Below are 72,089 nucleotides of genomic sequence, written 5' to 3'. Positions count from 1 at the left end.
TTGTTGGAGCCAAAACCAATAGGAGAGGCATAAGCCAATAGGAAAGGCATAAGCCTTGACAAGACAACCTGAATCACTTCGAATAACCCCACCAATGCCACAAGATCCCCAATTTTCGAGACTACTACCATCCATGTTCAATTTGTACCATCCCGACGGTGGTTTAATCCACTTAACCAATTTGCAACAAGGAGCTTTAGGCACAATCGGTTTAATCCACAAGGCCTCTAATATCTTACCATCTCGGTGAGACAAACACAAAGGATTCTTCAACACATGATAAAGGGAACCAAGCCACACACAAATAGAATGAACAACAACTTCATAAGATTCTCGAATACCTTCCATTCTAGCAAGGCATCTCCTCCTCCATAATCGCCAAGTAACAATGATGAGAATGATGTCAACAATAAAACCCACCTGAGAAGAGGAGCTAGCACGCCTAAACCAAATTCCAGAATTTTGCTACCATCAAGCTTACTAATCTGGATAATGAGCTTCTCTGTAACATCCTCAGTGATGAAGACATTCTTTCAACCATTCGACAAACCCCTTCTTCCAAGTCCCCTGGTCCTGATAGCTTTACTAGTTTCTTCCATAAGCATTACTGGAAAATTTTCAAGACAGATCTTATTGCTACCATCAAAAAAAATTTCATCCATGAACACCTCTTGAAGGAGTTAAATCATACTCACATTGTACTAATTCCAAAAATAGAGTCTCCAAACACAGTTTATTAATACAAGCCCATCAGTCTATCTAATGTGTGCTATAAAATCATTACAAATCTTTTAGCGAACAGGCTAAAAGTTTTCCTTCATAAATTCATTTCTCCCATCAAACCACCTTTATTCTTGGTAAGGCCATCCAAGAAAACACTATTGTTTCCCAGGAAATTTTTCACCTTTTAAAAAAGAAAAGAGGGGAAAAAAAGGTTTGATGGTTATCAAAATTGATATGGGAAAAGCCTTTGATTTTATGGAATGAAACTTCTTGCTTATTGTCTTTTCACCAAACTTGGATAGACTAGATAAGGGAGTGCATATCCACTGTTTCTTACTCTATAATAATCAATGGGAAGCCTTGTGGTCATTTTAGCCCCACAAGAGGCCTAAGACAAAGAGATCCATTATCTCCTTTCTTGTTCATAATTAACAGTGAAGTTCTTTCTAGATTAATCTCTAGGGAAGAGCACCTTGGAAATATTAGATGCATTATCACAAGAAAAAATGGTCCTTCCCTCACCCACCTCTTATTTGGTGATGACTTAATCCTTTTTGGATCAGCTTCTATTCAAAATGCACAATCCTTTCTTGGTTGCCTCAATGAGTATTCCTCCTAGTCAGGTCAAAAGATTAATGTGGGTAAATCCTCTATCCAATTTAGCAAGAACTCTTCCAATTCCATAATTAGAGATGTTAAAGAGATTTTAAGATTCATAATCCTTACCACTAGGGTCAAGTATCTAGGTCTTCCCCTTAGTTTTGATGTCCATAATAGCTTCATCTTTAAAGAAATAGTGGAAAAAATTGAAGCTAAATTATTGGGATGGAAGTCCAAACTCCTTCTTTCTCAAGCAGCCAGAACAACCTTCATTAGATCAGTAGCAAGTTCCATCACTTCTTACACAATGTCCAATATTTTGATCCCTAAGAACACTTCTAGGAACATTGATAAAGTCTTCATGAAATTCTAGCGGGGGTTTGATCCTAATAAGACACACAACTTCACCCTAAAATCTTGGAGCTCAATCTGCAAACCAAAATCCATGGGAGGTCTTGGGCTTAGGTCAACCTCTGTCTTTAATAAAGCTCTGTTGAGTAAATTCGGATGACATCTCCTTAGTGAGGGCACAGTGTCTAGAAAAGTAGACTATCTGATAGATACTTGAAAAAAATTCTTGGTTAGAAGTCACTGTTAAATAATCTGACTCTAGAATTTGGAAAGGACTATTAAAACAAAAAAGCTTCATTGCCTCTAGCTTTTGTTCACAGATCAACAACAACATTAATACCAAAGTATGGGTAGATCCCTTGATACCCACATTGACTCCCTCTATCCCAATACCTTTCTATTCATTCACCATCCAAGATCCCCAAATGAGAGTCTCTTAATTAACTCTTGAAGAACCGAGAAAATTGAACACACTTCTCCTTCAAACTCTGTTTTCTCAGGTCACTACTAATGAAATTGAAAAAATCCCTTTAGCATAAATTCAATTCCACAATATTAGAGATAGTAATAAATGGTCTTACCATTCATCTGGAAAATTTTCAGTCAATTATGCTTATGCAACAATCTCAACATAGTGTAATGCACAAAGATCTACTCATCCCTCTCCTATTTGGAAAAAAAATTTGGTCATTAACAATCCAGGAACATCTTAAACTGTTCCTCTGGAAGTTACTCAACAATATTCTACCCACTAGGTCCCTTCTAAAAAGTTGTATTCCTCTTAATGATGATCAAGTTCTCTACCCCATCTAGCAAATGGAAGAGGAAACTACTTCACATGGTCAAAGATCTTCACCACTTCCAACTATTTATTGTGATAGCAACGGGCAATATTTGGTATTACATAAACCAAATCATTCATGAGTCCCTTAATATTAGCATGGGGCACATGGAATCCCATGTGAATCAGCAAAGACCACCTTGCAAGGCGAAATACTCATGGGTGATCAATAATGAAGTAGTACCGTGAGGGATGGGTGAAAAGAATCCCATCGAGGAGTGAAACGGAACATGAAACCATAAGCTCCCAAGCAATGGGAGGAACCCGCAGGTTCGGTCCGGTTCAACCGGTTTTTTAATTTTTTCGTACACCCCTACTCATTATAGGCTCAAGAAACAAAGAGAATATGTGTACATACGAGATATCCAGCAACAAGAAGGAAAATGATTGAATAAAGGAACTCCCGAACATTTGGCGATCTCATATGTGTCGATATCAACAGTGACTCATTATTTCGATGAATCAATTCTGCGAACAGAAGAAGATTATGTAAACACTTGCTCGAAATCTCACTTATCTGAATCCATTGTGCTTCCACAATTTTTTCTGAAGAATTTTCCATGATATAAATGATCCATGCATAATATCATGAAAAATGGATACAAATTTTTACTGCTACTTAGTATCGGCAATAGGTCTGAAAAAGTATCTAAAAATATCCAATTTAGATATTTGTACCCTGTCAAAGTAAGGAACCATGGCATATATGTCTGGAATAGATTCCATTTTGAGAGAGTTGATAAAGCAATATCTCGTTGAAAAGTTCTATACATCTACCCTTTCTCAAGGCATTTCTTTAGACGAAGACTATTTTTTCCTCTTTTCAAATAATAAATATTTCTCAGAACATGGAGTGTGAATCAAACTCATGTTTGAATTGAATTGAGATACTGCTGCAAGTTCTTCCCCTCTAAATCAGATAGATTCATAACTGAAAGAGGTTTACAATAAATTCTTTCACAATTGACTATTTGTCACTCTGTTAGAGGTGTTCCAAAAATGTATGGGATAGAGTAAATAGCTCTACGAACGAAAGGATAGGATCGAATTGAAAAATGTAAAGATTTGTACAAGTTATACCTTTCGTCACCACTTTGTGGAAAATCGTTAGGTATGAATATGTTACATACCTGTGACTCGATTGGTGAAAATAGTATCTCTCTCTCCAAAAAAACATGTTTTTTTTACTGCCACACAGAAAATATTTTATTGCGAATAAACAAGATATTGAAGAATTGTCCATACGTAAAATCATAATTATTGACACAGGCCCTTTTTTTGCCCTCATGTCGCCACAGGGGGGCATGGGGACGTAAAAAAGGAAAGGGCAAAAAAGTTGCTTTGTTACCTATTCCATTAGGAATTGCTGATTTTTTGGTACATCACATTCATGCATTTGCAATTCATGTGACAATATTGATACTCCTAAAAGGATTTACTCGTAGCTCACGTTTGATACCAAATAAAGCAAATCTTGGTCTTCGTTTCCCTTGTGATGGACCTGGAGAAGGGGGGGACATGCCAAGTATCCACTTGAGATCATGTCTTTTTAGGGCTATTCTGGATGTATAATGCAATTACGGTAGTCATTTTTCATTTCAGCTGAAAAATGCAGTCAGATGTTTGGGGTAGTATAAGTGATCAAGGGATGGTAACTCATATCACGGGAGAAAACTTTGCGCAGAGTTCCCTTACTATTAATGGGTGGCTCCGTGATTTCTTATGGCCACAGGCATCTCAGGTAATTCAGTCTTATGGTTCTTCATTATCTGCATATGACCTTTTTTTCCTAGGTAAGGAATAACCAGTCACACTAAAAGATGCGGTCAATACTGCCAAAACCACACCTATAACTCAAGTCGATTCACGAGATTTTTTAAAGCCACTGGTGAGATACACACGAAATACATGCAGGATCATCATACTTGCCGACCATTGATGAACTGATCGGATTAACCAACCAAAATTAGCTTCAATCATTATATATTGAACAGAAGCAAAAGCTTCAATAACGGTTGGGCGATAGTAAAAAGTCATAGCAAATCAATAACCAAGATTCATCTCAAATACAGTACAAATTGAATTCGACCACCCTTTTCATTTCTTTGTCTTTTCATATTCTATTTCTTAATTCACCCCTATTTGACTTTACAGAACCCATTTAAGTGATATGCACGGTACATAGTTCATGATGCAGAACTCTTTTAGCTCATCTTATTGTATTGGCTCAGTTTATCCGAAATAAATCTTCTTTTTGAGAATCGCAATGAATCCCTAACCCGAATCAATTTAATTTTTTTTTAATTGTATTTCATTTATATATATTATTTCATTTATATATTATATATAATATAAATTATAATTATATATATCTAATAATTAGGCGGTTAAACCAGCCAACTACATGAATGGACTTTGGAAAAAGAAGTTCCTCCCATTAGGAATAACCCTATAGAATGTAATCTTGATTGCATTCGACAGTATATGGATGGGACTGTAAAAATAAGTTTTGACCAGACTAGTACCTCAGGCTCAAGAAGAAATTCTTTTGCTAGGTCTAGATCTTCTATTGCTGGTTCTGCTAATGATATTCCAGTAAGACGAGATCACCATCTCAAACAATTTCTGGAAGATTCAGTCCAAACAGCTCAACCAGTCAATCCTGTTTTAAAACTGAAAGGACTTTCTACATCCTCTCAGATTACTTCTGCTTTTTACTCTGCACAGGATGCTGAATCCTCTAAGGATAAAACAATAAATGATTAAGCTGATAAAGAAGAAGATAACTCATCTTTATCACCAATAGCTTCAGATATGGTATCTCCTATTGCTCCTCCTATTAATCATAGTTTAATTGTTTTAAACAAACCATTTGAGTTTGATTTAGTTGATCTTTTTGAAGAATATAAACTTGTAAAAAATCGTGACAGGCGAAAAGCCTATCATGCCAAATATTCTGATAAAGAAAAACTTCGTGTCAAATGAAAATGGAAAGAAGAAATGAATAAGCAACAAAGGCATATTCTTTTCTTTGATTTTGTTCAAAAAATATTATGTTTCTAGCAATACTTTAAATGTTGTTAAAACTGATTTTGTCAAGGAAGAAGGAAAGATGATAATCAAAGCTAGCCATCCGCCTTTAGAGACAATACTCATTCCTTATAAAGGAACTGAAGTACCCGCTTCACCTTTCAAAATCCCTGAATCTGTTTCCAAAGATCCTGAGAAGGATAAGATTTTAAAAGAAACAAAGAAAGTTATTTCTCAAAATAACTTCGTAAATCTTGTTCTTCATACGATCGGACAACAGTTAGATCGGATTAAAGAAAATGTTGAAAAACCTGTTTTTAATCCTGTTTTAAAAAATGAGAATCCTTTGGTTACTCCAAAAGATCAGCTCTCAATGGAACAGCCTCTGATTATCTTACCATCAAGTTGGCCTAAAATTGATTTGAAAACCTCTCAGGCCAAAACTCTTGATAAGATTAATCAAATGCTTACTGTCTTAAAAAAGAACAGCCTTTGACCAGCGCTCTAACGAGTAACGAAGTAGAAGCAGTTCTGGTGGAAACCACAGATGAGTCATCTAACGATCACTCCTCTGAAGAAAATGATATTGATTTACTTGAGAAAAAATTTCAAGATTTTAATTTAAAATTTGAAATTGCTAGATTCTCTTCAAAAGGACTCAAACCAATGAGTCTGACGAAGAACTGGTATTCCAGGCCAACTCCTCTTGATTTACAGTTTGAAGAAAAAGTTTTTCAAAACCAATCTTCTTAGTCAGCAGACAAGGTTTACGAATGGAATATTGATGGACTATTTGAACAAGAAATCATCAATACTATGAGTAAAATGTCATTTGTCGCAAATGCTTATATTAACAATAATATCAGACAAGCTGATATTGTTATGATTTTAACCCAAGGTTTTTTCGGTGTTTTAAGAAACTAGTGGGATAAACATCTTACCAGTACCATGAAGGAAACCATTCAGAATACTGTAAATCTTAATGATGAAGGGTTACCTATTTTTTATGAAACTATTGGGATGACACATCCTGACAGTATTAATACTTTGATTTACACTATTTTAAAACATTTTTATTGGAACACATCTAATATAACTCATCGCATCAGTGATCAGTTGAATAATCTTCGATGTCATTAGATGTCAGATTATAAATGGTACCAAGATATTTTTATTACCAGAGTAATGCTTCGGGATGATAGTCAGAAGCCTTACTGGAAAGAAAAATTCATTGATGGATTACCTCGTCTGTTTGCTTATAAAGTAAAGAAGGAACTTACTGATATGACGGAATTTCTCAATTACAAAAATTACACATATGGTGATATTTTCAGTGTAATTAAGAAACTTGATATCAGTATGTGCAATGATCAAATAATACTTTGAGAACATATGAGAAATAACAAGAAAGCCAAATATAAAATGGAAACTTTTTGTGAATAATTTGACCTTCCTTCTATAGCTCCATCTAAGAGAAAGCATAAGTTTTCCAAACCTCATAGTGGTACCAGGAGAAAACCCCGTGATGAATTTTATAAGAAAACTTATAAAAAACCTAAACCATTTTCTAAGCCATTTTCTAAGAAAAAGACTTTTAAAGATTCTTCTCAAGGAAAACATTTTAATTGTGGCAAAACATGACACTTTGTAGATAAATGTCCTAAAAAAGTCAAAAAACTAAAAAAGAAGCTTAATCAGTTGGATATTGATCACAATGATAGGGAAGAACTATTTCAACTCCTAGAAATAGCTTCGTCCTCATCATCTGATGTCCTTGAGTTCAGTTCTAATGATTCAGAATATCACTCAGAAACTGAATCTCCTGATGTTAGTGGTCCAAAGCTTGGTTGCAATTGTAATGACATTTGTTGTAAGCCTACAGGTAAAACAATCAATGTTTTGACCAAGGCTGAAGAACAAGAAAATTTTTTGCTAACCTTGATTTCTCAAATTACGAATCCTGAGTTTAAAGAAGAATATCTTTTAAAACTCAAGAAGACAATTCTTCGCCAAGAACCAGAACCTTCTAAGAAAATGATTAGTTTTCAAGAAACTTTGGAGAGATTTCAAAAAAAAAAAACCCAAGGAGATTTCTACTTCTGATTTACAACACGAAATAAATCTTGTCAAAAAGGAAATCATTGAACTCAGATCTGAGATTAATAGTCTTACATCTGAAAATGAGATTTTAAAATAAGAATTTTTAGTGTTTAAAATTGATAAACAACTTGATCAGGATATTCCTTCTGACAATGAGCAAACAAATGATTCTGGTTCAAGCCAACATGAGCTGGCTGCTGACAACCAGATATGTTTAATCCGCAATAGTATTCCTCCTAAATGGTTTTCTCAAGTTACTATTGTTGTTTCTCATGATTTCCAATTTTCTGTTATTGCTATGATTGATTCTGGATCAAACTTGAATTATAATCAAGAAGGATTAATCCCTAGCAAATATTTTGAAAAATCCACTGAAAGATTGTTTTCGGCAAATGGATCTTAAATGAAGATCAATTATGAGTTTAACAATGCTCATGTCTGCCAAAACAATATCTGTTTTAAAATTCCTTCTGTTTTAGTCAGAAATATGTCTGACAAAGTGATTTTAGGAATTCCTTTTATTTCTTCTTTATATCATTTTTTGACTGAAAAAGATGATATTACCACTGATCCTTTTGGTCAAAATGTCAAATTTAAATTTGTCTCTCGTTTTGAGATTGATCAGGATAGAAGTTTGAAATCTTTGATTCTTGCAAAAGAAAAACATCTGAGTTTCCTACAACAGGAAATCAAGTATAAAAAGATTTCTGAACAAATATCATCCCTTTTACTCATTTCAAAAATTGATGATTTTAACAAATGTCTACTTTCTGATATTTGTTCTGATTTACCCAATGATTTATGGTACAGGAAGAAACACATTGTTTCCCTTCCTTATATAAAAAATTTTGATGAAAAAACTATTCCAACTAAAGTCAGTGCTATTCAAATGAATAGTAAGACTTTAGAACACTGCCAAATTGAAATTGCAGATCTTCTTCAAAAATGAATAATTAGGCATAGTAAGTCCCCTTGGTCTTGTCCTGCCTTTTATGTCCAGAAAAATGTTGAACTAGAAAGAGGGACCCCTTGTCTAGTCATTAAATACAAATCTTGAACAAAGTCTTAGAGTGGATTAGATACCATATTTCCAACAAAAATGACTTAATTCATCGGTTAAGTGATGCAGTTGTCTTCTCTAAATTTGACCTAAAGTCAAGATTTTGGCAAATCTAGATTGCTAAGTCAGATAGGTATAAGACAACCTTTATTACCCCATTTGGTCACTATGAGTGGAATGTGATGCCTTTTGACCTCAAAAATGCCCGTAGTGAATTCCAAAATATCATGAATGATATTTTCAATTCGTTCACTGCTTTCACCATTATCTATATAGATGATATTCTTGTTTTTTTCAAATCTATTGATGAACATTGGAAACATTTGAATTTGTTTCTTGACGTCATTAGATTAAATGGTCTTGTCGTTTCTGCGAAAAAAGGTCAAACTATTCCAAACCAAGATTAGGTTCCTTGGTTATGATATTTCTGAAGGCAAAATCAGGCCCATCCAAAGAGCCATTGAATTTGCTGACAAATTCCCTGATGTCATCACTGACAAAAAATAATTGCAGAGATTCTTAGGATTTTTCAATTATGTTGCTGATTTCTACAAGGATATGAGGAAACAATGTCGTCCTTTGTTCAAACGACTCATTTCCAATCCTCCTCTTTGGATAGAAATACACACTAATCTGGTAAGGAAAATCAAAGCACATGTTAAAACTCTCCCGTGGCTTGGTATCCCTACTTCTAATTCATTTAAAATTGTTGAAATAGATGCCTCTGACATCAATTATGGTGGCATTCTGAAACAATCTGTTTCACCAGGCTCCTCTGAACAAATTGTTCACTTCTATTCTGGAGTCTGGAACCATGCACAAGAAAAATATAGTACTATCAAAAAAGAAATTTTATCTATAGTACTATGTATTTCTAAATTTCAATCTGATTTACTTAATAAAAAATTCCTATTAAGGACTGACTGCATGAATGCTAAATTTGTTTTAGAAAAAAATGTTCAAAACATTACATCAAAACATATTTTTGCATGATGGCAAGCTATTTTAAGTGTTTTTGATTTCAATATTGAATTTATCAAAGGCACCAACAATTCCATTCCTGATTTTCTTACCCGTGAATTCTTGCAGACACTTAATCATGAGCAAGAAAAATAAAGGCAAAGAAAAACAGACCAATGTCCCCCTCAATTCCCAGCTCCAAACTGATAAAAAATGAGCCGGCACAGACCCCTGTGCCAACCTGTTTAGATATTGCTAATTGGTTTACACCTTTTGGTAAAATTGTTCAACCCGCAACCTTTGCGTCAACGGTTTCTATGCCCTTCGATTCATATGTCAAGGTCATTGCATCAAAGGTTTCAAATCCTGTTACATCTCAGTATTTCCTCCCAAAAGGAAAATTTGAGTATTTGCGAAAGCCTTTTGTTTCCTATCTGTTTCATGTAGAACCCAACCGGTCTGCATATATAGATGCTTTCAAAATTACTTCTTCTTATTTTCCACCTAATTTTCACTGAATACCCGAAGATTCTTCCAAGAATCTCCAGTTCTATTCCAGTATTTTAATTCTAACCAATTCAATTGTCATAAAACTCATTTATGACAAAAATGATTCCAAAAAATTGATCTACCATAGTGCCTATATCCTCCGAGTCATCACATAGGAAGAATGAGGAACAAATCCCTATACTCCCAAACGACTCTCTGATACAGCCACTTCTTTTAATTACTATGATTATATTACTACCTGGAACCGTTTCATATTCTTCCAGATACCTGATATGAGCCACTCCTGATTCATCAATTTCGATGTTAAATTCAAAGGAAATTTTCCCTTCTGGTTTCTCCAATGGTGGAATCAATTTGGATTAATTTCGGCGAATTTCCCTGAGCAGCTTTCCCAAGCTTTCAAACACTACACAATGATTGTCGACCCCAAATTAGACCGACACCAAGCACATTTTCCCTATGAACTCCACTTTTGCAGAAACTATAAGTTATCATGGATCTTCAAATGGAGTTATGAGAAACATGCTAATGTTATGACCCGCGCTTACTTCCCTAAATGGTGGGATAAGTTTTCATTTATTCAAAAAACAATTGACCGAATGATTAAGGACTTTCCACAAGCTGCACCAGACTTGCATAATAAAGAGGAATTTCCAGCCATCAAGATCGGTTCACCTGCTCCTAGATATCCATTAATCCAGGCCCCTATTTCACCTACTGCATCACAACGAGGAAAAGCCACAAGCTCATCCTCAAAGAAATCCTTAAAGTCTAAAAAGAATACTGACATTCTAGATAGACTTGATAAAAAGGATTTGATAAAAATACTTGAAAAACAACTGTCAAAGTCCCTGAGCAATGATTCTGAAGAAGACAAGAATTTAGATGCATCATCAGAGGCTGCATACAGCAATGTATTTGGTCACGATTCAGAAGATACCCCAAGGTTGACTGATGACTGACTACCACTTGAGCTCAAAGAAGACTAACCATAGTCTCTTTTTGATATTTGTCGTCTTATGCCAAAAGCAGCAGCCCAAAGAGACCACTGGAGACATAAAGCCGACTGCCATACTATTTTGTCATCTTATGCCGAAAGCAGCAGCCCACAGAGACAGCTGGAAGACATAATGATGATCTTTATGCCCGTGCTTAAACAGTTCCCACTGTTCACTCACGGATTTACTTTTACAGTTTTACTTTAATAATTGTAAACAAGTCCTCCTTACATTATAAAAGGAGAACATCACTTTGTGCTTAGGCAAAACTCACTCCCGAGAATCAGAATTCAAACCTATTCTCCTAATCCTGAGTTTCCTAACCTGTAAGTGCAAATCTGCACTACCTTATTCCTTGTATATTTTAAGCTTTGTAATTTTAATAAAGCTTATATGTTTATTTCAATTAATTTTGCATATACATTCATGCATTTGGCTGGTTTAACTGCCTAATTATTTTTGCTGCATAATTTAATTATTGTGCAATTAACTCTTCTCATCTTTCTTCCTTCCTTCACAATATAAATATATAATATAAATGAGAATTCCATTACCCTCTTTGATCTATAAGAGAACGTACAAATATTATTTGAATGTCTGGAGATTTAGAAGTGAAGATTCATTTCGTATTATTTAATGAGCATCTTGTATTTCATAAAAAGCATGTAAAATAAACAATTAACATTCTATTTTATTTGTTCATACTGTGTCTCTCAATCTCTTTTGATGTAGCAGTGAGAGCATTAGGTAGTACTGCAGCAACAATTGGTTGAGTCCATGATGGTTCTATAGAGTTTGTGATTACAAAATTCATGAATACCAGCAACCTGAATCAAGGGAAAGCTATGGCAGCATTTATAGGTGTACAGGAAGATTCTCTAAAACAATTCAGGAATATTATCATTGACCGGTATTCTCAAGCAGTCATTACAACAATAGTGCAACCCTAACAAATTTCAAATTGGACAATAGATATAACAGTAAGAAATACAAGAATACTACTTCAAAGCTTTGAAAGATGAGAGGCAGTTAACATACATTGATTCTAGAATCGATGCGTACATTCCATTGCGCAATGGGCAACTTCGAACAACCTGTTCAGAAATATCCCCTTAATTAAAGTCCCACAATGTATACTTGATTTTCATAATGGAAAGAATCCACCTGTAAATTAGACTTTCGTATGTAATCAGGACAGTTCTATTAATGAAGTTTCACTTTTTGGAAAAAAAAGGCACACATAATTTAAAATAAGAAAAAGAAATAAAAGGAAATTTGAATAAAGATGCATGCCGTATTAAGACCATTCTCTCAACTACTGTTAGAGTAAAATACTTCTCATTATATTTTTCTCACTTTTATGTTGTACAATGGGTCCTTTATGTAGACTACAATAAAGAATATTCTACACCTAGCCAATGGAATTACAGTTTGTTATAAGGGATGGTTGGAGCAAATTTGTTTGGTAGCTTCTAGAGTCTTATGGTTGTTTGTGTATTTATCTTATTCACTTTGTTGTGAGGGCTATGAGCGTTCTCCTGTGGTCCCATTTCTCATGCTAGAAGAAATAGCAACTGGTGCCTTAACACCCCCTTCAAGTCAAGCGGCAAGGATGTGAGGCGAAGACTTGAACATATGTTGCTGAACCGAGCTGATGAAAGTGGTTTAGTGCGAATGTCGACGAGTTGATCTTTGCCAGAAATGAAAGCCATAGTTAAGGACTTGTTGAGGACCCGGTCATGGACAAAGTGGAAATCGATTTCTACATGCTTAGTACGAACATGAAAGACGGAATTAGAGGACAAGTAAGTAGCTCCCAAATTATCACAATAAAGGAGGGGAGCACGAGTCAGAACCACGTCAAAATCTTGACACAGATGTTGCAACCAAATCACCTCAGCAATTGCATTAGCAACGGCTTTGAACTCTGTCTCAATGGAGTCCAGGGCTATAGCATATTGTTTCTTTGAAGACTAGGAAACTAAGTTGCAACCAAGAAAAATACAGTAGCCGCTTGTTGACCGACAATCATCAGGGCATCCAGCCCAGTCTGCGTCAGAGAAAGCAATAAGATTCAGTGTGTGAGACCGGGAGAGTTGAAGACCAACATGAGAGGTGTGCTTAAGATATCTCAAAATGCATTTGACTGCTTGCCAATGAGGGACTCAAGGAGTATGCATAAATTGACATACTTTGCTAACAGCAAACACACGGTCCAGCCGGGTGAACGATAAATATTGCAAAGATCTTACAATACTACGATACAGAGTTGAATCTTCAAAGAGATTTCCAGAAAATGCACTCACTCAACTTCTTACAGGTGGACATGGAGGATCTAACCGGCTTTGCTAGAAGCCTTTTAGTGCGTTGTAGTAAATCATTGATATATTTCTGTTGTTTTAGAAGTAAACCACCAGAGTTGAACGTAGCTTCGACGACTAGGAAGATATGCAATCTTCCAAGATTAGTAATGGGAAAGTCTACACGTAGAGCTACAATAAGATCATAAATGACCTGGAGAGATGAACCAGTTACTAAAAGGTCATCTACATAGACTAAAACAAAAATGGTAACACCCCCAGAAGTCTATAAAAATAGAGAGGAATCTGCAGTAGAAATTTTGAAGCCAAGATTAGTGAGTCTGCAACTAAGGCATGAATACCACACACGAGGAGACTGTCGAAGGCTATAAATGGCCTTATGTAACCTGCAGACATGTGAAGGGAAGTGAGGATGAGAGAATCCAGGTGGTTAGGCCATAAATACAGTCTCAAGTAAAGGTCCGTGCAGAAATGCGTTTTGCACATCATATTGCTGAACCAGCCAGCCTTGAGAAACTGCCAATGCAAGCACAAGACGAACAATAGTTGCCTTAACCACTAGACTAAATGTTTCCTCAAAATCAATGCCGGACTATTGAAGAAAGCCCTTAGCGACTAAATGAGCCTTCCGATGTTCGATGGAACCGTCGGCGAGGTGCTTAGTGCAAAAAATCCATTTACAAGCAACTGTGTTGGAGGATGCAGAAGTTAGAACAGGGACCATCTACCGTTGGCAAGGAAAGGATTGAACTCCTTTGCCATAGCCTCACGCCACTCCAGGTATTTCTGCACAATAGTGAAACAAAAGGGAGTTTTTGGCACAGAAGAGGCATCGCTGAGAAGTGCACGAGGAGTTGGCCACTGGACAATGCCATCAGTAAACTGACGGGGGCGAAACAAATCAATCTGTGACTTGGTCATCATTGAGTGCACATGTTGCCGAGAAACCAGTGGAGGAGTAATTGGGCAAGACGATGGAAGAGTGGACAGAGAATGGCCTAGGATTGATGGAGAAGAAGAAGGGCTCACATTAAAATTAAATATAGGAAGAGCAACATGTGAGGTTTGTTCGGTGGGCTTGGGATTAGAGAGAGAAGCAAATGGAAAAGAGAGTTCGTTAAATCGAACATCCTTAGAAATATAAGTGCAACCCGTGGGAATATGGTGGCAAATAAAACCTCGATGGTCTGGACTAAGGCCAAGAAAAACACAAAGTACAGCCCAGTAGGAAAATTTATGAATGTTATATGGAGTAGTTAGAGGCCAACATACAGATCCAAAAACCCAAAGAGAATTATAATTAGGAGTTTTGTGGTGAAGTAGCAGAAAAGGAGGAGTGATTGAGAGAGGGAGAGGGTAAAATATTAATTAAATGAATAGCATGAAGAAAAGTATGTGGCCAAAAATGTAACGAAACCGAGGCGTGGGCAAGAAGAGCTAAGCCGAAGTCAACGGTGTGACAATGTTTTATTTCAATAATGTCATTCTGAGTGTGTGTGGACATGTTATGCGATGTATAATTCCACAAGATGATAGAAAATTTGAGAACATCAAAAATTCACCATCTCAATCAGATTGGAATTGTTTAATTTTTATATTAAATTGAAGTTCAACTTGTGCCTTAAATTTGAGAAAGGTATCAAATGCTTAAGACTTGGATTTTAAAGGGAAAAGCCATGTATATCGAGAAAAATCATCCAAAAAGTAATGTAAAATCGAAAATCATCATCATTAGATACATGTGATGAAGAACCCCAAAGATCCAAGAAAATGAAATCAAAACGAGCAAATGATTTATTTTGCCGTGCATGAGCAGGAAGCTTGTGGGACTTGGCCTTTGCGCATGCATCACGAAAAGGAAAAGTCGTGGAGCGGTCATAGGGTAAAGCATGTTGTTGCAAAATGGAGCGCACGATCTTGATGGACGGATGGCTAAGACGAGAGTGCCAAAGAGAAATGAAAGAGTGTGTTGGATAATGTATGAGGCTATGTGGATGGATATGAGAAAGAGTAAAGGCCATTATGTGTGGTTCCGCCAAGTAGAGGATTCCCCGATGTGCAATCCTTGACATAGAAAGAATCTAAGAAAAATTCAAAGAAGACATTATTGTCAAGACAAAATTAGTGAACATATATAAGATTCTTTTTTAAACAAGGAACAAAAAGTATTTTATTTAGACGAAATGTAGAGGCAGGACAATAAAAAGAGGCTAAACCAGAATGAGAGATAGGCACAGAGGATCCATTGCCAACCCGCAAACGCCCAATTAATTCTTCAAGAGCAATCAATTCGAGTCTATAAGTAACAAATGACACAAGAGCATCATAATCGGACCACCATATCTCCCATCGTATGAGCGTCCAGCAACTACCATCATATCAACTAAAATCTTAGCTTGACAAAAATAAGTAGAAATTGAGTCGGTCCCTTTCTTGAGTGATGCAAGCTGCGTTTGCACCATACAAGCCTGCAAGACTAAAGCATAAGTAGACTCGAGAGAGACTCAAACAGCACGAGCAGATTCACAACCAACCACCTGAGCAATAAAAGACTTTGAGAGAGAAGAAATTAAGACAGACATTACCAACTAGTCTTGCTGAATCCATGTATCATACTCAGGATTCGGGGTGGAGTCTTCAAGCTGCTGTTTTGGTGCTGGACAAGAGCCGTCTACGTATTTGTAGAGACACTAACCAAGGAGGTATGAAACAAGCTGGACCTTCCATAATAAATAGTTATCTGGTGTGAGTTTTACCGAGATGATATGAGAGAGATTTGGGAGGGCCAAGGTGGGAGAAGAGGTCGAAGAAGGATTCGGTGAGGCAGTCATAGTGGACGTTAGTCCTTTGGATGCTCTGATACCATGTCAAAGTAAAATATTTCTTATTATATTTTCTTCACTTTTATGCTGTACAATGGGCCCTTTATATAGACTACAATAAAGAATATTCTACACCTAGCCAATGGAATTACATTGGTTGTAAGGGATGGTTAGAGCAGATTTATTTGGTAGCTTCTAGAGTCTTGTGGTTGTTTGTGAATTTATCTTGCTTACTCTGATGTGAGGGTTGTGAGCGTTCTCCTGTGATCCCATTTCTCATGCTAGAAGGAATAGCAGCTAGTGCCTTAACAACTACGCCCCATCCCACCTGTCTCAAAATCTTCCCATTCCCTTTCTCCCAAATCATCCCCGACGGAAACATGCATTCTCTCAAAATCAAACAGAATTCTATTTAATTTTACCTTCTCGTGGATGAATCCATCTGCATGTAAAAAAAAATCTTTGGAATTGATGAGATCATTTGGACCATCATCTCTGACTTCCATCTTTTATTTATCCCAGACCCCAAATATTAAAATATCGTTCAACGAATTTTTGATGCATTTTCTCCCATTCAGACGGGCTATGTAGGAGAGACTTCCTTTTAGCCATCCATTTGGTCGTTCATGGTTTATCAAATGTGAATCTCAAAGTACGTCTAAACTGGAACCTACGCACTGGCATGCAAAGAAAAAGGAGACAGAAAACCACCACGGTTGCACAGTTCAGACCAACGATACTAATTTGATTTCTTTTTGGATCAATGATACTGACTTGATTTGCCACTAAATAAATGTGGGAAAAAAGGCTTGAACCTATTGGATAAGAGAGAACAGCCTATTTTGCCCAAAAAGTCTCGTTAACCATTTTAGACTCTTAACTTTTGTGATCAAATTAAATTTCCTACGAGCCTTTATCCATACCACGATAAAACTATTTTCTCATCCGTGTGATGAGCTCAGAAGGCTTCCCAGTTCCTCCAGTGCTAGTACTAAATGCAGAGAAACCACCACCACCTTGTTGGCTGTTGAAAGCCCCAAACACGCTACCTGAACATGTTTCCATAGCATAATCAAAGAAGATTTCATAAAGAACTTTAATTGACAACATGGAAATAAAGATAAGTGCTACCTGCCGCAGGGAATCCACCACTAGAAACAGGTCCAAAACCACCAACTGAGGCAGCACCAGCAAACCCACCACCAGCCGAAGCTACACCTGAAAATGCCCCTGCCCCAGGAGCCACACCAGCAAACCCGCCACTACCTGAAGCCAAACCAGCAAATCCACCACCAGAAGTTGCACTTGAAAACCCACCAGTCGAGCTAGAGCCGCCACCAAAACCACTGGGAGTCGCAAAACCTATTCCCGGTAGACCAGTACCAAGCTGCCTTGACTGACCAAAAGCACCAAGAACTGATCCCAGTGCTTGCTGCCCTGATCCAATCTGTGTCGGCTGGCCAAACCCAGTTTGAGATTGAGCCTGAGCAGTCGTTCCAGCACTGAAGCCACCAGAGAATGCACTTGAATTTGTTGGTTGAGATGGTTGTGAAGACTGAGGAGATTGGAAGTTAAAGGATGCAGGGCGAAACAACTCTCCACTAGGAACCGTCATGTTAAATTCTGAGCTCAATGGACTTGATGCTGCATTACCGAATGAACCACCAAATGGATTTAACTTAGGAGCAGTTGGAACAGGGGTGGAGCCAATCCCAAATCCGCCAAGGCTTCCCAAAGTAAGTTCGGCAGTGTTACTGGTGTCAGGAGCCTCCTCTTCCATCTCATCCTCTTCTGTTACTGCAACATCCGAGCTTTCAATCTTTTCACTAGTTCCACTCCCAGAAGTGGGGGGAGGCGTTGGAAACAGAATACGTGCAGCAGATGGCTGTTCTGGTTGAGCATTCAGTGTCACATTAGGTGCACGACTTGCCATGTTGCTGAAACAGGGCTGGCTTCCAGATGATGGACCAGTTGAAATTTCAATTGTATGGCCAGCTGTTATCGAAGGTTCAAGCCTCAATTTGACATCATCATTCGGAGGCACGGGCTGCAGAGGTGGTGCTTGTTTTCTAGCATCCATATCTGTTGTCACATTCAATTTGCCCATAGGAGGTTGGAGCTCTATTCTAGGAGACTCAGAGGTTGCAGAAGTACATGAGGGCACTGGCATTTTGGAAGCTTGCAAGGAGAAGGAACCAGAGGAAGGGGCACTTAGAGAAGGGAAAGTCAATGTTGAGACCTTTTGATTAGCATCTGTACTAGCATTAAAAGTGGTGAAAGATCTACTTGGGGGAATTGAAGATGACAAGGTTTGCACAGTTGTTGGAGTAGATGATGAAGAGAGAGAAGCTGTCATTGGATTGATCATTGGAAATAATGGAGCTGAAAGTGGTGAAAACATAGAAGCTAACTCATTGTCACCAGGCTGGCTATTTCCCACTGGAACATCAAGATGATATTTTCCAGTTAGGCTGGGAACTGCAGAAATATTAAATATGGAAGAGAATGAAGTGTCCGACATTTTCCTTGATTCTAGGGGTGAACTTTTTGTACTTGAAGGTTCATCCTTAATAGTTCCAATTCTAGAACTTGAAACCATAGTTTCTTTACTATTAGAATTAGACATCTCATTGGATGTCTTCAGCGATGACACTGTTTGTGTGGGTAACATAGTGGATATGGACGGCTTCTGATTTTGGTTAGTATTCGACTGCAGCATTGGCTTGGCATCATTTACTGGAACTGAACCATTGAAGGAATTTTCTGTAGCCATGTCAAAACCTTCCCTTGTATGACCTTTTGCAAGTATAGGTGAAAATTGGGAGGATGGCTGAGATGACAATGCTGTAGCATTGTCCCGTTGCAGTGTAGGAGACTTTTGCCCAAAAGTTTGCGATGATCCCGGAAGCTTATTTGCCCATAAAAATTGGATTGGGTTCTTCGAGGTGTTTTTGGTTGATGTATCCTGCATGCCTGCTAAGTACACATTTATGTGGAAGAGATATAATCAACCACTTGTTCTTATTAAACTTCCTACTTTAAGTCAAAAGAAATATGTGGTTTGCACTTAGTTTAGCATCACCGTTGTATTCAGATGGATAAAAGAAGGTTGAGAGGTCAGTGTGATGAGCAATTGCAGAACTTTCTGGAAGGCGAGGGCTAAACTGCTGCTTATCCATAGAATAGGATGACCCAGTCACACTTGTCTTCTGGGTCTCATCCAAAAGGATCCTTTCAACAGTAGTTCTTGAAGGCTCAAAAGCAGTCCAACTCTGCATGAAGAGCATCAGAAAAAATGTTTTGAGTTGGTGTTTGGTGAAGAAAAGACTCATTTTACAAACTTCATAAAGATTTGACCATCAAGGTCAAAATAATCTGACTCAGCCAAGCTGAGATCTGAAACTGAGCACTAATTACAAATAGTCCAACATTCAACGCAGAAAGTGGCTTATGAAATAAGGTCAAAATGCAGCTTGCACCCACAAATTATTGGGTGCTCTACACTTTGCACTAGGGGTGTAATCGGTTAGGTTCAGTCCAATTTTGGACTTACTAGTGAACCAAACCGATTCAATTCCATTTGAAATTATCACAGTCGAAACCGACCGGTTCATCAAGGGAACCGGTACTTTCAGTTTTCACGGTTTTTTCCAGTTCAGTTCAATTTTACAGTGATGATTCGGTTTTGGGTTTTTTGTTGGGATAATTGTTTTTCTAACCCAAATGAATAATTTTTTTAGCCCAGATAAGAATTTTTGAGCCCTAAACATTATTTTCAGCCCAAATTACCGTGCATATAACTAAATAAAGGTTAAAAACAATTAGCCAAAATACACTAATTAGTCAAATTAAAACATGCATATAATAATACCTAAAAAAACCTATTAAAAAAATGCACATAACAACATTCCTAAGGGCTAAAAGCCTAAAAGATGCATATAAGTTATAACCAAATAAAGGCTACAATAAGATTAAAATTTCATGCTATAATTATTCATTTTTATGATAAGTATAATCTATAGCATATAATATATATATATATATAATATAAAAAATTGAAAATATATATATGTATAATTTGGTTCGGTTCGGTCCGAGCCGGTCTACAAAACATGAAAACCAGGACCAAACTGATTTACTGGAAAATTCGGTCCAGTAAACCAAAACCAACCGAGTTGGTAATGAAACTGGATTTTTGGTTCGGTTCGGTTCGGTTTGATTGGATTTTTGGTCGGTTTAATCTTTCACCCCTACTATGCACCCTGAAATATTTAAACTGACACATTACGCATTTAAACTACCAAAAACTGATAAATAGCACTCTCATCCAATTCTAAGCATTAAGACGGACGGAAATAGGTAAAATCAGGGACATGGCATAATCTTGACCGTTGGATCTCAACAAATGGTGTGCATTGCAGCATTTTTCTTTTTAATTTGAGACTGCAATGTGTCAGTTTTGATAGTTCAAGGTGCAAGTGTAGAACACCCCATAGTTCGAGACTGGAAACTATATTTTCCTCATGAAATAATTAGAGAAATCAAAGTACAGCAATTTGTGGAAGTATTACCTGATGTAATGGGTCTCTCCTCCTCGTTGCCGTTTCTGGTTCAGAACACTTCATGGAACTCAATTGGTTTCTTTTGGACCGATCTTTAGCAGCAGTAGAACCTAAAGAGAAGAGTTTCTCCCTTGAAGGGGAATCGCTAACTTTGGTTGCATCTGGAGAGCTGAAAGAGGCATCATAAGGGATCCCTACTGTTTCAAATAACTCTTTTTTTATATTCTGTTGTTTTACTTGTGACTCTATACTCAGAACCGCCATTTGTTTTGAGAGATATTCAGAAAGTTGTTCAGCAGCTGCTGATAGTGAACTCGTTGTGCTATGTAAAGTATGCAAGGACTGAATATGCCTGCAACAAGAATGCGCCACTTGGGTAAAATTAGAAACTAAGACTACTTTGGTTTGGAGCCAACTATGCTATAGCTAAAAGTAAAATGAAGAATTTACATGGAAGTAGGACAAACACACTAGCATTTTCTACCCAAAAGCTAACAATTATTATACCTTGAAGGCCTAAATCTACTCTGGAAAGCTGTCTGAGCCACATGAGCTCCAGCATTTGCACCAAATTTATTGAGTTCCAGGCCGTTGAAATGCCTTTCCAATTCAATTAATTGATTGGTCAAATCCTGGGATAGGGAGAAAGATACCAAAATTTATTGTATCTCAGCTCTGAGAAGTTGATGTCTGATGAAAGTAAGTGATATACCTGATTCATTTGTTGTATATGCCGCCGCTTCAGCTCAAGTTCAGAACTCAACTTCTGGCGATTCCATAGGTCCCAATATCGGCTATCAGAAGCTTGTTTAACAATGCCTTCCATGTACATTTTCCTTGCTGAAACTGGAAGTCAGTTAGGAAATTAGTTGCAACTTAAATCACGACATTGACCAATGCAAAAGATTGTCAGACAAGATGAGCTGAAAAGATGTAGGTTCACCAGGTGGGAATTGGGATGTGGCCATGCAAGAAAAATTCATTTATTCATTGTATTGAATCAAAGAAATAGTAAATGCACAATGAAATACACATCACCAATGAAGGATTTTGGCAACTTAAAAGATGTCTATCCTATTTTTCACATGTTGTAGCAATGCCTAGAAGCACGTTAAGTACATCAATTATTTCCATTGAGGTAAACTCAACTAGGCCTCCCATGTAATAGTTGCTAGTACATTCCCTTGCACTATCAGCTACCACACTCGCGCGCACGCGTGAACACACACACAGTAAATAACACGCCCTTATCAAGGTTTTACATAAAGATGCGTCCCTTTTCATTTTAGAAATGACTACCTCCCATGGATTAGGCAACTAACAAAGTTAATAAAGGATGTAGTTTCACTTTTTGAATTCCCTTTAAACAGCATATGAGCATCTCATTGGAATTTCTCTCTTCCTCTATTGGGGAATTGTTGCGCATGAATGAAAAACTGACAACCACATCATATAATTTTCAAAATAAAAGCATTACTTCAGTTGCTTAAGTTTATAATGTGAGAATCGATAAGAAACGTGACAAGAAGATCTAGGATTATCACCGTCTACTTAATATAGAGTTTTGTAGAAAAGCATCTCTCTCTGTGGAAATCCCGATAAATATGGAGATGGAGTAATTAGTGGTAGATATCAAGATATTGTATTAGTGGAGTAATTAGTGGAGTAATTTATGGTAGATATTGTTTAGGAAGTTTCTGTTTTCCTGTCAATTATTAGGCAGATTTCCTGCTCTTATTCTAGGAAATTCTTTCCTTCTTTGATATTTCTCTTGTATCTTAAATAAAGATCACTAGCATGTACAGAAATATACTGAAATATCATTCTGATTTCATGGTATCAGAGCTAGTGTTTTTTCTAAACCTAGCTATCAATGATGGAAACTGCTGTCAACAGCAAAGGGTCGATGACCTATGAAGCTCACTATAGTGAAACAAAAGCTATCTCCACCATGGGTTCAACTGGACTTGATAATTCATCCTTTCAACTCATGGTGGAGAAGCTAAATGGGAAGAATTTTCATGAATGGGCCCAATCGATTAAGCTCGTAATCGACGGCAAAGGAAAATTGGGATACCTTACCGGCGAGACAAAAAAGCCAGCCTCAACCAACGCTTCCCCCCACAAAAAATGGAAGTCAGAAAATTCAATGATGACTGCTTGGCTTGTAAATTCCATGAAGCCCTCCATCAGCAAGACCTATCTATTCTTGTCATCAGTGAAAGATGTCTAGGAAGCTATCCGTGAAACATATTCTGATGTTGAAAACTCCTCTCAAATATTTGAGATTAAGAGTCCGCTATGGCAAATGAAGCAAGGGGAAAGGAAGGTCATGGATTATTACATGGAGATGACAACCCTTTGGCAAGAACTCGATCTGAGTTTCGAAGAAGAATGGGAGTGCACTGACGATAATGTGCAATACAGGAAGCGACTTGAAAATGAAAGAGTTTTTGAATTTCTTGCAGGTCTTAACCAAGATCTGGATGATGTTCACGGAAGAATTCTTGGCCGACGTCCCATGCCTTCAACACGCAAAGTCTTCTCAGAGGTGAGACGAGAAGAAAATAGGCATAAGGTAATGGTGAAGGAGATTGTCTCTGCTAGACATACTGGACCTAAGATGTCTGCCTTGGTGTCTCGGGGCACTCTTGCTCGATCAAGTTCAAGACAACAGAAGCGACATCCTTGGTGTGAGCATTGCCGAAAACCTGGACACACAAAAGACACCTGTTGGGATATACACAGGAAACCATCTGATTCGAAACCAAGGCAAAACAGCCGAAACCGTGGCTACCAAGCTGTTGTTGATCATCAAGCCTAGCAACCTCGAGATTTTATTCCAAGCAAATGGGCATAGCCCAAGTACATAGGATGTATACAAATGAGAACACCTACTTACTAGCTAAAACAGAATATAACTAAAGCAAAACATTACAATCATTCCCATTCCTTACAAGATTCTTCACCCAAAAGCTTAGAGTACTAAGAAAAAACTCCCTAAGTTCCCTATAGAACGTGCACAATTATCAAAGCACCTCCCATTCCTCTCTAACCATAAACACCAAAGTAAGCACAGGGGGATCATCTTCAGCACTACAGTACTGTTACTTCTCCCCTCGATACCTTGCCAGCAGCTTAGATATTACACTCATGGAAATTGTTGGCCAATAATTAAAACAAAAGAGGAAAATTTATGGAAGGGAGATTGCAGTGGAAATGAAATAGAGGGTGATTAGAGTAGCTGCTAGTGCATATTTAGCCAACTATTTTTAAAATCTCTCAAGGGATGGGAGAGGAAAGAGGGTTTTTTGTTGCTCTTCAGAAATCAGAAAATTCATTCGTTGGGCTCTGATCATCTGTGTCGCATTAATTTTGGAAACCACAGGGAGGCTGATGTGACAACCTCCCACTGGATGGTGTAAAGCAATGCTTTACGCCACATCCAGTCTAAAGGTTTTCTCATGATAATTGTCCACTTTAGTCTATTTTCCCAAAGCAAAATCCACCTTTATCCTTCTCGACTCAGATAAATTGGAAATCTAATTCAATGTTTCAGAGAACCCACTTCAAATACCAATTCTTCCATAAGGGTGAGGCAAAATTTTTAAATAAAATACTGTAAAATCTAATGATGCGGTTGCCAAAAGAACAATACCTTGAACAGTTTTATCAAGAAGATGCTGGACCTTTCCAAGTCGCTCCTTGACAATGCCCTACAAAGCCCAGAGCCAACCAAGATTCGAATATCAATGACAAAATCTCAGAATTTCAATAATCTGAAAATACACTTACTGACAAAAATAAATACATACTACCAAAAGATAAATACCCAAAATTCAGACAAGGGTAAAGCTCTCCTAAAGAATTAAATGCCTAAAATATATACTTTCTTAACTGATAAAAATTTTAATAAACTAAAGAGTAAAAGTAGTACACAGCAACTCTGTATAAAGCTACCCTAAAGAGTTGAGAGAGAGAGAAAAAGAAAAGAGAGAATCAACAAAATCTACAAAAGACATCATAGAAGTAGTGCCAAGTGTAGGAGACCACTCGAACAACAATTTCAAAAACAATCGTTTCAACAAAACAATGGACAGCGATACACCAGTACACTTATGATTATCTATTTCCCTCCAAATTGTCCACATTACAGATAAGAAGACAACATTCCAAATAGGGAAACTCTGGTGCTTTCCAAACCATCTTTTCTATCCAGAGTGCACATCATTTACCATCTTAAGCATTAGCCATAGAACTCCAAGAACAGAGAATAAATTACCACTGCTTGCTCACCAGTCACCATTGTACATGGAATCAACAAATAATCCGCAGATTCGCCACTACACTTGCAAATACATCTCCAATTCATTAAAACAATATGTTTCTTAACAAGATTATCTTCAGTTAGAATTTTCCCTAAAGCTACTATCCACAGAAAAAGCAACTTCCTGGGGAACCTTCCTGCACAGAACACCCTTCCAATGAAACCACGTTAGATTCTCTTTAATAATTTTTACAACAAATGAAATCGAATCTCACGCTACCGTTAAAACTCCATCTCATATGATCAGCTTGTTCACCTATTAGATTATTAGCATATATAGTATCAAACATAGAAGCAACAGACTACAACTCACAATATGGCAAGCTCATACAAACTTGAGATTCCATGAACGAATTCTCCAATCATCCATAAGCCCCAGGTTCAAAAAATATACAAAAGATTCAAGACTTCAGATGGATAAGACACTAGATATGCTTTGAACATCAACTTTAAAAAGGGGAGAATTTTTTTTTTTTTTATGAACAAAAAAAACATGAAAAGGGGAGAAAATAGATGGTTAGATTCATTCAAACACAAGCTCACTACATTATGTCTACATTAGGTATAAAAATATATCGTGGGACGCATCCCAGATTTTATCCTCCCCCAGTGAAGGTCTAGGTTGGGGCCTTTGACATTCACAATTTCTAGTTAAAATATCTTCTTTAATGGTGAGAAAGATATTAGCACATACAAGTATATTTTACTCCATCAAGTCCCAAGTCTGACAACTAAAGTTTGCAACTGAGCCTTATTGTTTTAACTAAATAAGATCCTTGTGGAAGTCTCGTGAACCAACAAGCCAACGTAAAGATCATATAAAGAATTCAAAGCTACAGCAAAGTCCGTAGAAAAAGGCATAGAAGCTGATTGAATAAATAAGCATTACCTTCCATGTTCTACATTGGTCAGAAAGGGTACTCATTCCTTGCTCCAATGCTTCAACTGAACTGTTCTGATAAATGGTGCAGGCATCCCTGAAACCGCCCTCTACTTCTATAGATTCCAAAAGTGCATCCAGCTCTTTGGTCATCCCATTTATCTGAGAGGAGAAAAAAAAAAGAACACTAAGAGGTGAAGGAAAAAGCAGCCAACCTCTCCACCAACCCCAACCAAAAAAAAAAAAAAAACAGAATGACCTAGGTCTTCCAACAGCTTAGGAATAATGTTAGGAAAGAAAGTTGAGAAAATATCAACTATCTCATCTTGTATTCACCGACAACACCCTAATCTTTTGTGGGGCCAACCATGATCATATTCAAGCTTTGAGGACTCTTCTTCTATGCTTCAAGACCGCTTCTAGCTTGAATGTGAACTTGGACAAATCAGAAATAGTTTTGGTGGGGGATGTTCCTAGCGTGGAGAGTATGGCTTCTATTTTGGGATGCAAGATATCTCACTTGCCTATGAAATATCTTGGCATCTCTTTGGGTCCTCCCTTCAAATCAAAATCAATTTGAGATGGTGATAGAAAAAATGGAGCGGAAACTAACAGTTAGAAAATGATGTATTTATCCAAAGTTGGTACAGTCACTCTAACTACAAGTACCTCTCCAACTTGCCGACATACTTCATATCACTATTTCTGCTCCCCACCAAGGTGGCTTGGCTCATTGCATAGAGAAACTTTAACGGGATTTCTTATTGGGGGGATGAACGATGAGTTTAGACATCACACCTGGTAATATGGACTGCAGTATGCTCTCCTATCTCAGGAGGAGGATTGGGTATCCAAAACTTGCAAAATTTAAACAAAGCTTTGTTGGGTAAATGGCCACAAAGGAACCACCTAGAACAGGGGGCCTCGTGGAGGATTGTCATAGAATTAAAGCATGGTGAAGCATGGGGAGGATGGTGTTCGAATGAGGTGAGTGAGCCACATGTGGTGAGACTTTGTAAGCACATAAGTGGATGGGATACATATTTTAGAAATACACACTTTGAGGTGGGTGATGGGTCAAAAATCAAATTTTGGCACGAAATATGGTGTGGCAATAGGGCACTCAATGAAGCTTATCCATAATTCTATGATATAGCAAGAATGAAAGAAGCTTCGATTGCGGACCTCTTAGTTCTATCCAATGGAACTCCACAATGGAATGTTACATTCTTTAAAGATGCCCAAGATTGGGAAGTTGACGACATTTCAGAGTTCTATAATCTAGAGTACTCTACTTGTATGAGGGGGGAGTTAAAGATAAGATTTCTTAGCACCCCTCTGAGAAAGTGAAGTTCATTGTCTGCTCTTTCTAGCAATTCATTAATAAGCATAATGCAAGTCCATTCCCATCAAAGAGTATTTGGAAGACAAAAGCACCCCTTAAAGGCAATCTTCTTTTTCTAGATAGCTTCCTTGGGGAAGATTCTCACACTAGACAACTTAAGACAATGCCGAATCATTGTCATAAATTGGTGTGTATGTGCAAAAAGGGTGGGGACTTCGTTGATCATCTACTACTTCACTGTGAGATTGCCATGACCTTGTGGAATGAATTCTTTGCTAGGGTGAGATTAGTTTGGGCGATACTGAGAAGCGTGATCAACCTCCTAGCCTCTTGAACAGGCCTTCAGGGCAATTCTCATATCAATATAGAAGATGGGTCCGATATGCCTATGGTGATGTATTTGGAGGGAGAGGAATGAAAGAAATTTCAACGATCAAGAGTGGTCAATAGATGAGTTTAGAAACTTCTTTTTCAATACTTTATTCCATTGGTTGATTGTAATTGATTTCAGTACATGAACTTTCATAAATTTCTTGTATCACTAAACTAGCACGAATACGTGATGCTCTTGTATATGTCCCATATAGTTGGGTTCTTGCCTATTTTTATGATCAATAAAATTTTGCTTACTGATTAAAACAAGGAAAGAAAGATGGACTTGAGAATATGTTTGGCAACTGGGATGAGACACAAAATTTTCATCTCATCTCATCATTACAATTTTTTCAAATTTCCACACAATATATAATAAACAATTCAACTTTTCCAAATCCCAATTCAACTTTTTTAAATCCCAAAACAATAATATATTAAAAAATAATATTTTAAACTTTCATCTAAAACTAAAATTATCATCTCACTATCCAAACCTAAAAAACTAAGAACTCAATCCTCCAAAAAACACTAGCAAGCATAAGCTAATTCACAAGTGAATTTGGGAGCATAACGTAGCAAACCTACCTGAAGTCAATGTACAGATACTATTTGCATTAATCCTAATAGGTGCTGCCCTCTAATGCTCACAATGAACTTATACCCACTAAATTTGTATGAAAAAATGAAAGGTATAAGACATGGACATTACATTTCCAAATTGCTTTGATAAGTTTGGTTCAGAGTTCAGCATGCCTGACAGGGGGGGAAATTTGTTATCTTTCTTGGAAGGTTGAAGCTTATGGTTGAGGGACTTTCCTGCAGCAAAGTTTTCCTGCACTGACATTTGTGAGCTACCGAAGGAAGGCAATGATTCAACATTTTGCGCCCCTGTTGAAGTTCTCTGTCCCCCACCCTGAGCTGGTCTGCCAGTAAAATTGACTGACATTGATGTACTGCTGGAATCCTTTAAATGAAAAGCTTTTACAGCTAGGCCACCAGAAACATTTGCAGCACCAAAACTAATGCCAGAGTTTTCAGTTTGATTGCCTTGAATAGATCCTGAAAATGAAAACTCAGATCTTGCACTATTGTCTCTTGGATATATGAATTTTCCATTTGTCCATGAATGAGGTGAAGCACTCTGTAAGCTAGCCGTTCCAATATTTCCCATGGATTCCTTACCCATCCCAACATTATTTAATAAATTCTTATGATTTGACTGACCAAGGATATCAGCTGAACTTCTTCCTTCAACAGAAGTGCTAGATTTGAGATCTGCAATTTCCTGAGTTCCCATCTTGCTCAAGTCTTTAACTGTGTTAGAAGAAGCTTTAAAATTTGATTGGTCAAATTCAGGGCTTTGCTGCCTGAAAGGCTGTACTTGTTGACCATCTGTGTCCTGGTACCACTTTGTGTCTGGTATGGTGTGTTGCTTATCAGTTTCAAATGATTCTGAATTTGACTGGGACTCGCCTTTCCAGTTTTTGGAATTACTCTCTCTAAGCGATACGGGACTAGCAACAACTGGAGACACTGAACTCTTGCTCACATCAAAGGGCTTTAAAAAACTTTTCTTATTAATCTTGCCATCTTCTTTGGTGTTAAGTTCCTTTTTGTTCACATCCTGGAATTGAATTCCCGAAGGGACCTGCTCAAATTCCTGTTTATCCAGTCCGAGTAAAGGTTTGGATAGATGACATTCTACAGGTATCACTGCATGAGTATCCTCTTCCTCCTCTTCCTCATCAGAAGGAGCAGAAGTAACCACTGGTGGAACAGAAGTACCTCCAACACTGGAAAAGAGGGGAAAAAAAAAAACTCAACTTGCTGTCTAATAGAGACACATACAACAGAAATTATAGTAATAGTTCTCAGGGAGCTCAGCACCTGTAACAACCCAGAAAAAGTGCTAGACATATTTGCACCATGACCTCAAAAGGACTAGTTACTTTGAACCTTTCTTAAATGATTTATAAAGTTTACTTATATATATAAAAAAAAAAAATGATTTATAAAGCCAGGTTCACCTAGTAAGTAGCCAATATTTGGACTATAACAGTTTACCTGCTAGATGTGAATCATTCCTTTTCCCAGGGTAGGACGGGGGGTCCCAAACTCCCCGTTTTAAATTCCTAACAACCTCATCAGGATCATGTCATTCGATGCTCCAATATCACATAGAACAACCCAGGGAAAGCGCTAGCCACATTTGTAATATAACCCCAAAAGGACCAGTCAATTCAAAATTTTCCTAGAATCACTTATACACCTCAGTTTCACTTAGGCCTCGTTTGAATAATGAGATGAGATGAATTGATCTGTGAATAGTAGTGAAATGGTTTATGAATAGTAGTAAAAGGATTTGAGTTAATATGTTTTATGGGTTTTTGGAAAAGGAGAGAAAAAATTGAATAAAAATATTATAAATTAAAATATTATTTTTGTTTTGGAATTTGAAAAAGTTGAATTATTTTTTGTGTTTTGTTTGGAAATTTGGGAAAGTTATAATGATTAGATGAAAAAGTTGAAAATTTGAAGTTGAATAGTGTTTGTATTTGTGGTGTTTGGATATTGAAATGGAATAGGATGGGATGGGATGGGTTGGGAGGATTTTGTTATCCAAACCAGGCCTAGTAACTAGTCAATGTGGGATTAGCACTATGACTACCTTTAAAATTACTCACTCTATGTGAGTAATTCCTTGTCCCAACATGGGACGGGGTTGTTACAATACCACTTAATGGAGCTAAGAGACATACCCATGCAATATAAATGTCTCACATGATACGTAATGCAAATGGAGATGTGAAAGGCATCATTGAGAACTACCTGGCCACATGGAACATGGCAAGCTTTCCTTCCAGAGTAAGGCACAGAAGAATGCAATACGGTGAGAGCTCTCTATGTTCCTCAATTCCAAGTTGGATTTTGACTTTCTCATAGGGTGAAGTTTTGTCAACACAAAGGCCCAGGATCAAATTATCATCATCATTTTCTGAAACAATGGGCGTATGAGAAACTAAAATAAAACAAGGATAACAAGGTAGTCCTAAAATAAGCAAAAATAATCTCAATCCAGAATATAGCCAACAACCTACGAACTCACTCTAAAATACACACACACACAAACAAGGTCATAAACAAGCAAAACTTTTTTTTATGTATTCACGGTCAATGTGTTCATGTATTCATGGGGCATGTTTTATATAGTTTGTTTGTTTGTGTGCATGTGTGTGTGTGCGCATGTATGTGTGTGTGTGTGCACGCGCGCGCGTGTGTGTGTGCACGCGCGCGCGTGTGTGTGTGTGAGAGAGAGAGAGAAAGAGAGAGAGAGAGATGACCCAATGGTACAATTAGAGCCCATTTGAATCATTACAAAGAGTTACAACTTCTTCTTCCTAGATAATGTAGCATCCCATTCATTACCTCTTATACTCAATCAATGGTAATACAATATAATTTTTCTTCCTCTAGTAAGGTGCTAAGAATCCAAGGCTGACGGCACAAAAACCAGAAACTCTAGTGAAGCTACCAGCACACATTAACCCTTGTGTGCAAGGTTGTACACTGATCCCACGTCAAATGGCCAATGGGGTACTGCATTCATGTCTGATGTAAACATCCCGGGTGCAACACATTTTCTCTACGCCCTTTAGTGTAACTCACACATCCACCCATAGCATAGCATTGGTACGAAAGATTATCATATTGCCAAATATACACATTCATAGCATGTGTAAATTCATTATTCTTTTCATCTCAAAGTCCTCGAGTGTAACTTACCCATCCAACCATCGCATAGCATTGGTAGGAAAGATCATCATATTGCCAAAATATAAACATGCCTAGCATGTGTTCATTCACTATTCTTTTCATATGTAGGATCTTCAAGTTATCTAGCTGCTCCTTTTTTTATCAGCAAAAAAGTTATCTAGCTTCCTAAAGATGTATGGAAATATATGGCTATTCACATTTTGATCCAGAGTGAATTTTTTACATAGGTATACAGATGGAAACTGATGATTAATAGACCTAATAGGAAAACAAATCATTCTAGATGAAGGAAAGACTTCATTTATTTGCTTTTAGTCTAGAATACAATTATAAGCACCTTGAAGCTCAATCCTTGGTAGCCACTTTTCTCGCTCAATATCGACAACTGCAACTTCATTTATCTCATCAGCTAGTGACCAACCAAGCAACACAATATGCCTATCTGTATTATTCCTGTTGGCAGTAATTGCTAGCTCGCTGTCATAAAATAAAAAGAGAATTTAGCCATCACCATTCCATGCTAGAATAAGTTGGTGAATGTTACATTTTACACAAGAGAATACTAATAATAAAGCAACACAATGTGCCTATCTGTATTATTCCTGTTAGCAGTAATTGCAAGCTCGCTGTCATAAAATAAAAATTAATTTAGCCATCACCATTACATGCTAGAATAACTTGGTCAATGTTACATATTATACCAGAGAATACTAATAATAAAGTAACAGGATTACAGTGATTACTTGAGATGGTCAATTTTGATTACGAATAATCAATATGCCTACTGATTTGAGAATAAAGAATGAGAATCCGGTCAATTTTTATTATTTGAGATGCAAAAAGTTACTTAGAATCAATTATAAACCGAAGAGAAGAAGTTTCAAACTAAACAACATAAAATATATTTCCAATTATACTGATTTCTTGTAAGAGATCCTGCCAAAAACAAGCATAAACAAGTAAAACCAAGCGCAGCTTTATGACAAGCAGTACCCCAAAAAGAGAGATTCATGAGATCAATAACTGTTTTTATACAAATCCATGAGATCAATCACTAAAAAGGAAATTTATTAGAAGAACTAAAAAAATGGTCAGTCTTAAACAAACTCTCTCCATGAGCAGAGAATGCAATTTGCAAAAAACTTGCAATTATCTTCTTATTTAACATATATTGATGCCAATGTTATTTTTAGCTATCTTTTGGCATATTCGCTCGAATCCAATTTCATCCTCTTTTAAGTCTTTAGAAGGAATTCTCCCACTCCAACCATGTCAAATTAAGTCAAAGTTTTGTATGAATGGCCGAATCAATTGGCCATGTGATCTCGGTTTATTATATAAACTGTACAAGAGTTCTATACATGAAAAGAAATAAGCATATGCCAATTCTATCCCTATACAATTTGTCAAATATTATTTATTTATTTTTTATAAGTAAGAGATAAACTTTATTGATATGAATGAAATAGGCATGTACCATGTACACAGGAAGTATACAATAGAACTCCTAAATACATTCTAAGAGCGATGAACTAAGGATAAAAATTCATGAATATCATCCCTATTTAATACAATAGCTGAAAACCAAAGCAATAAAGTATATAGAAAAAAATTCTTCAGCTCCACCATTGTTCGTTCCTTGTCTTCAAAACAGCGCGCATTCCTTTCCGTCCAGATACACCACATGACACACAACGGAATCATTCTCCAAACTGCTGCCACTGGAGGATTGCCCTGCAATTTTCTCCAACAAGCCATCAAATCCACCACCCTCATAGGCATTACCAAGCCACACCAACCTTTCTAAAAATCTCATCCCACATACCCTTTGCTACGTCACAATGTAGTAAAAGATGATCTATCGACTCTCCATTCTTTTTACAAATGTAACACCAATCCAACATTACACATCCTCTCTTCCTCAAGTTGTCCGTGGTCAAGATCTTCCCAAGGGCTGCATTCCAAACAAAGAAAGCAACTCTAGAGGGTACACGAGACCTCCAAATGTTCTTCCAAGGAAAAGGGGTGTGATCCTGTGCAATCAAGAGTTTATAATACGCCTTTACTGTGCCATAGTAGTCCCCAAGGAGTGTAGCAAGCTGAAAAAGCCTGAAACCATAGATAATTCCCAATCATGAATATCCCTATTAAACAGAATATTCCACTGATGCGAACCATGAGCAGATAACCGCACATCCGCCACTGAAGCCTCCTTATTAACTACAATACGATATAAAGCCAGAAACACCCTTTCCAATGCCTGATCTCCACACCACACGTCCCGCCAAAAACTGATACGGTTGCCCTCCCCTGCGACAAAGCGAATATGATTTATGAAGCTTGTCCACCCATTCCTTATAAACTTCCATAGCCCCACTCCATGCCCCCCTCTCACTTCTTTGGAACACCAACCACCCCAAGCAACACCATATCTAGCATCTATAGTTTCTTTCCACAGAGATCCCCCTTCCAAATGATATCTCCAAAGCTATTTCCCCAATAACGCTTTATTAAAAGTTCTCAAATTACATACACCCAACCCCCCATTCACAACTGGGGCACATACTGTTTTCCAATTAACCAAATGAAATTTCTTCTCCTACCCTATGCCTCCCCATAAAAAAACCTTGAAAAGTTTCTCAATCCTATTCGCCACCCCTGCAGGCATAGGAAAAAGAGATAAAAAATAAGTGGGAAGGTTAGTGAGGGTGCTCTTGATAAGAGTGAGACGACCCCCTTTCGATAAATACACCATTTTCCATCTAGCCAACCTTTTCTCTATCTTCTCTACCACCCCATTCCATATTGTTCTACTCTTGAAAGTTGCGCCTAACAGAAGGCCCAAATATTTCATTGGGAAAGAGGACACACTACAATCCAGAAGACTTGTTAGACTGCGTATATTAGGAACCACACCCACAGAAACCATCTCAGATTTGCCAAGGTTGACCTTAAGCCCTGACACTGCTTCAAAGCAAAGTAATAATGCACGTAAAAGTCCATAGACTCCTATCCACTTCACAGAAAATCAGAGTGTCATCTGCGAATAGGAGATGAGAAATGATACAAGGGCTGCCAAAGCCATTTCCAACCTGAAAACCAGATAAAAAACCCCCATCAACAGTAGCCTGCACCATCCTACTCAACGCCTCCATAACTATAATAAAAAGAAGAGGAGATAACGGATCACCCTGCCGCAAACCCCTCGAAGTATCAAAAAAACTAGCAGGAGTGCCGTTAACTAGCACGGATAACCGAGCCGATGAAATACAATGACGCATCCAAGAAATCTACCTATCTCCAAAACCACACATCTTGAGCAAATACAAAAGGAATTCCCAGTTCACATGATCATAGGCCTTCTCCATGTCTAACTTGCAAAGAATACCTGGACCTCCCTCCCATCTAGCATCTAGGCTCTCATTTGCAATGAGCACCAAATCAAGTATATGTCTCCCTCGAATAAAAGCATTCTGAGGCTTGGAAATAATATTTTTCAACACTGGACTAAGCCGGTTAGCAAGAACCTTTGAAATAATCTTATAGACACTACTAACCAAACTTATTGGACGAAAATCCTCAATACACGAAGCCCCATGTTTCTTGGGAATGAGCGCAATAAAAGTCGCGTTAAGTGATTTCTCAAACTTTTTAAAAGCGTGAAATTCACTGAACACCCACATGACATCACCTTTCACCACATCCCAACAAGTTTGGAAGAAACCCATTGAGAAACCATCCGAACCCGGCGCTTTGTCCTTAGCCATACTAGAGATGACCTTGAAAATCTCATCTTCATCAAAGGTCTCTCCAACACACTCACAAGTTGCGGATCAATTGCCTCAAACGATAAATCATCAAGTTTCGGCCTCCAAGATACCGATTCAGTAAGAAGTGTCTCATAATATTGTGCAATATGACTTTCTAGTTCAGCGGGAGAGGATAGCACCTAAGTACCTGAATGAAGCGACTCAATCGCATTGTTACGTCGATGAGAATTAGCCAGTTTGTGAAAAAACTTCGTACACCTATCACCTTCTTTCAACCAAAGGGCTCTGGATTTTTGACGCCATGATGTCTCCTCTGCCAACAAAACCCTTTCCAACTCTGTCACAACCGTGACTTTCCTTAATAACTCCTCCTCAAAGGCCCCTCCCAATGATTCCTTACCCTCTAGCTCCTGCAATTCCTCCAACAAAGTGGACTTTTGATTGTCAGTGTGACCAAATACTTCCAAGTTCCACTTCTTCAGATCTTGTTTTAGAGCCTTCAGCTTACCTGCAAGAATGAAACTCGGAGTGCCACTAAACTAGTACGATGCCCACCAAGTACTCACCAACTCTACAAACTCGTTCACTTTAAGCCACATATTCTCAAACTTGAAATACCGGCGACCCCCGTGAATGCCCCGACAATCTAAGAGAATGGGAAAATGGTCTGAACTGACTCGAGCTAACCTTTTCTAACTTACTTCTGGATAGTGGGCTTCCCATAACGGCGAGACAAGAAATCTATCCAATTTCGACCAAGCACGGCCGTTAGACCATATGTACTCACCACCCACCAAGGGAAGGTCCATGAGGTCCAAATCAAAAATGAACTCAGAGAATTCTGTCATGGCTAGAGTGTGTCGATGACGCCACGATCGTTCACTAGAAAAACGAGTAATGTTAAAATCACCCCCCATACAATACGGCACATCCCATAAAGAGTATATTCCCGCCAACTCCTCCCACAACCTTTGCCTGTCTCTATCCATATTGGGACCATAGGACCCTGCAAAAGCCCAATCCCACCCATCGCTCACATTTTTGAATAACACCGAAACCGAAAACTCCCCAACACACTCCTCAGTCGCCTCAACCACTCTTTTATCCCACATTAATAACATACCACCTGATGCTCCCTGAAAGGCCAAATAGGACCAACCCACATACGAGCATCCCCATATACTACGCACCAATCTTCTATCAATAAAACCCAACTTTGTTTCTTGCAAACATATCACATCACCCTTCCACAATCTCAATAAAGCTTTGATACGAAGACATTTATTGCTATCATTGAGACCCCGTACATTCCATAATACAATCTTAGGCTTCATTAAAACTTAACTTCCCCCTCCCTTTCGGTCTAACCCTTCCGCTACTCCCATTCTTGACATCATAATTGATGGAGCATGTTAAACGTTTAAGTTCCCTGACTTGTTTTGTAGCTGATTTCGATCGACTAGCTTCAATAGCCACAAGAAAGGCCATAAATTGCTCCTCATAACCTCCAAAAGAGACCCCAAAGATATTTTGTAACTCCTCTACCTTTTTCAAAATCCAATTCGACGAGCAACTCCCATATTCAGAACTGGGAGGAAGTGTAGATAGAGGAGTAAGAGCCCCCTCCTCACCAACACTATTGTTGGGAATCAAAATCAGTTCCGAGCCACCCAAGCTAATTGGTTCACCACTTGAGGCCATATTTTTAAGAGGAATGCCATCCCCAGAAATTATCTCACCAAAAACACTCGACTCCATTGGTGTGGATCCAAACGGATATTCAGACTGCATCTGCACAGCCTCACCCGAAGATGAAATCCCATTTTCCAGCGCTACTGATTGCACCTGCACAGCCTCAGAACCTTCGACCACCACACACGGCTTAGAAAGCCCATTCTCCACCATCATCCCTAGTGACGAGGACGCAGAAGCATTTCTCAAACTCTCCAGCACTAACGACTCCACCGAAATATCCCCCTCCTCTAAATCCTCCCGTCGGAACACCTTTACCGGCTCACCAGAGTGGTCGACGAAGGTCGTCAGCAATTTCTGTGCCAGAAGGGTTGCCGGTAAGATGCCTATCGGGTGCCACAGCCTGGTCCGAAATCTTTGACCCGGAAGCTTGCCCCGACACATCGGTTGCCACTGCCCTCCAGACTTTCTTTGGGCCTGAGGCCTAACCTGTACCATGGCCCAACACAAGACCCGTAGAACCAAGCCCATCCTTACGGCCCACGAAATCCTTCAGCTCAGCCTTGCCCTTAACGCATCGTTTTAAGTAACAAATTTCGTCTAACACGATGCCCACCTTCTCCTCTAAGCCAACTAACATCCTCCATATACTTTCCTCATTTAACCCCAACAGTCTGCTGTCTTCTCCACCATACCTCTGCACGTCCTCGACACTGTTTGCGCCTGGCACCACGTCTCTCACAGCACGAGGCGGTACCTTCTTCAGCACCTCACTGTACGATCTTGCAACTCCTGCCCACGACGATGGAGCACCTCCCTCTCCTCTGTTCTTCTTTATAAAAACTACTTGGGTCGAAAAAGAGGATGCAGAAAGCTCCATTAAAGTATCTACAAAGTTCCTCCATCCTTCCCCCTTCCTCCCTTCCAGAATCACAAGCAAACCTCTCCTCTTATAGCGACCAAATTCTGAGAGGGAGATGAAACTGCCATGGAGATTACGTCCCTTCCTCACTATTAACACAATGTCTCCTTTTCTACGAGTTCTCAAAAACTCATGAGAGTCCAGTGTTACTACGCCTTCCTTCACCATAGAACCCAGCCAGCTCAGTGTTTCAACATCTACTGAAATGTATTTCACTACACGGCGACTACTTTCTATAATCCTCCACCACCTTGCGTTCTCCTTTTTTAACTCAAAAAGCTTCTGGTCAATGAACACCTCATTACACAACCCCATCTAAACCAGCCCACAAAACAATACAACCCTAATGATTTAGTGATACGCTAATCCCCTCAAGAAGGAAAAGCCATTAACGAATATTATGCTAATTGTACAGGAGTAAATCAAGGAAATAAATAAGGAAACAAATATGGACAGCAAATCTGTCCATTGATAGTAATATGTTTTTCTTCATATGGAAATAAACAATTCTCTAGAAGTGAATGTTCTTCTAAATGCATGGAGAGGTTTTCTCCCATATTCAGTGTTAGTTGTAATCAAAATATAATTCAACCTAGGATTTTTTTTTTGGGTGAAGTGTAGCAATATTAATGGTTTCTCTACAACATATGAGCAAGACAAAAAATCCAAATGATTTGATAAGGTCCATAAAGTCCGAATACGTCAAAGTCAAGGCATGCTTCACTAATTAATGTACCAAGGTAAAGTTAACAGCAGCAGAAATGTCAAATAGTTAAAAAAAAGTTAAGGTAGGAATTTTCAACACATACCATTGTTCTAAATAGCTCAAGAACAAAAGTGGTCCACTTCCAAAGGGCAATATGTCGTCAATAAAACCTAGAAACAAATCATAAAAGGATAGCACAACAGGCTTGACAGAGCCCTACAAGAGAAATTTCACAATATCAATGGACAAAACTTTAACAACGGATAGAATAAACTGATTTTTTAGGCAATACAATGCATATGCAAAACAGATATCATTCCGTAGCACCATGGTGAGCCAAAGTTTTGAAGTACATGTACAGCACAAAAGATGCTAAACAGTGACATGCCAATAAGGCTGCTCTGTTGTTCCCCTGTATCCATTATTTATTATACAAAAATCATTTTTTGATCGGTTAAAAAAAAGGAGAGATTTGAAAGCCTGATTTGTTCCCCTGTTACTATTATTATTTGTGAATCAAAGCCTGATTGGCCCATTATAAATAGAAAATGTAAAAAACTGATAGCAATATCAGAATCTCTAAATCCACATTTTGCTGGACGGGACATCCATGTCATACTAGCACACAAGGCAGATGCGACATTATATATAAATCAAAAGCATGAACCACACATGGACCATAAAAATGGCAATAAGGCTCCGTTTGGATGTTGAGATGGTCTCATCCCATTTCATCTCATCTCATCTCAACATCCAAAAACCACTCAAACACAAACACTTCTCAATTTCAAATTCTCAACTTTTCAACTTTTTCATCTAATTATTACCTAATTATTACAACTTTCTCAAAATTCCAAACAAAACACAAAAAACAATTCAACTTTTTCAAATCTCAAAACAAAAATTATATTAAAAAATTATATTCTAACAATATTCTATCAATATTTTAACTTTACAATATTTTTATTCAACTTTTTCTCTCTTCTTTTCCAAAACCCAATAAAACATCTTAACACAAATAATTTCACTACTATTCACAAATTTCGCATCTCAACTCATCTCAACATCCAAACGAGGCCTAAGTTAATGATCTCAATTATCTTCCTATTTATTTATTTCTTTTTTCAGTCAGGAAAATGCATGAATGGGGGGTGGTGGGACCCCTTAACAATGGCGGAAAAACAAATCTCAAAGAATGGTGCATCATACTAAGCAAATATAGAGCAGGAACTGTCCCACCACATGTGGATGGTGGGATTGAACCCCATAATGATCTTAATTACCTAAACCAACTTAAAAGACAAACCTTTCGACTGCACTCTACTTCTACAAAAAACAAATTTCGCTACTAAATTGGCTTTTAAAGCAACCCAATCATAATGAACAAATCAGTAGCCAGAGTTTGTTACTAACATCAGTAATTTTGCCGTCTTTGCTTCTGATAACTTGGACAAGGTAATTTTTCACTTTCCCATCTGCAGCAAGTTGAAAGCATCCTAGAATAATGCAATCAGGACGCACCCACTTGATAGAATCCACTGGTGCAATTATTTGAGAAATATTTAGTTTCAGAGCCAAAAATTCAGAACTCTACAGAATTTTATAAAATGGTCAAATTTAACAAGAGTCATCAAAATTAAGCACATAACAATGAGCTTTAGCCTAAATAGAAACCCCTCTCCCCATAAGAATGAGATGAACAATATTATTTACCATAATCTTTGGTTTCTTCATTTTCTCTCCATAAACTTTTCGTTTCTTTGGTTTTTGCTTTTGGAGGTGGGTTGTCAATGGCAATATTTTTCGGTGGTGATTAGCATGTAGTCCAGTTTGATGTGTAGTCCACTTTGGTGATTATTGAGTTGGTGTTTTTTGTTGGTTTCGATGGGAATGTGCAGAGATGTATTCATTGAACAGAAGTTATTTACATTTAGGAAAGAGAATGATAGGTGGTGGAGTATCACTGAGAGTGGTCGTCGTGTGGTGAAATATATCTCCTTGGATCATGAAGCTTTGGGGTGGTTGGGCTTTATGGTGAGGGAATGTGCTGCGTCTTTGGGTTCTCCTAAGTTTCTAAGAACACGTAGAAAAGGAAACTCTGTGTTAATGGTGCAGGGGGGATGCAACCACAATGGTAGTTTCTTCTCCCTTTCGGAGTTTGGGCATGATAAGAGGAGGGGTATGATAGTGGTACCGGAAGGGAGGAAGGGTGGGGTGGAAAAAATTTGAAGACATCATTAAGGAGCTTACTTTTTCCTCCTCTGCCTTGAGGGGGAGAAACAGGGGGGCTTGCGTTTTGTGGTCTCCCCAGGCAGGCAAGCCGAAAGGTAAGGGAGATGGTGGTGCTCCATCGTCGACGGTTGATGGCTCTATGTCCTACAGTGAGGTGGTGCAGAAGGTACTGCCTCGCGTGAGTGCAGTGGTGTCAGAAGTGTCCTTCTCAGAGATCGTGCGTAGAAACGAGGGAGATGGCAGTGTGTTGTTGGGGCTAAATGAGGATAAATTGCTACCGGCGTTGGCTAATATGGAGGAAAAAGTTGGGATTCTATTGGAAGATATACTCTGCCTTAAACGTTGCGTTAAAGGGAAAGAAGTAATGCAGATGGGCTTGGGCCATGATTCCGGGTTTAATGAAGAGAAGGTGATGGGCTCAAGGGTGGGGAGGGCTTACTTTAGGCAGCCTGGGTTGGTCAAGGGCCCTGGGCCAGGCCAAGGGCAAGGCCAGGTTTGGCAGGTGACGAATCAGGCGAAGCATATGTCTCGGGCGCAGATCGATATTTCGGTCCAGGCAGGTTGCCGTCCTCCTGCGGCGCTGATAAGAGTCTCGCCGGACCCCACTCCGGCACAGAAACTCCTGCAGGTCACAGTTGACCACCATGTTGAGTCTGCGCAATCACTATTCACCGGTGCAGTGGATGGCAAGTTTTTTTAGGCGTCGGCAGAGGATGGTTTTTTGAGTTTTGATCTCCCATCGCCGTCGCGTGGGCTGTCGACTGCTCAAACCCAATCGCGCGTGGTGGTGGGAGGCCCAGATGCGTTGCAGATGCAGTCAGACATGCCGGAGTGTGGGTTGTCGTTATAGGGGTCTCCGTTGGGTTTTTTATCACCAGAGTTGGAGTGTGTTCATGGGAATAAGCTTGGGGAGGTAAAGAAACTAGTTTTATTATGTGATGTAGTAGTGGTGAACCAATTAAATTTGGTCAAACCAATGGTGAACCAGACTTAGGCTTGGTTTGGGTAGTGAGAATACCTAAGAAGTGTTGAGAATGTTTGTGAATAGTAGTAAAAAAATAATGAAAAAGTAATAATAAAATATTGAATAGTAATAAAAAGTAGGTGAAAAGTAATAAATAGTAGAAAAGTAGGTGAAAGGTAATAATAAAGTAAAGAATAGTAGTGAGAGTACTTGCCAAACAAGCCCTTAGTTTCTAGCTCGAAATTGGCCTTATTTGCCCCTGATAGTCCTAGTGAGGAGGGGACATTTCTAACTCCTCTATGTACACTCCCTCCCAACTCTAAGTATGGGAGTTATAAGTCTAATTGGATTTTTAAGAAGGTAGAGGAGATTCAAGCTGCTATTGGGGTTTCTTTTAGAGGTTATGAAGAACAATTCAAGGCCCTTCTTGTAGCACTCGAAGCTAGCCACTCGAAATTAGCTTCAAAGCAGGATAGGGAACTTAGACGGCTAATCTGTTCCATTAACTATGATGTGAAGGAAGGGAGTGGAGGAAGGGATAGATCGAAAGGGAGGGGCAATCAAGGTTTTTATGAAGCCTAAGATTTTATCATGGAATGTACGGGGGCTCAATGATCGCAATAAACGCCTTCGTATCAAATCTTTATTGCGGATGTGGAAGGAGGATGTGGTTTGTTTTCAAGAAACAAAGTTGCAATTCATTGATAGAAGAATTGTGCGAAGTTTATAGGGTTGGGCTTATTTGGCTTCTTTGGGAGCTTCAGGTGGAGTATTACTAATGTGGGATAAAATAGTGGTAGAGGCAATTGAGGAGTGTATTGGAGATTTCTACATGGTGACTTTGTTTAAAAATGTGGTTGATGGATGGGAATGGGCTTTTGATGGTTCCTATGGTTCTAGGGACAGGAGAAGGTTGTGGGAGGAGTTGGCTGGCCTATACTCACTATGGGAAGTGCCGTGGTGCTTAGGGGGTGATTTTAACATTACTCACTTCCCTAGCGAAAGATCAGGGCATTATCAAAATTCCCTGGCTATGGAGGAATTTTCCGAATTTATCTTTGATTTGGATCTCATCTTGGTCAAATGGTAGGGTTTGGTCGAGATTGGATAGATCCCTTGTCTCTCCTTCGTGGGAAGGCCATTATCCGGAAGTAAGCCAGAAACGGTTAGCTCAAATCACTTCCTTATTCTTTTAGATTGTGGGGGTATTCACAGGGGTCGCCGGTATTTCAAGTTCGAAAACATGTGACTATCAGCGGATGGGTTTGTAGAGATGGTGAGTGCTTGGTGGTCATCATATCAATTCATTGGTATTCCAAGTTTCATTCTTGCAGGCAAGTTGAAGGCATTGAAACAAAACCTCAAGAAGTGGAACCTGGAAGTTTTTGGTCACATTGACAATCAGAAGTCTACACTAATGGAGGAATTGCAAGAGTTAAAAGACAAAGAATTATTGGGAGATACCTCGGAAGAGGTGGTCTTGAGGAAGGGCATGGTTATGGCAAACTTGGAAAGAGTTTTGTTGTCAGAGGAGACTTCATGGCATCAAAAATCCAGGGCCATTTGGTTGAAAGAAGGAGATAGGTGCACTAAGTTTTTTCACAAAGTGGCTAATTCAAATCGGCCTAACAATGCTATTGAGTCGCTCCAATTAGGCTCTCAGGTGATTTCTTCTCCTCCCGAATTAGAAAATCACATAGTACACTATTATGAGACCCTTCTCACAGAATCAACTTCTTGGAGGCCAAAGCTTGATACCTTGCCTTTTGAGGCAATTGACTCGCAAAGTGCGAGTGTCCTGGAGAGACCTTTTATTGAAGAAGAGATTTACAAGGTCATCTCTAGTATGACTAAGGATAAAGCACCGAGTCCAGATGGTTTCTCAATAGGTTTCTTTCAAACTTGTTGGGACATTGTGAAAGGTAATGTAATGCAGGTTTTTAGTGAATTTCACTCTTTCCAAAAGTTTGAAAAATCCCTTAATGCGACCTTTATTGCTCTCATTCCTAAGAAACACGGGGCTTCGACTATTGAGGACTTTCGTCCAATAAGCCTGGTTAGTAGCATGTATAAGATTATTGCGAAGCTCCTTGCCAACTAGCTTAGCCCGGTGTTGGAGCATATTATTTCCAAGTCTCAGAACGCATTTATTCGAGGGAGACAAATTCTTGATTCGGTACTCATTGCAAATGAGTGCTTGGACCACAGACTTGGGAGGGAGGCTCAGGGGTTCTTTGCAAGCTTGACATGGAGAAGGCGTATGATCATGTGAACTGGGAATTCCTCTTATATCTGCTTGAGAGGTGTGGATTTGGGGTTAGGTGGATTTCATGGATGCGTTATTGTACTTCAGCGGCCCGGTTCTCAGTTCTAGTCAACGGCACACCTACTGGTTTTTTTTATCGTTCACGGGGACTGCGACAGGGAGATCCTCTATCTCTACTTTTATTTGTTATAGTTATGGAGGCTCTAAGTAGGATGGTGCAAGTTGCTGTTAGGGGAGGGTTTTTAGCTGGTTTTCAGGCGGGCAATGGCTCTGGGGGCCCTACTATCATCTCACATCTTCTTTTTTCAGATGATACTTTAGTCTTTTGCGAAGCGGATAAGAGACAAATCCAAACTCTACGAGATTTGTTACTTTGCTTTGAAGCAGTATCAGGGCTCAAGGTGAACCTTGGCAAGTCTAAGATGGTTCCTGTGGGTACGGTCCCTAATATCCTCAGTTTAGCAAGTCTTATGGATTGTAAGGTGTCTTCTTTCCCAATGAAATATCTGGGCCTTCCGTTGGGAGTAACTTTTAAGAATAGAGCTATTTGGGATGGGTGGTGGAGAAGATAGAGAAAAGGTTGGCTAGTTGGAAACATGTGTATTTATCAAAAGGGGGCCATCTCACTCTTATTAAGAGTACTCTCACTAACCTCTCTACATACTTTTTATCTTTGTTTCCTATGCCTGCAGGGGTGGTGAATAGGATAGAGAAACTATTTAGGGAGTTCTTACTGGGAGGCATGGGGAAGGAGAAAAAATTTCATCTGGTTAGCTGGAAAACAATTTGTGCCTCAGTTGTGAATGGGGGATTGGGAGTGTGTAACTTGAGAACTTTTAATAAAGCTCTATTGGGAAAATGGCTTTGGAGATATCATTTGAAGGAGGGATCATTGTGGAAGGAAATTATTGATGCTAGATATGGTGTCACTAGGGGTGGTTGGTGTTCCAATGAAGTGAGACGGGGGTATGGTGTTGGTTTATGGAAGTTTATAAGGAAAGGGTGGCCATGCTTTGCAAATCAAATCCGTTTTGTGGTTGGTGAGGACAATCGAATAAGGTTTTGGCAGGACGTGTGGTGTGGAGATCAAGCTTTGGAAAGAGCTTTTCCGGCCCTATATTGTATTGCAGTTAACAGGGAGGCGTCAGTGGCGGATGTGTGGTTATTTTCTCATGGCTCGCATCAGTGAAACATTCTCTTTAGTAGGAATTTTCATGACTGGGAATTATCTATTGTTTCAGAATTTTTTAGCTCACTATATTTTATGGGGACCCCTATAAGACAGCGAGATAGATTGAAGTGGAAGTCTAATAATCACAAGCTATGCACAGTGAAGGCATATTATAACATCTTGACAACACAAGATCATTCTCCGTTTCCTTGGAAGACTATTTGGAGGTCTCGTGTGCCTTCTAAAGTAGCCTTTTTTGTTTAGAGCGCCACCCTTGGGAAGATCTTGACCACGGACAACTTGAGGAAGAGAGGATGTGTAGTCATGGATCAGTGCTACATGTGTAAAAAGAATGAAGAATCGATGGACCATCTCTTACTACATTGTGAGGTAACAAGGGTCTTGTGGGATGAGATCTTTCAAAGGGTTGATGTTGCTTGGGTTATGCCTATAAGGGTGGTGGATCTATTGGGTTGTTGGAGGAAGATGCAAGGTTGTCATCAAGTAGCAGAGGTGTGGAAGATGATTCCGTTGTGCATCATGTGGTGTATTTGGATGGAACGGAATGTGCGCTGCTTTGAAGATAAGGAACGCACATTGGCTGAGTTGAAGAATTTTTTCTTTCATAATTTATTGTCATGGCTTTCCGCTATTGTATTGCAGGGGGGCAATGTCCATGATTTCTTGCCTTTAATTTATCGCATGTAGAATGTATTTAGGTGTTCTTCTGTATACTTCATGTGTACATAGGCCATGGCTATTTCATTCATATATATAATATTTATCTCTTACATATCAAAAAAAAAAAAAAAGAATGAGATGAAGGGTGAGGTCATAGCTCTTAAGACCCGCTAGGTGCGTGCGAATCATCAATAAAAAAATCAAAATGTGTTCATCAACAACTAAAGTTACACAGGAAAAAAGTCTTAATATAACAATTAGTTTGAGGAATGATTGATGCCAATAAAAAAATCAAAATGTGTCCATCAACATCTAAAGTTACAGAAGAAAAAAGTCTTAATATAACAATTAATTTGAGGAATGATTAAGGCCAATATGTATTGTATTACTTCAAAGTCTTGCATCAAAATTAAGCACATGCCATGAGCTTTAGCTTAAATAGAAACTCCTCTCCCCATAAGAATGAGATGAAGGGTGAGGTCATAGCTCTTAAGACCCGCTAGGTGCATGAGAACCATCAATAAGAAAAATCAAAATGTGTTCATCAACAATTAAAGTTACACAGGAAAAAAGTCTTAATATAACAATTAGTTTGAGGAATGATTGAGGCCAATATGTATTGTATTACTTCAGAGTCTTGAACAAATATCTGATGAGGGGGGCCACCCCCATCAAAACAAATTAGAACTGCAAACGGAGCCTCAAGTCCAACATTGCTATAATTGATCCCTTCCCATCATTCGACCCCATAAACTTTCATTTATAAACTCTAAAGCCTCTGGTTGATATCATACAAGACTCAATAAAAATCATGATGTGTGCACCCAAATGTCAAACAGCCAGATGATAGTTGCTAATAAATGTGGGTGCTTGAAATGATATATCCTTGGAATTACAAGTGGCAGTTTGTTCAAAGGATTAAATTTATTAGACATCAGAGTCGGTGAGAATGAAGAGTGATACTAGGAAAACTTTTTTAATTTTCTTACTTTGGACCTCCTTTTAAATCTTCATACACAAAACTGAAATATTTTTTTTTTTTAACAAACAAAACTGAAATATTTTTTTTTAGACAAACAAAACTGAAATATTTGAGGCAACAAGAAACCAAAGGAGAAATTATTTCTTCTGAACACATGATCTAAGGAATTCAACCTTTTCAAAAATCTGCCATGTCTGGTTTAGAAAGGTTTATAATACACCTAGAACAAATCAGAACTACAGGATGGATTCCTCTACTTAATATTTAAGTTAAAAATAAATCACATCAATCATAACTTCACATATAGATTGGTACGTAAAGGATAGAAAGGCAAATGAAGCCAACCTCAAGTATTTAATACAGATTCATGGTGCCAACCCTGACTAGTTGGGTGTAAGCCATGGTTCAGTATTAAATGAATTTCCAAGTCCTTAATGGACAAAAAGCACTGCCACACAACACCACCAAAACCATATATTTTTTATGATAAATTTTATGGCCAGCACGTGTCAGTGTCAGAAAAATCAAACTAAACCATTTTTGGTCACAAGAGTTTAACTTAATTACCACCGGTTCACATTATTTTTATTGCAACCACTGTGACTATGTCTCATTAACCATAAGCAATGTAGCCTAAATACCTACATTAGGACAATCACAGATCCAGAAATCAGATTATTCCAATGATTTCTCCCATCAGGCGAAAGTAAAAGTATTTATACTCAAAGCTATTGTTGCTCACTAAAAAAAACTCCATTTTACTTCATAGCATATCAAGATGGAACTCATAACAAAAATAGAGAAAAAATGTAACCCGGATCAAATTATAATCATCGAGAGCATGTTGTCGAGCTTACTTCCTGTTTCTCTTTGCCACCCATGCCTCTTAATATTGTGAATAAATTTGAAAAATCACAGAGAGTTCATGTGGGATGGCATGGGCGATGAATAGATTTCACTTGGAGGTGGAGGATTGGCAGTGGTTGTGCTTCCACTAGAAGTTTTGTTGGTGGGTGGGGGGTGGCTTCATTAGTTGAGCACTTGCAATAAAGCTTTGTCAACTTATGGAAGCCTGTTATTTGTGAGCAAGTATAGGGAGGCAAGAGGAAAATGGAGTTCTGAAGCAGTCATGAGGGTCGCATGAAGTGCTCTAAAACATATAGGGTTGGGATTTGTTTTCTAGCTTTATTCATGTAGTGTCTTTAACTTTAGCCTACATATACCAATATTTTCTCCAATTGGGGATGAAGAAAAATATTTTGGAATTTATCAGTCTAGAAAGTTTTAGGTCCAACAGTTTATGAAGGCCTGAGAGGGCTTGCCAGTGTTGAGTTCCCTTGTAAGGGTATATCCCATGCTAGGGTTCCACAGAATATTGCCTTTCTTACTCTCCTCTTTATGAAGTTAATGGGTGACGGAAAAATATGTGGTTCAGTTGCTTACCAACAAGGGCAGTTCAACCGAAATAGGATTTGTCCTACTCCGGATTGTCTATAAGAAGAAGGTGAATGGGATCCCACATTCATTGGAAAGGAGAAGTTCAAGCCCTTTATAACAATTCCAAGGATATCCAATTGTAACATTGACTAATTCTTTTGAAGTATCAGCCCAAATGTGACTTGGGCCTTTCTTGGATCATTACAAATAGTATTTAGAGTATATCCCAATCAAAAGTGAATGACTTGAGAAGTGCCACCTATGATGAATGGAAATTTGGAATGGCCCAACAAAAATGTCGGGAATTTTTTTTTAACAAGTAAAAAGAAATTTATTAATCCACATAATTAGGCATAGCCCAAGTACATGGGGTATACAAGAGAAACACCTAATTACAAGGTAAGAACTAGAAAAAGCAACATAGAAATCACCAAAATAGGTCCCATCCAATACAATAGCCGATGCCCAAAGTAGTAACATATGCAAGAAAAAATTTCTAATCCCTCCCAAAGAACGTTCTCTATCTTCAAAACAATGCTTGTTCCTCTCATTTCAAATACACCACATAAGACATAAGGGAGCCATCTTCCAAACGGCTGCAATTTGGCAATTATCCTAAGTTCCTCTCCACCAAGCCAGTAGATCCACCACCCTCCTTGGCATCACCTAGGTAATACCAATCCTATTAAAAATCTCACCCTAAGAACCTTTCATAATTCACAATGGAGAAGTAGATGATCCACAGATTCTCATTCTTTTTACACATAAAGCACCAATCAATAATAAATAGACCACACTTTTTCAAATTATCTATAGTCAGAATTTTCCCAACAAATGCCAACCAACCAGAAAAAGCAATCTTGTGAGGCACTTTGCTTCTCCAAATGCACTTTAGGAAAATCATTGGGGGGTTGATACGACATAACTTTGTACAATGATTTGACCGAGAATTTCTCGTTCTCGGGATGAATCCAAAGCAACCTATCCTCCCCACCACTCTCCATATTCAAGGCATACAACATGCTGTAAAAATCTAAGATGTCCCCTCCTCCCAATCCGATACAGCTCTAATAAACCTCACATGCCCCTATAAAGAACCATTGGAGTTCTCCATATAATCTGCATAGAAGCACCCTAATCGAATGCAATCCTATAGAGAAAAGGGAAAGCATTCTTTAGGGTTGTATCCCCAAACTGAATATCGTGCCAAAATCTAATCTAAGATCTCCTACCCACCAAAAATCTAAAGTTGCTAATGAAATCACCCCATCTATTTCGGATAAATTTCCACACTCCCACACCGTACAGACCTTTCACTTCATTTGAACACCAACCTCACCAAATGCTCCCAAATTTGGCATCGACAACATTCCTCCAAAGAGCACCCCCTTCTTGGTGATACAGCTATAACCATTTCCCTAAGAGTGCCTTATTAAAAATTCTCGGCTTTCGAACAACTAAACCTCCACAAAAGATTGGGGTACAAAATCTTATCCCACTTAAGTAAATGGAACTTATTCTCATCCCCCAAGCCACCCCACAAGAAAGCACGAAAGATCTTTTCCATTCTATTAGCCACCCCTGTAGGCAAAGGAAATAAAGATAGAAAATACGTAGGGAGGTTACATAAAGTGCTCTTAATTAAGGTGATTCTTCTCTCTTTAGACAAATAAATCCTTTTCCATTGAGCCAATCTCCTCTCTATCTTTTCAATAACACCATCCCACGTTGCCTTTGACTTATAAGGAGTCCCAAGGGGAAACCAAGATACTTCATGGGCAAAGACGACACCTTACAACCCAAAATATTAGCCAAGTCCCCTATATTATGTACGAAACCAACAGGTACCATTTCATACTTCGACAAATTCATCTTTAGTCCTGAAACAACTTCAAACCAAGCAAAAGGGCCCACAAGGAACGAATCTGGTCCAAATTTGGCTCACAAAAAATTAATGTGTCATCAGCAAGGCGGATACGTGAGACATTTACAATGACATTTGAAGATCCACCCACTGAAAAACCAATAAGAAAACGCCCATCCACTACTGCCTCCAACATTCTGCTCAACACATCCATTATTAAAACAAAAAGGGAAAGGAGACAAAAGATCCCCTTGTCTCAAACCACAAGAACTGTTACATAACCCACAGGGGTGCCGTTTACCAAAACCAAAAATCTAGCAGTAGTAATACAATATTCATCCACTTGCACCACCTATCCCCCAATCCATACCTTCCAAGAAGGTACACCAAAAAATCCCAATTAACATGACCCATAAGTCTTCTCCATATCCAATTTGCAAAGAATACCTGGAACTCTCACTCTAATTCTACTTTCCAAGCATTCATTAGCAATGAGTACCAAATCGAGAATTTTTCTCCCCTTGAGGAAAGCATTTTGTGACTTTGAAATATCTTTTATCCATCCATGCACATCCGATTGGCAAGAACCTTCGAAATGATCATGTACACTCCACTCACAAAGTTGATGGGGCAACCTCCACTAACCCGTCCCTCTTAGGGATGAGAGCTATAAAAGTCACATTAAGGCATTTCTCAAATTTCATAAACGAGTGAAATTCAAGAATAACCTTCATGACATCCTCCCTAACAATGTCCCAACATGCCTGAAAAAAAGCCATAGAAAAACCATTTGTTCTCGGAGCTTTCTCTTTGTACATCCCTCTTATAATGTTGAGGACCTCATCCTCTTCAAAAATTATCTCTAACCAAACAGCACTCGAATGATCAATCATATCAAAAGCTAACCCACCAAGCTTAGGTCTCCAAGAGTATTGCTCCAATAAAAACCTAACATATAATTGAACAATATGATCATTTATCTCAGAAATATTCGAAAGAACACTTCCCTCAAAATGAAGCACCGATATGGAATTATTTCTTCAATGGAAATTAGCCACCCTATGAAAAAATCTGGTGCACTTGTTCCCTTCCTTCAACCAAAGGGCCCGATATTTTTGTCTCCACAAAATCTCCTCCATAAGTGTTCTTTTTTCAAGATTAGCAGCAACACTACATTTTCTCGTCTTCTCCTCAACTGAAAGAGCCCCTGAAACCTCCTTATCTTCAAGATTTAGAAGCTCCTCAAAGAGAGATTTCCTCTGGTCGTCAACATTCCCAAAGACTTGCCCATTCCATTTCTTCAAGTTGTTTTTCGGAGCTTTAAGTTTTCCAACCAAAACAAAACTAGGGATGCCTAAGAATTGATATGAAGACCACCACAATCTCACATTGTCCGTGAAGCCATCAACTTTTAATCACATGTTGTTAAATTTAAAGCATCTTCGCCCCTAATGAAGACCCCCACAATCCAACAAGATGGGGAAAATGGTCCGAACATAACCTAGGATGTCTCTTTTGGCATCAATCAGGAAAATGAACCTCTCAACAGGGAGATACAATAAATCCGTCCAACCTAGACCATGCTCTCCCATTCGACCACGTAAATTCACCCCTGCCAAAAGTAAATCAACCAAATCCAAATACAAAATAAGGTCAAACAAATCTGCCATGGTAGGACCAATATGAGAATCTTCCAACCTTTCACTCAGAAACCGAGTGATGTTAAAATCCCCTCCCAATACACTAGGGTCCGTCCCACCAACAACACAATTCAGCAATCTTATCCCAAAGAGCAATTCAGCAATCTTATCCCGAAGAGATCTTCTATTGCTGTTCACATAGGCCCATACACACCTACGAAAGCCCACTCGAATCCATCCTCCACATTCTTAAAGGAACAAGTCACATAATATTTCCCATCATATTTCCCAACATATTTCCCAACATACTCCAAATTCACTACTCTCTTATCCCACATCACAATAATACTACCCGATGATTCCTTATAGGCCAAAGAAACCCATCTCACATAGGAACATTCCCACAAACTTCTAATAATAATTCTATCTATAATCTTGGTTTCCTGAAAACAAACAACATCAACCTTCCATTTCCGAAGCAAATTCTTAACATAGAGGCGCTTGCACAAATCACTCAGGCCCCAGACATTCCATGAAAGAATCTTTGGTTTCATAAATCAAAAGTTGTCACCGTGTCCTTATACCTTCCCCTACTTACGCTTCTTTCCATTGCATCATAATTTATAGAACAAGATAATCTCTTTAGTACCCTTTCCTTTTTGGAAAAAGGTCTTGCCAAAAGAGGTCGGCCTACCTTGATAGCAACTAGGAGGGCTCTAAATTGATCTTCAAAGCCTTCACAGGAAACCCCCACACAATCTCGAATTTCATCCACCTTTCCAAAACCCAATCCAAATGGAGATCTGCCTAGTTTGGTACCAAAGGTAACAAACAAATAGGACTCGACTCATCCCCAAACGCCTCCAGCCCATTCTTAGAATAGAAAAAGTCATCCCTTGCTCAGCTAACCAACTGCAAATCAGACACCTCCACTAGTGCTCCATCCATAAGCTCCTGTACATCATCCTTTGGAGTACACAAAACCCTAGAAGTAACCTCAACAGAGGTCACCAGAATGAGCTCCTTCTCACCATCAGTAGGCAAACCTTCCTTGAAATATTTCTCTTTAGCTTTATCAACACCACTTGGGGACATATGAGGGTGAACAGGAATTTCAAGGGGAGATTGTAATATCTCATATTGTCTATAAGACAATGGTGAATGAGATCCTACATTGCTATAGAGGGAAAAGTTCAAATCTTTTATAATCAATCCGAGGAGATCCAACTGTAACCTTAACTAGTCATTTTGGAGTTTAGACCCAAATACGGCTTGGGTGTTCCTTGAGTCATGACAGGAGTATAAAATGTTGGGGTGCTATCCATGTGTTTAGTTTGGAAAATTAGGAGAGAAAATAAAGTTTGGAAATCTGATGAGTAGAATCCTCGAAACATAATTAATCGTTATGTTTGATATTTTTGCAATATTTACCTTTTGAACTGGTTGATCCTTATATTTGAGTTTTTTAACTTTTGAATCATTGAGCTTCAACTTTGATAATTTTAGGAATTGTTTGGAAATTAGAATATCTCATAATTCTATGAATAGTATTTAAATGGTTTGTAAATAGCAATGAAATGATTTGAGTTAAGATTAGGGATGTAATCGAGCCGAGCCAAGTCCGGTCTTTGGCTTGCTAAGCTTGGCTTGACTCAAAATACTCGAGCTCGAGGTCGAGATTTTTATTTATTCTTTGTTCGAGCTCAACTCGGTAAGCTAAATTCCCAACTCGAGCTCGAGCTCGTCCCAAAAACTAGCTCGAGTCGAGCCGAGCTCGAGATTTGCTCAAATTGTTTATTTTTTCATTTTTTGAATAAGATTTAATAATTAATAAATTAGTTAGATAAAAAAATAAAAAAAATTAATATTGAATTTGTACAACTAACAAGTAGAACCTCTATTGAATTTTAAGATTTTATAAATTTATAAATATTTTTTTATCAGTAAAAGATAGATATTATATATATGAATGAAATAGACATAGTCCTTGTACACAGGAAGTATACATATGAAACTCCTAACTACATTCTAAAAGCGATAAATTAAAGATAAAAATTACTAAACATTATCATCATGTAATACAATAGTGTAAAACCAACACATTAGAGTATGGAGAAAAAACTTCTTCAACTCGGTCATTGTGCATTCCTTATCTTCAAAGCAACGCGCATTCCTATCCATCCAAATACACCACATAATACACAACAGAATCATCTTCCACACTACTGCCACTTGATGACTGCCTTGCATGTTTGGCCAACAACCCAACAAATCCACCACCCTCATAGGCATAACCCAAGCAACATCAACCCTTAGAAAGATCTCATCCCAAAACACCCTTGTTAGCTCATAATGTAGTAATAGATGGTCCACAGATTCTCCATTCTTTTTGCACATGTAGCATCAATCCAACACTACACATCCTCTCTTCCTCAAGTTTTCTGTGGTCAATATCTTCCCAAGAGCAGCACTCCAAACAAAAAAAGCTACTTTAGAAGGCACACGAGACCTCCAAATATTCTTCCAATCGAACGGAATAATATCAAGTTGTGTTGTTAAGAAGCTATAATACGCCTTAACTGTACATATCTTGTGGTTATTAGACCGCCACTTCAAACTATCTCGTTGTGCCATAGGAATCTCCATGAAATATAGTAAGCTGAAAATTCTGAAACAATACGTAATTCTCAATCATAGAAATCCCTATTTAAAAGAACATTCCACTGATACTCACCATGAGAGAATAAACGCACTTCCGCCACTGAAGCCTCCCTATTAACTGTGATACGATATAAGGCTGGAAAAGCCCTTTCCAATGCAAGGTCTTCACACCACACATCCCGCCAAAATCTGATACAAATGCCCTCACCAACTACAAAGCGAATTTGATTTACAAAACATGGCCATCTCTTCCTTGTGTACTTCCATAAACCCACATCATACCCCCCTTTCACTTCCTTAGAGCACCAACCACCCCAAGCGACACCATATCTAGAATCAATAATATCCTTCCACAATGATCCCATCTCCAAATGATATCTCCAAAGCCATTTTCCCAATAAAGCTTTATTAAAAGTTCTCAAGTTACACACTCTCAACCCCTCATTCACAACTGAGGCACATACAGTCTTCCATTTAACTAGATGGAATTTCTTCTCCTCCCCCATGCCTCCCCATAAGAATGCCGTAAAGAGTTTCTCCATTTTGTTCACCACCCATACAGGCATAGGAAACAAAAATAAAAAATATGTGGAGAGGTTAGTGAGTATACTCTTGATAAGAGTGAGGCGACCCCCTTTTGATAAATACACCCGTTTCCAACCAGCCAACCTTTTCTCTATTTTCTCCACTACCCCATCCCATATAGGTCTATTCTTGAAAGTTGCTCTCAGCAGGAGGCCCAAATATTTCATTGGGAAAGAGGACACCTTACAATCCAAAAGGCTTGCTAAGCTGAGGATATTAGAGATCTCACCCACAGGAACCATCTCAGACTTGCCCAGATTCACCTCTAACCCTGACACTGCTTCAAAGCAAAGTAGCAATGCTCGTAAAGTTTGGATCAGGCTACTAGTCGCTTCACAAAAAACTAACGTGCCATCTGCAAAAAGGTGTGAAATGAGAATAGAACCACCAGAACCATTGCCCACCTAGACCCAATAAGAAGTCTCCCCCAACAGCAGTCTGCACCATCCTACTTAAAGCCTCCATAACTATAACAAATAAAAGAGGAGACAAAGGATCTCCCTGCCACAATCCCCGTGAACTATCAAAAAAACCAGCAGGTCTGCCGTTAACCAGAACCAAGAACCGAGCGGTTGAAATACAATAATGCATCCATGCAATCCACCTATCCCCAAAGCCACTTCTCTCAAGCAAGTATAAGATAAATTCCCAATTCACATGATCATATGCATTCTCCATGTCAAGCTTGCACAGAACACCTGAACCTCCCTCCCGTAATCTGTAGTCCAAGCACTCATTTGCAATGAGTACTGAATCAAGAATTTGTCTCCCTCAAATAAAAGCATTCTGGGACTTGGAAATAATATTTTCCAACACCGGGCTAAGCCAGTTAGCAAACACCTTCAAAATAATCTTATAAACGCTACTAACCAGACTTATAGGTCGAAAGTCTTCAATAGACAAAACCCCATGTTTCTTGGGAATGAGAGTAATAAAGGTCACATTAAGGGATTTTTCAAACTTTTGTAAAAAGTGAAATTCATTGAAAACCTGCATAATATCACCTTTCACTATGTCCCAGCAAGTTTGAAAGAAACCCATTGAAAACCCATCCGGCCCCAATGCTTTATCCTTAGCCATGCTAGATATGACCTCATAAATCTCTTCTTCAACCAAAGGTCTCTCCGACACACCCACTCTGCGAGTCAATTGTCTTAAAATGCAAAGCATCAAGCTTCGGCCTCCAAGGAACCGATTCTGAAAGAAGGGTTTCATAGTACTGTACTATATTATTTTTTAGCTCGAGAGGAGAAGTAGCACCTGAGACCCTGATTGAAGTGACTCAATAGCATTGTTACGCCGATGTGATTTGGTCACTTTGAATGGGTGCGACCATACTAGCACTAATGCACCGGATCCCATCAAAACTTCATAGTTAAGCGTACTTGGGCGAGAATAGTACTAGGATGGGTGACCTCCTAGGAAGTCTTCATTTTGCACCCTTTGTTTTTAAAATTAAAAAAAAAAAAAAAGATTGTCACTTTGTGAAAGAACTTCGTACACCTATCACATTCTTTCAACCAAAGAGCCCTGGATTTTTTATGCCATGAAGTCTCCTATGACAACAAAATCCTCTCCAAGTTTGCCATAACCATGCCCTTCCTCAATAACACATCCTCCGAATTATCTCCCAATAACTCCTTCTCCTCTAAGTCTTGCAATTCCTCCATCAATGTAACCTTCTGATCGTCAATGTGACCAAAAACCTCCAAATTCCACTTCTTCAAGTCTTGTTTCAGTGCCTTCAACTTGCCTGGAAGAATGTAACTAGGGGTACCAATAAACTGATACGAAGACCAAGCACGTACCATCTCTACAAACCCATCCGTTGTTAGCCACATGTTTTTAAACTTGAAATATCGACGCCCGCTGTGAATACCCCCGCAATCCAAAATGATAGGAAAATAATCTGAACTGACTCGAGCTAGTCGTTTCTGACTTACTTCCAGATATTTAGCTTTCCACGAAGGAGATACAAGGAATTTGTCCAATCTCGACCAAACCCGTCCATTTGACCAAGTGCACTCTCCCCCAGCCAGAGGGAAAATCCATAAGGTCCAAATCAAATATTAACTCGTTGAATTCTTCCATAGCCACAAAATGTCAACAATGCTCTGATCGCTCACTAGGAAAGCGAATAGTGTTAAAATCACCCCCTATACACCATGGCACATCCCATAGTGAGTATATGCCCGCCAACTCCTCCCACAACCCTCTCCTATCCCTACCCACGTTAGAACCATAGGAGCCTACAAATGCCCATTCCCATCCATCAACCACATTTTTAAAAAGAGTCGCAATCGAGAACTCTCCAATACACTCCTCAATCGACTCAACCACTCTTTTATCCCACATAAATAACACTCCACCTAAGGCTTCAAAGAGGCCAAATAAGTTCAACACACATACGGGCACCTACCATAAACTTCTTATAATTTTCCTATCAATGAATCGCAATTTTATTTCTTGCAAACACACTACATCACCCTTACACATCCTCAATAACGATTTAATATTAAAGCGTTTATTGCGATCATTGAGCCCCCGAACATTCCATGATAGAATCTTAGGTTTCATAATAAAACTATATTGCCCCTACCTCTCAATCTATCTCTTCCGCCACTCCCTTCTTTCACATCATAATTAATGGAGCACGTTAACTTTTTAAGTTCCCTATCCCGCTTTGAGGCTAACTTCGAATGGCTATCCTCAAGAGCTACGAGGAGAGCCTTAAATTGTTCTTCGTAAACTCCAAATGAAATCCCAATGACAGCTTGAATCTCTTCTACTTTCTTGAAAACCCACTTTAGCGAGTAGCTCCCATAATTAAAGCTGGGAGGAAGTGTACACAAAAGAGTTAAAATGGCCCCCACCTCACCAGTGCTTGCAGGAGTAAAAAAAAGTCAATTCCGAGCCACACGCTCAATTTGGTTTCCCACTGGCAGGAACAAACAATTTTAGTTCTTCAACCCCATCCCCACACTTATTCTCTTCAAAAGAAACCATCTCCAGTGACAGAGGGTCTATCGGAGACGCCAGTATCGAGATATCAAGCTCCGACACAATTGATTGCATAGGAATCACCGCTGGGCCTCCATCCCCTACACACGGTTGAGTCTGTGCATTTTCCAAAAACAACCCACGAATTGGCGACGGGAATTCACCCAAAAAACATCCTCTACCGACAAGACTAAACATGCAGGAGCCTCATCTAGGCACCTCCACGTACGGCTAAGTTTGTGCACTCCCCGACAGCAACCCACCTGACGACAACGGGGGATCAACCCTCACGGTCTTAGCCACTATAATCTCCTCTGCCATCTCGCCATCCTCCAAATCTGCCCGCCGAAATGACTCTACCGGCTCTCCATAGTTCTCGACCGCAACCGGCGGTTCTTTCTGTGCCAGTGGGGAGACCGGCGAGGCGCTTATCGGCGCCAAAAGAAGCTGACTCGACACCTGGGCTGAAATCTCGGTCACCAGCTGCTTTGCCAGCTAGCTTTTCCTTGGGCCTATGGCCTGGCCCAAAGCTGAGCCCATCTCTATCCCCGCCCAAAACAGGGCCCATCTCTATCCCCGAATCACGGCCCAAGCCCCTCCCTTCAATAAAACCCATATCACGGCCCATACCCAACCTCAACACCTCCTTACCCTTAACGCAGCCTTTCAACCAATCTATTTCCTCTAATAAATTCCCAACTTTTTTCTCCATCTCACCCAGCACCCTTAAAATGTTTTCCTGATTTGGCCCCAACAGTACACCGCCATCACCACCTCGTCTATGCACGATCTCTGTACTGACCACACCTGGCATCACAGCACTCACGGCTCGAGCCTGACCCTTCTATGTTTGAAGCACTTCAATGTACGACTATGCACCAACTGCCGTCAATGGAGGAACACCACCATCACCCCTAACCATCTTCGGGTTTCCTGCTTGAACAGCACTAACTCCTCTGTTTCTCACACTCGAAATAGAGGAAGGAGGACTGAGCTCCTTTAATGTAACTCCAAAGTTCCTCCACCCCTCCCCCTTCCTTCCTTCCGGCACCACTAACATACCTCTCCTCTTTTCATGCCCAAATTCCGAAATGAAGATAAAACAACCATTGTTATTACATCCCCTCCTCACCATTTATAAATAATTAACATCTAACTAGTTGATATTTATCCATAATAACAATATATTATATGCCTACAGAAATCATTAATACATACAGATAATATGATAACATATATCTATTTCATATACCTATCAAGAAAAAAAAACATATATCTATTTCATATATGGTTCCCACATACTAGTATATGAAATTATTAAATCTTATCAACTAAGTATTGTACAAACTATAAAATATAATTATGAAGTATATTCAATATATAGACATAAGTAATTAGGTTACATATTATATATTTAATTATAAAAGTGTTATGCTTATATTCTTAGCTAATACATATATATGTATATATACATAGGTGTATTTATATATTTATTAATATATGAATAAGCTTTAATCAAGTCGAGCTAACGAGTCGACTCAGGCATAAACGAACGGGCATTAACGAGCCTTAGTCGAGTTGAGTTTCGTCGGGTATGTGTCATTTACTAATCGAGCAGGTATTTGCTTTCATGGGTGAGCTTTTTTTTTCATGAATCGAGTTCGATTCGAGTTTAACCGGGCAAGTACCAAGCGGGCTATCGAACAGACTGGTTCATTTACAGCCCTAGTTAAAATGTTTTATTGAGTTTTGGAAAATGAGAGAAAAAGTTGAATAAAAATATTATAAAAATAAAAAATTATTTAAATATAATTCTTTAATATTATTTTTGTTTTGAAAGTTGAAAAAATTGTATTGTTTTTTGTGTTTTGTTTGAAAGTTTAGAAAAGTTGTATTGGGTTTTGTGTTTTGATAATTATTAGGTAATGATTAGATGAAAAAGTTGAAGATTTGAAATTGAAAGTGTTTTGTATTTATATTTGGAAAGGAAATTATGAGAAGTTTTTAGAATATCTGAGAATGTTTGAGTGTCCAAACGAGGCCTTACACTTCGGGATTAATAGGGACATTGTTCCGAACACCCGATGCCATAAAAAAAAGTTTGATAATTTTATTCCCTTTTTTAGTAAAATATTAGAAATTTGTTAAAGACGTCATGTCAATACCAATGAGATGTGCCATATGTCCTTTCACATGCCACATGTAAAAAATAAAAATAAAAATAAAACAGTAAAAAAATCATTCTTAAAACCTTAGTTAAGAGACAAAATAAATTTGAAAAAAGAGAAGAAAAAAGGCTTGGGGGCATTGCCTAGGTAATTCCAAGATGGTGCGGCTAAGGCATCACTTGGGTTATGCTTAAGCACTACCTTGGTTGTCCCCAAGAGTTTTTTGATAATTAATAAGAGAATTTTATTTCAAGTAAATAGGCATAACCCAAGTACACAGGAAGTATACAAGAGAGTACACCTAAATACTTTTTTTTTTTTTTTATAAGAGAGTACACCTAAATACAAACGAAAGCAAGATACGACTAAAGCCAATCATGAAAATTTCCATTGCCTACAAGAGCCTTAGCCCAAAAACAAGTGCTAAAGAGAAACTCCCTAAGTTCTCCCATCGAGCGTTCTCTATCTTCAAAGCACCTCACATTCATCTCCAACCATAAGCATCATATCAAGCACAAAATGATCATCTTCCACACAGCTACACTACTATGTCTCCCCACGAAACCATGCCAACATGCAAAAGGTCCACCACGTGCTTAGGCATCACCCAAGCAATACCAGTCCTATCAAAGATCTCATTCCACAAAGTTTTAGCCACCTCACAATGAAGAAAAAGATGGTCAACAGATTCACCATCTTTCTTACACATGAAACACCAATCTACAACAAATAGTCCTATTTTTCTCAAATTATCCGTGGTTAAAATTTTTCCAAGAAACACCAACCAGCAGACAAATACAACCTTACTAGGCACCTTAGATCTCCAAATGCATTTCCAAGGGTAATCTTTGACACCATGACAGGTTGTCCCCAGGAATGGTATGGGTTGACCAAGGATCGCCCTAGGTCATGAGGCCCAAACATCCTTGGGTTGTGCCTGGGTGCCAACCAGACATACTTCTATTTTTTATTATTTTCTACGGAGATTTATTTTTTGCCTCTTTTTAATTTTGTTTTTTAAAAGGATTTTTTTACTATTTTTATTATTTTCTCAATGGACAACATGTGAAAAGGAACGTGCCACACAAGTATTGGTGCTAACATGGCATCTTTAATGGATTACTATCATAAGGATTAAAATGATTAAACTTGAAAGCAAGGGAATTAAAAAAATTAAAATTAGAGAATACGGACTTATATGTCTTTTTTGTAGTCCACAAAATAGCCTCATCACTGCACTAGGGACTTAAAAGTCTAAAAAGCAAACCACCAAACCAAGCGACTATTGTAATATTCAACCCTTACAGATCTTTATTCAACAGGGTTCATATGTCATCCCAAGCTCGCCCTTTCACAACTTGTAATCAATTCTCCAAGAATAAGTCCACTTGTTTTGCCACTTTTATCAAAGCCAATTATAAGCGTTAATGAGCCAAAAAAGCACTAAGAAGACAGATATATACACAAAGATTTCAGAAAAAGGCATAAACTACAGAAAAATTCTTGTCATTGAAGTACTCGAACAAGACAAAAGACTAATCCTGTCGTTGAACAAGGAAAAAACAGTTATTGCATGCCATAAACAAAAGGAAGCAATCTATAGATGGGCATTTTAATAAAAGAAGGTACAAACCTTTTATGCTGCAGTTTACTTCAGAATCACCAAACCCTTTTTTCCATGACAGTGGCATGCACAACCGCTCCTTGAATCTTGAAGACAGAATGTAAAGGACTTTTTTTCTTGCCACAGCAACAAATTTGCCTTTTACACTCCATTCAACTATTATAAAGCAAAAACTTACAATAAGCAAGGGAAAAAACTATACAAGAGGGGGGGAAAACACTACATGCCACATTCTTTTTCTCCCTCTTTATTGGGGTTTGATGCCATATTCATAATATGAAGCATACATCCAAAGACAAAATCAAAAGAATAATCTTCTGTTACTTAACTTTCAAGAAAATCCTCAAATTTCAGGGATGACTAAAACAATTTAAGGCTTCCAGAAAATAAGGTAAGGTCAACACACCCACACAAAACATATACACTGAAGCTACAAATAGATGCACCAAAACATAAAAATAATATAGAGTGAAGCTTTAAGTGTGAATATTGGAAAATTATTTGTAGCTTACTCATTTTGGTGACTGATGTATCAAGAAGTTTCTTTGAAGTTCATGCAGGGAAGAATAGAGGTAAGGTCTCACGAGGTGGAAACCATACCTATGACTCATGTCCAGTCTAGAATTATATTTCCCAAAAAATCAGTTATTCATCCCCAACGCATTCAAACTATTGTAAAATTAGCAATTAATAAGATATCTATGAGCAACTTTAAAAACAAAAAAAACTCATTTTTAAAGAATATCTCTCTCTCCTAAATATTTTCTATTGGTTTTTTTCTTGCTATTAGTGGTGGTGCGTTAATGGCAACATCTCCTTGTGGAGTTTAGTGTATTAGTTCAGCTTAGGTTACCATGTTGGTTGGCTTTGATGGGGCTATGCAGAGAGGTTGTTATTGAGCTAAAGTTATTTGAGTTCAAAAAGGAGAATGAAAGGTGGTGGAGAATCACAGAGAGAAGTTGTTGTGTGGTGAAATACATTTCCTTGGATCATGAAGCCCTGGAGTAGTTGGGTTCTATGGTGAGGAATGTGCAACATCATTGGGCTCTTCTGAGTTCCTGAGAACTCGTAGAAAAGGAAATATCGTGTTAATGGTGCGGAGGAGATACAATCATTATGGCAGTTTTATCTTCCTGTCGGAGTTTGGGCATGAAAACAGGAGAGGTCTGATAGTGGTGCCAGAAGGAAGGAAGGGGGAGGGGTGGAGGAACTTTGGAGATACACTGAAGGAGCTCAGTCCTTCCTTTGTTTCAAGTGTGAGAAACAAAGTAGCTAGTATTTCCCAGGCAGGAAACGCGAAGATGTTTAGGGGTGATGGTGGTGCTCCATCATTGACGGTAGGCAGTTCACAGTCATACAGTGAGGTGCTCCAAGCACAGAAGGTACATCCTCGAGCCGTGAGTGTTGTGGTGCCAAGTGTGTCCAATATAAAGGTCGTGCAAAGATGTGGTGGAGATGGCAGCATATTGTTGGGGTCAAATGAGGAAAATATTCTAAGGGTCCTGGGTGATATGGAGGAAAAAGTCGGGACTTTATTAGACGAAATATTTTGGCTAAAACGATGCGTCAAGGGAAATGAAGTGTTCAAGTTAGGCATGGGCTGTGTTGCAAGCTTTAATGAAGGGAGGGGTTTGGGCCGTGATTCAGGCCAGAGGGAGATGGGAGCAAGGAGGGGTAGTGTGGAGCAATCTAGGCTGGTGAAGGGCCCTGGGTTGGGCTAGGCAGTTGGCCCAAAGAAAGGCTGGAAGGCAAAGCAGCGGGCAATGCCCGATATTTCGGCCCAGGTGCCGAGTCATCCTCCGGTGGCGCCGATAAACGCCTTGTCGGCTTCCACACCGGCACAGAAAGAACCGTCGGTCGCGGTCGAACACTATGGTGAGACGATAAAGTCACTTCGATGGGAGGATTTGGAGGACGACAAGATGGTAGAGGAGCTGGTAGTGGCTGAGACCTTGAGGGTTGATCTCCCGTCATCATGTGGGTTGTTGTTGGAGAGTGTACAGAATCAGTCGTGCGTGGTGGTCGATGGCCCAGATGTTGCTCATGCGCATTTAGTCTCGCCAACAGAGGATGGTTTTCTGGTTGATTTCTCGTCGCTGATTCATGCGCTGTCTTTGGAGAAGGCACAAACTCAGTCGTGTGTGGTGGATGGAGGCCCAGTGGTGATTCATGTGCAATCAGATGTGTCGAAGCATGGCCTTTCGTTACTGGGGTCTCCGATAGGCTCTCTATCATTGGAGATGGTTTCTTTTGAGGGGAATAAGTTTGGGGATGGGGTCAAGGAATTGAAATTTTTTGCCCTTGCCAGTGGGGAACCAGAATCAGTGTGTGGCTCAGAATTGGCTCTATTTGCTCCTGCCAGTACTGCTGAGGAGGGGGCATTCTAAGTCCATTGTGTGCACTCCCTCCCAGCTCTAATTATGGGAGTTGTTCGTCAAATTAGGTTTTCAAGAAGGTAGAGGTGATTCAAGCTGTCATTGAGGTTTTGTTTGGAGGTTACAAAGAACAATTTAAGCCACCCCTTGTAGCACTTGAGGCTAGCCATTCGAAATCAGCCACAAAGCGGGATAGGGAACTTAAAAAGCTAACTAACTCGCTCCATTAATTATGATGTGAAAGAAGGGAGTGGCGGAAGGGATAGATCGAAAGGGAGGGGCAATATAGTTTTCTTATGAAGCCTAAGATTTTATCATGGAATGTACAGGGGCTCAATGATCACAATAAATGCCTTCGTATTAAATCATCATTGCGAATGTGGAAGGGTGATGTGTGTTTTCAAGAAACAAAGTTGTGATTCATTGATAGAAAAATTGTGCAAAGTTTATGGGGGGCTCATATGTGGGTTGGACTTATTTGGCTTCTTTGGGAGCCTCAGGTGGAATGTTACTTATATGGGATAAAAGAGTGGTTGAGACGATTGAGAAGTGTATTGGAGATTTCTCGGTTGCGACTCTATTCAAAAATGTGAATAATGGATGGGAATGGGCATTTGCGGGCTCCTATGGTCCTAACGTGGATAGGGATAGGAGAAGGTTGTGGGAGGAATTTGCAGGCCTATACTCCCTGTGGGATGTTCCGTAGTGTATAGGGGTGATTTTAACATTATTCGCTTTCCTAGTGAGCAATTAGGACACTATAAAAATTCTATGGCCATGGAAGAAGTCCGCGAGTTCATCTTTGATATGGACCTCATGGATCTCCCCCTGGTAGGGGGCGAGTACACTTGGCCAAATGGACGGGATTGGTCGAGATTGGATAGATTCCTTGTATCTCCTTCATGGGAAGCTCAATATCCAGAAGTAAGTTAGAAACGACTAGCTCGAGTCATTTTAGATCATTTTCCTATCTTATTAGATTGTGGGGGTATTCACAAGGGGCGCCGGTATTTCAAGTTTGAAAACATATAGGTAATAGCGGATGGTTTTGTAGAGATGATGCGTGATTGGCGGTCTTCATATCACTTTATTGGTACTTCAAGTTACATTCTTGCAGGCAAGTTGAAGGCACCGAAACAAGATTTGAAGAAGTGGAATTTGGAGGTTTTTGGTCACATTAACAATCAGAAGTCTACATTGTTGGAGGAACTGCAAGAGTTAGAGGGTAAAGAGTTATTGGGAGATACTTCGGATGAGGTGTTATTGAGGAAAGGCATGGTTTTGGCAAACTTGGAGAGAGTTTTGTTGTCAGAGGAGACTTCATGGCTTCAAAAATTCAAGGCTCTTTGATTGAAAAAAGGTGATAGGTGTACGAAGTTCTTTCACAAAGTGGGTAATTCACATCGGCGTAACAATGCTATTGAGTCACTTCAATCAGACTCACAGGTGCTATCTTCTCCTCCCGAGTTAGAAAATCATATAGTACACTATTATGAGACCCTTCTCACAGAATCGGTTCCTTGGAGGCCGAAGCTTGATGCCTTACCTTTTGAGGCAATTGACTCGCAGAGTGTGAGTGTTCTGGAGAGACCTTTTGTTGAAGAAGAGATTTACAAGGTCATATCTGGCATGGCTAAGGATAAAGCGCCGGGGCCGGATGGTTTTTCAATGGGCTTCTTTCAAACTTGTTGGGACATTATGAAAGGTGATATTATGCAAGTTTTCAATGAATTTCACTCTTTTCAAAAGTTTGAAAAATCCCTTAATGCAACATTTATTACTCTCATCCCCAAGAAACACAGAGCTTTGAATATTGAAGACTTTCAGCCTATAAGTCTGGTTAGTAGCGTATATAAGATTATTTCGAAAGTTATTACTAACCGGCTTAGTCAAGTGTTGGAACATATTATTTCCAAGTCTCATAACGGTTTTATTCGTGGGAGACAAATTCTTGATTCAGTACCCATTGCAAATGAGTGCTTGGATCACAGATTACGTGAGGGAGGTTCATGTGTTCTGTGCAAGCTTGACATGGAGAAGGCATATGATCATGTGAACTAAGAATTTCTTTTATACATGCTTTAGAGGTGTGGTTTTGGGGATAGGTGGATTTTATGGATGCGTCATTGTATTTCAACTGCTCAGTTCTCAGTTCTGGTTAACAGCACACCTGCTGGTTTTTTTGATAACTCGCGAGGTTTGCAGCAGGGAAATCCTCTATCTCCTCTTCTATTTGTTATAGTTATGGAGGCTTTAAATGGGAAGGTGTAGGCTGTTGTTAGGGGAGGTTTCTTATCTGGTTTTCAAGTGGGCAATGGTTCTGGTGATCCTATTATCATCTCACACCTTCTTTTTGCAAATGATACGTTAGTCTTTTGTGAAGCGAATAGTAGCCAGATCCGAACTTTACGAGCACTGTTAATTTGCTTTGAAGCAGTGTCAGGACTAAAGGTGAATTTGGGCAAGTCCGAGATGGTTCCTGTGGGTGCGGTCTCAGATATCCTCAGTTTAGCAAACCTTCTGGATTATAAGGTGTCCTCTTTCCCAATAAAATATTTGAACCTTCCGTACAGAGCAACTTTCAAGAATAGAGCTATATGAGATGGAGTGGTGGAGAAGATAGAGAAAAGGTTGGTTGGCTGGCTGGAAACGGGTGTATTTATCAAAAGGGGGCCACCCACTCTTATCAAGAGTACTCTTACTAATCTCCCCACTTCTTTTCTATCTTTGTTTCCTATGCCTGTAGGGGTGGTGAACAGAATGGAGAAACTCTTTAAGGCGTTCTTATGGGGAGGCATGGGGGAGAAGAAGAAATTCAATCTGGTTAGATGGAATACTGTATGTGCCTCAGTTGTGAATGGGGGGTTGGGTGTGTGTAATTTGAGAACTTTTAATAAAACTTTATTGGGAAAATGGTCTTGGAGATATCATTTAGGGGGGATCATTGTGGAAGGATATTATTAACGCTGGATGTGGTGTCGCTTGGGGTGGTTGGTGCTCTAATGAAGTATGGTGTGGGTTTATGGAAGTATATAAGGAAGGGGTGGCCATGCTTTGCAAATCAAATTCATTTTGTAGTTGTTGAGGGCAATCGAATCAGATTTTGGCAAGACATGTGGTGTGCAGATCACGCATTGGAAAGGGCTTTTCCGGCTTTATACCGTATTGCAGTTTATATGGAGACTTCAGTGGCGGACATGCAGTTATTTTCTCATGGTGCGCACCAGTGGAATATTCTTTTTAATAGGGATCTCCATGATTGGGAATTATCTATTGTTTCAGATTTTTGAGCTTATTATATTCCACGGGGACTCCTATGGCACAGCAAGATAGTTTGAAGCGGAGGTCTAATAATCACAAGATATGTACAGTTAAGGCGTATTATAATATCTTGACAACACAACTTGACACTACTCCGTTCCCCTAGAAGAATATTTGGAAGTCTCGTGTGCATTCTAAAGTAGCTTTTTTTGTTTGGAATGCAGCCCTTGAGAAGATATTGACCACAAACAATTTGAGGAAAAGAGGATGTGTAGTGTTGGATTGGTGCTCTACATGTGTAAGAAGAATTGAGAAACTGTGGACCATCTCTTATTACACTGTGAGGTAACAAGGGTGTTGTGGGATGAGATCTTTCAAAGAGTCAATGTTACTTGGGTTATGCCTATGAGAGTAGTGGATTTGTTGGGTTGTTGGACAAAGATACAAGGCTGTTATCAAGTGGCAACAGGGTGGAAGATGATTCCGTTGCGCATGATGTGATGTATTTGGACGGAAAGGAATACGCGTTGCTTTGAAGATAAGGAATGCACAATGATCAAGTTGAAGAATTTTTTTCTTTGGACTCTAATGTGTTGGTTTTCCACTATTGTATTGCATGGGGACAATGTTCAGGAATTCTTATCTTTAATTTATCGCTGTTAGAATGTATTTATGTATTTTTATGTATACTTCATGTGTACAAGGACTATGCCTATTTCATTCATATATATAATATCTATCTTTTACTGATCAAAAAAAAAAAACTTTACATACAAAATAAGGGCTCCCCTCTAGATACCTTTTAAAATGAGCTAATGCAATCCAATTGGAGATTTTAAAAATCAAAAGAAATATTTCAAATTATGTCCTAAAACCAAACTTCCATATATGTAAGCCAAGTGTCTTGCTTAATATAAGCATGTGATTTTTTTCACATGGCATGCATTGCTATTGATATGACTATCATGTGCCATTCCCAGTTTTTGTTTTGAACCTTTTAATAGGCTGACTTTGTATTACCCGCTCTTAGACTTGTGTCCCCCATTTTAAAGTAAAAATATCAGAGAAACAATTTCAATCAAAAAGCAAAGATAAAACTTCTGTTCTTTAACATTGATGCATCAAAGGAATATAATGATCAAAATCATAGCCACGTTACAGCATGCCAATGTGAGGATGTTAGGATAAACACATTTGCTAGAAATGCAAGGATGAGCCACATTAGCATGTGTCAGGCAGAGCAATTACTGAAATTTAGATGTGGCCTATCATATAATAGAAGAAATACAATACACAACATACCAGCATCAACATCGTCCATCAAATCCTTAAGTGGCCCATCAACCGCTCCATGATATAGGTTTCCAGAATTTGAAAGAACAACAAAAGAATTTTCTGCCTTTTTTCTCCATCGTAGGTCACTAACAAAGCTTGATTGATTTAGTGAACAGGAGAAGGATGGTTTAGATTCCTGGACAGTGGGGCAGTAGAAATAGAGAACGAAACAAACAAGTTTCAGTTTCTGGTGACATGAAAAGCAAAGCAAATGGCAACAAGACAACAATTTTGAGTATAAATTGAACAAAAACATTTTGATTACTATTTTAGATGGATAGACAAAGATGTTTCGCCTGCAAATTAGCTTCTTTTTTTATGCGTGGGAATCTTAGAGGGTTTGAAATGGGTATAATGAAGTTCAAAACACGATATCTGCCAAGCATCCTCAAAAGTACCAATAATCTTAATATCCAAAATGCCGGAATCATCGTTTGGGCCCATCTCCAAAACAACAAATATGGAACATGTAAAAAGAAAAAGAATTTTAAGTTCCTTCGCTTTTACAGCAACAATAACAGTAAGTAAATGAGTTTTCGTTTGGAGACAGGATCGAGTTAAAGTAATGATCAAGAAGATACAACAATGATGTCGGCACTAGAACTTTGGATAATGGGGAAGAGTAGAACAGTCAGCTCATGTGAACATACACATAACGACCCTAATTAAAAAAATAAATGTGATTAAAATCAGGATGAATGAGAAGAAAAGGTAGAATAACGCACCTTATTGAGAAGGGAGTTAAGGGGAAAAAAATGGACATCTGAAGCAATAGCAGCAGCGAGGGTAGAATTGTCGGTGGAGATAGCCAAGATGTGAACCTTGCCGATGGGAACATCTACAACACTTAGCTCCTGAATAGAAGGACCACTTCCCTTCTCTTTTATATCCTTGGCCGAAGCAATGACATCCTTCGTCCTAGCAACACAAAATCCACCGGAATGGGCGACGACGATAAGGCCGTGGATTTCGGAGATCGCGAGGGGCTGAGAGGGAGGGCTTCCCGCATCGAAATTGGAGTCCTGCAGTTTGATCGGCACGGGCTCACCGACCTTGTCGAAGTAGTAGTCGGTGGTGTCCACATGTCCTCCCTCAATCTCGTCGTCTAATTCTACTACTTTCACTTTATTATTATTGCTACTGTTAGCCATTGTAAGATGAACCCTAGCTGTGAGCAGAAACACGGGGAGAGAGAGAGAGAGTCTAGGGTCTTGAGGGCTTTGGGCGGGAAGAATGAATCAGTCCTGCCCTAAGTGGCTCGCAACTTGTTTTGACGAGGAGTTGGCGTAAATTTGTAACGCGGACGCCGGACGACTGGACGAGGTGTATTACGTCCCTTGTAACTCGTCAACTTGTAGGGTGGGGGTGATCCGCTCCGCTACCCGAGCCTGTAACAGTTCGCATGGCGCCCTCATTCGTGGGCCTTATTCGGCTATTTTCCTGTGTTATTTTATGTGGACTCTTGCAACCTCCCTTTTTTTTTTTTTTTTTTGGTTAGAAAAATGCAACTTGTTAGATTTGAATATAGTTAACGAGCTGGAGCCCATCGAATAGGTTTATTTCCTTTAGTCTATTTTGTTGTTAAAAATTATGTTGTTTTGTTTTGCTCGGTAGTTGGCCCAAGCCCAAACCCGAGTTAGTTCTCTCTTCTAATTATGTGTAAGAGTCTTGGTGCTACGGAGAAATTGAACCAGAAATTAATAGAAAGTTTTTTCATCTTCATCGTCATTTCTATTTTTCTTTGAGATTCTCGCCCTTGAAGTGAAATTGTTCTTTCAACTCTCTGAAGTGTGTTACAATTCGGTATCAAAGAAATACTAGTCTCTATGCTATCAATCCATGGAAGAAATTCTTGTATCAATCAACAAAATCAGAGAGCTCATAGAACAAACATAACAAAATCACAATGTTTTCCAACAACATGTAAATGATTTGAAACAGCTTTAAAGAAAAGTGAAACCAATTGGAGAACCAAGTTTGTGCAATGAGGAAGATGAAAAACATGCAACAACAATCCATCCAACCCAACACCACCCCCCTAAACCCTCGGCTGAATCTGTAACCCCTTTTCTGCAGAACCTTCTTCTCCACCACCTGAACCTCAACATTTACTCCCAACCCCCACGCCCAAAACCCACCACTGGCTCTCCCTCAAGGGATCTGAATGTTCATCCATAGCTGATGGGGAGGCAGAGGAAATTGATATCCATAGGACGAGATGGGAGTTTGACCTTAGTAGTGTCAATTTTAATTGTTTCTGCTCCTCACCCTCATCTTTCTTCCATGACTGCCAACCTTTATGTAACTTCATGTTGTTATTTCCCAACAAAAGTGAAGAAAATAGTGAGAAACCTCAACCCTCACCATTTTTTCTCATTATTTCTTACTTGGGAGTGAATACCCTGGAGATCCTTTTGAAGCCACTAACGTAGTGTTCTCAAAGATAAAAGTGTTGGAGCTAGAGAACGCTTCTAAAATCATGGGGTACCTTTTCATACAGGACCTTGGGGAGAACGACTTGATACGCTTAACCCTTGGGTCTGAGACCTATCTCTAGGCTCTCATCCTCAAAGCCAAAACCTACATGGGTACTCTTCCATCAAACCCTTCTTCCACACCCTCTACACCTTCCTCTCCTTCGCCTCTAAACCCTATAGCCAGACCAGTCAATGTTAACCCCTTTTCGCACTCCTTTCCCAGACTCCTAAAACAGGATTTGACTTTCTTAAGAACCCATCTTCTCATTCCTCATCCAGAAGTTACATTTGGGTCAATTCCAAAAGTCACCAAAGCCGTGACCTAGTAGAGCAAGGTATGTGCGAAGTCTTGAATGATGAGGTAGCAATTTCTGGGAATCCAATTTCCCATTTGGCATTGCGAACTGCTGCCATAAATGCGTTGGCGACACTTGACTGCTAAACCATTTAATGAAGCACTTAATGGTGTTACAATGGTCAGGCATCAAGATCTCGATTCATCAATGCATTCCATAGTAACGCGTGGCATTTTCATGGAGGATGTACCTAGTGGTGAGGCAACAAGAATGAACTATGGCCATGGTTTTTGCAACAATTGTTGGACAGAGCATTTTATGGTGAAGATAAATAAAGGTCATAGTAGGCGCATTAGGTGTACGAATTATGCTCCTATGTTGCTTGATGTATTGCCACTTAA

At 38.9% G+C, this 72,089-nt stretch overlaps 1 protein-coding gene and 1 pseudogene across 2 annotated transcripts; one reads left to right on the top strand and one right to left on the bottom strand.

Moving 5' to 3' along the window:
* Nucleotides 1-17,040: 17,040 nt before the first annotated feature.
* On the bottom strand, nucleotides 17,041-70,117 carry LOC121240099 (nuclear pore complex protein NUP214). 2 transcript variants are annotated; one of them, XM_041137576.1, is made up of 17 exons: nucleotides 69,641-70,117; nucleotides 68,883-69,051; nucleotides 61,954-62,100; nucleotides 40,083-40,207; nucleotides 38,773-38,885; nucleotides 31,917-32,056; nucleotides 30,635-30,800; nucleotides 28,515-29,598; nucleotides 26,095-26,247; nucleotides 24,537-24,594; nucleotides 21,591-21,724; nucleotides 21,386-21,510; nucleotides 20,888-21,230; nucleotides 19,399-19,588; nucleotides 18,935-19,292; nucleotides 17,448-18,874; nucleotides 17,041-17,365 (listed from the first exon to the last, which is right to left on the bottom strand). In XM_041137576.1, the coding sequence occupies exons 1-17, from the start codon at nucleotides 70,064-70,066 to the stop codon at nucleotides 17,250-17,252; spliced, it is 5,274 nt and encodes a 1,757-aa protein (XP_040993510.1). In that variant the 5' UTR covers nucleotides 70,067-70,117; the 3' UTR covers nucleotides 17,041-17,249. The 2 variants fall into 2 exon arrangements, with proteins under 2 accessions (XP_040993510.1, XP_040993511.1); XM_041137577.1 differs by having other exon boundaries at nucleotides 18,935-19,289.
* On the top strand, nucleotides 56,477-56,595 carry LOC121240135 (annotated as a pseudogene).
* Nucleotides 70,118-72,089: the final 1,972 nt, after the last annotated feature.

The sequence above is a fragment of the Juglans microcarpa x Juglans regia genome, chromosome 7D (genome assembly GCF_004785595.1).
Source record: "Juglans microcarpa x Juglans regia isolate MS1-56 chromosome 7D, Jm3101_v1.0, whole genome shotgun sequence".
NCBI classification, from domain to species: Eukaryota; Viridiplantae; Streptophyta; class Magnoliopsida; order Fagales; family Juglandaceae; genus Juglans; species Juglans microcarpa x Juglans regia.
The sequence above is the reverse complement of the archived record's forward strand: the minus strand, read 5'-3'. Positions and strand labels throughout refer to the sequence as shown.

Coding starts and splice junctions, on each gene's coding strand:
- LOC121240099 (XM_041137576.1), bottom strand. CDS start 70,066: ATGGCTAACAGTAGCAATAATAATAAAGTGAAAGTAGTAGAATTAGAC. Junction 24,595..26,094: donor ACCAATGTAGAACATGGAAG/GTAATGCTTATT, acceptor TGGGCTTTGTAG/GGCATTGTCAAGGAGCGACT. Junction 17,366..17,447: donor TGGTGGATTCCCTGCGGCAG/GTAGCACTTATC, acceptor AAACATGTTCAG/GTAGCGTGTTTGGGGCTTTC.